This window comes from Apteryx rowi, unplaced genomic scaffold, assembly GCF_003343035.1.
Source record: "Apteryx rowi isolate R43461 unplaced genomic scaffold, aptRow1 scaffold_12, whole genome shotgun sequence".
In the NCBI taxonomy this organism is placed as follows: Eukaryota; Metazoa; Chordata; class Aves; order Apterygiformes; family Apterygidae; genus Apteryx; species Apteryx rowi.
Genome location: NW_020447419.1, coordinates 6738986 through 6800461, shown reverse-complemented (window position 1 = coordinate 6800461; position 61476 = coordinate 6738986). Strand labels below are relative to the sequence as shown.

General features: G+C 45.2%; 1 protein-coding gene across 1 annotated transcript; it reads left to right on the top strand.

Annotated features, from left to right (window-relative positions):
* Positions 1-1232: 1232 nt before the first annotated feature.
* CDK15 (cyclin dependent kinase 15) lies at positions 1233-41589 on the top strand. Its single transcript, XM_026088208.1, is given in 13 exon segments — positions 1233-1352; positions 2538-2635; positions 3247-3324; positions 8287-8383; positions 9178-9240; positions 11289-11412; positions 13699-13819; positions 19284-19377; positions 24157-24220; positions 32400-32448; positions 35051-35190; positions 40487-40624; positions 41561-41589. Coding segments are annotated over 13 exon segments (1215 nt in total).
* Positions 41590-61476: the final 19887 nt, after the last annotated feature.

Sequence of the window (61476 nt, the reverse complement as noted above, 5' to 3'; positions counted from 1 at the left end):
CAGCTGATTCACACGGGCCGCGGGGCGGAGCCGAGCATCAGCTCGCGCGGGCCGCGGGGCGTACGGTAAAGAGGCCACCGCCCCGGGGGCGGGGCCGAGGGGCGGGCGCCGACGGGTGCCTCCCTGGGACAAAAGAGGCCGAGGAGCGTTAGGGAAAGGCGGCTCAGTCTCTGGCCTGGCCTGGCGATGATCTGATACTATACACTACACAAAAAGCAAAACAGAGCCCTCCTAGCTCAGGAAGGTAGTACTCATTAAGAAAGAAAAATAGCAGCAGCTCACTCCCGCGGGACCCCACTGCGCAGCGTTGCAGCTGGACGGGCCTCACCGGCTGCCCGTGCACTTTCCGAGCTGTGGTTAAATGTACAAGCCCAAGCAGAGCAGCCGCCCCGAATCCGGGACGCTAACTGGGCTTCCTGGCTTTGCATGAGCTCAAAAAGATTTTCTTGCCAGAATCTCTGTGTTAACTTAGCTCCATTAATTCTTCAGCATTACAAAGATGATACAAAATTTAAAACCAAAGTCTTGAGTGTCCTCCCCAGCAGCAGCAGCTGCTGCTGCTCAGATTGGGCAGAACTGCCATTTGCTGACCAYGTATCCGCCTGGCAAAGGGAAAAGCCCGGGACCTGCCTAAGCTGCGCGGCCCAGCCCAGGCCCGGCCTCTGCCAGGCCCTGCGCGGGCTGACAGAAAACGCACTCAAACTGCGTCTCGGTTTCCAGCGCATTTAGCCCAGTAAACAGAAGAGTGGTGAGGGTGCGTGTGCAATGCCACCATGACGGTGGTGGCACCAAGAGTCCCTGCTGGATTGCTTTCCTAAAGGATGCAGAGAATTGTAGCTAATAGGAAATAACTCTCAAAACACAGCTTCTGCAGCAACCTTGACTCACCAATACTGCTCATGTAGCTCAGCTTAAAACCTAATGGCATATAGAGTAGCAACTGCTATATACATGGAGGGAAGCCAAGGTATGTTGCTGTATGAAATGCACCATTTAATTATCTGATATATTACACTGAGACTTGCTTAACTGACATAACTTTGTACCAGCAGAAGGCTTGCATTTGTTGCTTATTTTCCCACCTTCGGTTATGAAGTTTTTCAAAACAAAACTGCAGAAATCATAAGACTGCTTGAAGCAGAGACCTTGTGCGAGTCACATGCACTGTTATTACAGCCTGAGGGATGAGGAGGAGCAAAGGAGAGAAGAGAGAGAAGTTTTAGTTGAACAACATGGGAGATGTGTTGTGTGCAAGCGCTCTCGGACCAGGATGCTGCAGTTGCTGTTCAGAGGGAAGGGGCTCCCAACATATCCCCGGCCTCCAGCACGTGGAAGCGGCCCCTCCAATAGAGGTATTTGATATCACCCCCTGATACTTCAGCATCAAGCTAGATTAAGGCTGGGACCTTCCATTTGTTGTGGAGCATGAAACATCCACATTTTCTTCTAAGCAGCCAGCATCAAACTTTGCAGCTTCAGACCTGTGGATTCCCTGCTGAAAGAGGACTAGATTACAATAAATGCCTTTGATATGATGATCTGGGAGGAGACTGCTCTCCAGTGAGCCCTACGCCAAAGAGGGATTGTAGAAAGGGGAGGGGAGCCAGCAACCTACAGGGTTCTGTACTACCTACAGGCAACATGCCACAGATTACAAGTCCTGTTATATTTGAATCAAATGATAATGCAAGCATCTGTCCAGTGTAGCTGCTCATGAGGAGCTTGCAGGCTGCCTGCCATTCATTAGTACTATTTTTATAGCTTTATAGTTTATAGTACTGTTATGCTGGATGGGCCAAATTCACAGGCTGTGTAAATTATATATGTGGTGAGAAAGGCTCAACATAGAGAGGTTTGGGAGGTAAAAGGAGAGAAGCCATAAATTTAAACTTCCTGAAATTTCACCCTTGCATTTGGCTCTTAGTCCCTGCCCTAACAGATTGCTATCTAGAGAGGAACAAATCAAGGCTAAGAGAGAATAACGTGCATTTAGACTGATGCTGATTGAAATGCCCTCAGTAGTTAGGGCAGCTCTGTCTTCCTGTGTTCTCAGGATCGGCACTAACATTTACCAAGACAGGAGCATGCGGACAGTTGCTCCCCTTATGCCCATCTAGGAAACTGTAACTGAGTACCATGAATGGGAGGAGGGAGACAAAAATTGCATGAAGTGCTCAAAAGTTAGGGCAGTCAAGGAGAAAGGAAAGAAGAGTACCAATAAAACGGTTGTTTGCCTGTGATACAGTTTGCACCCTTTTCCTCTGCCAGCTGGCAAATCTAACCAGAGCACCCTTCCTGCACCCTCCCCGCAGCCCCAGCGGTTGCACACGTCCCAGAGTTGGAGCCAGGGGATGCAAAGGCCGGGGTGTTATGCTGATCCATTCCAGGAACAGGGTGCTGTGGAGAAGTTCGGAGGGGTGAGGGTTTCATCCGGGGGTTATTCCTAGCYGTGAATTAGCATTTAATTGCCAAATGACGTGCTAGTAGCTTCTGGTTCTACCCAGCAATCTAAAATAGTATCTATTTTCTTCAAGAAGCAGAGGMAAGGCATTCCATTTGGAGCTGCCACATCCTATGTATATCTGGAGAAGTTGTGTGAAGGCTCCTGTGCAACTGTTTACAAGGGGATCAGCAGGTGAGCAAGGACCAGTAGTACTGTTATTGCATCCTCTGAACACAGCAGGTACAGGAATCCGTAAAGGGTCGGGCAATTCTGAGTACTCAAAGCAAGATAAAAGCACATCTAAAGTCTGCATTTGCCTTTAACCAGGATATTTGCAAAGCCCCATCAACATTTCTCAGGGAACTCCTCCACTGCAGCAATGGAGGCCCTGCAAAGACACTTTGCTGCACTGCAGTGTGCCAGGAGATTGTCCAGCTGCACCCGAGACAGTGCGAGGCTTTCCCTTGGAGGGAGGGATCCCTGCAGGATGGAAAAACAGGGGGCGAGGGCATGCTGGAGTCACCCCGGGGCCGCAAGGGTGTGAGGGCAGAGTGGGGACACTGCCCAGCACACTTGTAATAGCTGCTGCTCTTCTAGCCAGCCTGGCCTGCTGGGTCCCAGCTCACTGCTAATGAAGCCAAGAGGGAGGTGGTTTGCAGTTCCTTTCTGAGCGTAACCTGGGTGGGAAAGTGAGCCCTAAAAACTCTGCTTGGATGAGTGTAGAGTAGCCTAGAGGGCTGTTAATGTGGTCATCATGCTGAGCACTGAGGTGTTTTGTGTCGCCTTCTTTTCTGACCTGACAGGATCAACCGCCGGTTGGTGGCATTGAAAGTTTTCAGCCTGGAGGCAGAGGAGGGATTGCCCTTTACAGCCATCTGGGAAGCTAAGAAATAAAGAGCCTCTTCAAACATCCGTGAAGAATGAGGGACATCATTTTCAAAGAGTGTTTTAATCTGAAGAAAACTCCACACAACAGCTTCCTAAATCCTTTCTTGCTTACTCTATGTACAGGGCTGTGCTTCTCCAAAACTCTCAGTTTCCTTATGCCTCAGGAAGGATGTTTTTAGTGTTGGGTAGGTGAGCATGTGATGGAGGGAGGGGGAACCTGCTTGCTGGTGTATTCACTCAGGAGATCCTGGACGAGAGGCAGCCTGCAGGGTGTACTGCCCCTCTGCGTCCCAAATGCATGAGATGCAGGCTGTAGAGCCAGGGGGCATGTGGCAGGGGCCTGCCGAATGAGTCTCCCACCAAATGTATGTGACTTGACAGGTCTGCTTCATAGTGAATTGTCATTCTGTTTGCCAGCAAAGGTTTTAGGAGCACAAGGTTGCCCTTGTGAATGAGATTATGACCACTTCTTTCACAGCTAGAGCACTGAGAAACAGGAAGATGATGCTTTGTCCCAGCTGTGTGGAGAGTCAGTGGCAGAACTTGGGCTACAAGCACAGTCTCTGGGCTCCTGATTGCACGTTCTGAGCAACAAAACATGCTGCCTATGGGAAACACAGTACATATAATAAAGTCTCTTATCAGGCTTGTAAAAGARGGGCCATCTTTTCAACCTCTGTGTTTTTGTATCATGTTTAAGACTCTCTTTAACAGGCATGATTCTGCTTGAATTCTTATGCCTAGCTAATGCCCTGCCCTTTACGGCTGTATAAGAGAGAAGCTTTCCCTCCTTGTCTGTATTTCAGATGCTGGTTATATAAGGAAAATCACACCTATGCTGATATATATAAAATTCACTCTCCACAGCAGTCCCTGGATGACCTGCACTGACTGTCGTGCAGTCAGAATTCACCTTCAGTGACACCCTGCTCCCAGGCAGGGCTGGACTAACCTCGATTCTGTTCCAACACAGAGTTCACCTCCCTCGCCCCGTGCTATGCTCGCCTTTGCATTAGGGGCTTGTATGGATATAACTGCACTGACGTCATGTAGCTTCACTGCAGTGAATTTCTTAATGGATCCAGTGCTCATAGGCTGGTGAACCTGGTGTGGCAGAAGACCCTGGAGGGGCAAGAGAGTCAGTCTCATGCACTGTTTTCCCCCACCCTCTTTATAAGAGAGGAACAGAAATTGTGCCATTAGTCACAGGGGCAGCAAATAGCTGTTCCTATGGGTGGTTTGCCCTGAGGCTCATCTCGGTCCTCTGTCACAGAGCTGCCTGCTAACAGAATCGCTCGCTAGGTATCAACAATGAACTGTGCAAGGGCTGCTCAGCTCAGAGTTAACCATTTCTAGAAATCACTTTTTGCTGTCTCGGTGTTCGATATTGAAACAGGCTCAGATTCATTCCATTCAGCTTTAAACACCTGACTGCAACACCTGTAATGTGTATTGGCCATGGGCTCCCCAGGCGGCTAGTGCAAAGAGGAAGGATTTACAGATGGTGTGCTTGCCCAGCTGAGCTCCGAATCGTGCTCCTTCCATTAAGCATAGACAGAGCCCACCGTTCTAACTCAGAGGCCTCTGAAGCAAGCTGGCTTCAACCAGGACATGGCTACACTGCTATTCTCTCTACCAATGTCAGGCTGAGGACCCACCATCATAAGCCAGGTCCCCTAGGAACTAGCACTGCACAGCGGTTTTTGCTGCTGTTGCAGTGGGCGGTTGTGGACTCAAGTGCCCTTTACGAAGAGGTCTTTGCCTGTTGGTATCACAGATGGTGCCACTTTCTGTATGATGGCAGCTGATATCTGGAGCATAACAAATCCCAGCTTGAAGAGAAACATTTCCAGATAAAATTGGTGCTTAATAACTTTTACCATTTCAGCCTAGTGAGAAATGGTTTTTGTCAGGTGACTTCATGGAGCACTGGGCAAAGCATCTGCAGCTTTCTCAATTTCTTTGGGGAAGAAATGATTTTGTTTAAGTGCCTAGATTTTGTTTGTACATTTTTACGTGTCCCTACAGACATAACTCCACAAACTGCTTGGTTGATTAAGCCTTCTATTTTTGTCTGCTTCACAATCTCAAGAGGATCATAATCCAGTATCTTCCTTACACAGAAATACGCAACCTTTGTGCTAGTCTGTTGTCTGCTATTAGTGAGAGCTGTGAATGTAAGGGGTCACACATTTTTGTGTTTTCCGCTTCTTATTGCTGTTCAAAGCTGGAGCTAATTTTGTCACCACCGAGTGCTGGAGAGCAGATGTCCCAGCATTCATAGAGCAGTCCTACCACGAGGAAGGGGTCAAAACTCTGATGTCAGTCAACTCCATTTGAAACCCAGAATAACCAGAGAGGTTAGTGGACCAGCTCCAGATTTACACCAGTGTAATTAAGATAAGAAAGGTTACAAAGTCCTTAGTCGAATTCTGGATGAAAGCAGAGAGATGCCTAAATATGCTTATTTGCAGAATGGCTTGTGTTAATGGTTTCCTTGAAACTCATTTGCTGTGGTGTCTTCGCTCTGCATTATGCTCCTAGCCCACCAGTACAATAAACCTTAAAAACTTTACCTACTTAGAACTAATGATGCTCTAAAGACCAGTGCCCCTTTAGCATGCTCTACCAAACAGGCTGAGAGCCTTCAACTTCATTCACTATGGGAGAAAATAACAGTGATCCTATGGAGGGGCTACTTTAAACAGATCTTTTGTGTACTGCTGAGCTTTGCGGCATCTGACACCTCAAATTTACAATGTAAGTCACTTGCGCAAACAAAGCACAAGATTTATTAACCTGGTGCACTCCCTGCTACGCCGGAGGAATGGCACGCCACTGACAAAGAACTGCTTCACCCCAGGAGCCCCACAGAAATGAAGTGCTTTTAAAGCTCGGGTCTGGCTGTAGCACCTGACACCCCAGCAGGGGCCTGGAGAAGGGAGCACGTGAGGGGCTGTTCCCAGAGGCCTGACTCAGGCCCAGCAGGCTCATTCCTCCACCTCACTGTGGACCCTCCGTGCTGCTCCTCTGGGGCGGCAGAGCTGGCAACTGGCTCAAGCTGCACGTGGAGATTTCAAGGTTTCACAGAGCCAGAGTAGCAGCGCCTTTCCATAGCAAATGGGATTTAACCAGAGTATCTTTACTGGGTTCATAGGCAACTAGGTGCAGCCTGGAGCGTATTTCAGGTTCATACTACAGGGTACTGGGGACATATTGGCACTAGCTAAACGAACTAGTGCCAGTACCAGAGGCAGTTTAGCTGCAGCGGTACCAAGCTCTGTGCAAGAACTAATTTACATTCGGTGCCATTCCCAGGACCTATGCTGGAGCAGGTATCCCATACTGCTCAGCAGTCTCAATATTGGCATAGGCGTAGGCCACAGCTCCGTAATACAGTAAATATGGCTGCAGGGCTTTTACAACCAGATGAAATTGTTATGGTCACAAGATAGAGAGTGCTAATCCAGTATAAATTTGCTCTGCCAGCCCAAAGCTCTTCAAACATCTTTTGTAGATGTTTGAAAAAACAAAAAGCAGCTTTTATCCAGGACCAAAAGTCATCCGCCCTCCCACAGCCAGCACAAGTTCTGCATTGTGTGCTTTGGCTAATTCAGCAGAAATGAGATTGCATGCCCATGCTTTATCTGGATGAAATTTTTACCACTGGGTGGTCTGACAGTATGCTAATCTGGTTTTAATCAGCAGGGGAGGGTGAGTCTCAAGCCGCTCTGAGACTATGCTGCTGTGCCAGAAGCTGGACTAAAATCTGGAGTCAGGACCCCTGTCTTTGTTGAGCTTTGTGGCTTCTGCCTGCACACATCTTTGGTGTAACAGCTAGTTCTTTAGTAGTGCCAGGGATACACAGGCAGAGCCATCCCAGCTCCACCGCTTCCCTCTTTACAGAGCTGCAGTACCTGTTGTCTCAAGCTTACGGCAGAGCCGTGAGTCTGATAGCTATTTGGCCAGGGTGCAAAATGAGGAAGCTGCGCATGTTCTTTTCCCACAGACGATCTTAGCAGTCAAGACTTAATACTGAGAAACTGCCTTCATGAGCATGTCAGCTGGAGCCTGCTCTCACACGAGAAACCTACGGCAAGGCTGAAAGGCCTGGCTCAGAGGGCTGTAGCTTCTCTCTCAGCATCAGCCAGTGCCCCGTGGTCTGTACAGGGGCAGAGGCTCTTCAGTGTGCAGCCCCCGCCAGCACCGCACCATGGCTGCGCTGAAGCCTGGAAAAGGCGTGCCAGTAATTAAGGACCAGAGCCACACAGTTGCAATGATGCTTTCAGATGGCTAGGCCAACAGAAAAAACATGCCAAAGTTGTATAAATACAAACAAGTTACTGTTCACTCAGTAGCTTCATCTCTTTGAGCTTTAAATTAGAGAAAGTGACAATACACTTTCACAAAACTAAAAGCACAGACCTAAATTCAGTGGAGCATCTACAGCAATTTCTGTCAGCAGATTTTTGTACCCTGATACTGTGAAGCTGGAAGATGATAAAAACCTACCTTTCTGCTACGGGGCCTGCCAGCTGCCCCTGTTGAGGGCATCTCCTGGGAGGCAGATGGGAGGGAATAGGAAGCTCTGGGCCAGGCCCTGGGGCCAGTGCTGAGTTCTGACTCTGCGGCAGCTCCCAGTCCCTGCCTCCCACTGCATTTGCCTTGAAGAAATGGTTTGTTCTCAGCTGAGAAGCTGACACCTGGGAACTGGGAACTGCTATCTCTGACAGAGGCAAGATCCTACCTCTGAGAGAGAGACGGGTTCCTGCCAAATCCAGAGCACTAATGGTTGCTTCTCTAAGAAGCTCCAGGTTCAGTAGCTGCCGCTTCTTACAGAACTCCCAAGCTGGGACCATTGCTCCCAGTTTTTATCTTCACTAACTGGCTGCATGCACTGTCTCCTTCCACTTCCACCAGCAGTGGTGAGCCTGCTCTTCCTTTTGTTTTTCCACAGCTTCTCTTCTCAAGTGTTTGAAACATGCCAACATTGTACTCCTTCATGACATTATCCAGACCAAGGAGACTCTAACATTTGTCTTTGAATACATGGCGAGTTGCTCTTTTTCCAGCTTGCTATGAAGTACCGGGAAGAAACCAGTGGCTGTGTAATGAATTTGTTGCGTTATGGGACATGTACAAAGGAACAAGTTGTTATCCTTTAGTGCACTGTTCACTTCTCTTTCTTGGTGTCCTGCTTTCCATCCATGCAGCCTTACTTTTTTGTTTCTGCTTATGCAACAGCTGTACACAAAAATGATTCCACATGTTCTCTCCACTAGGATGGCAGAAACTATTTACCTCCATTACTGACTTGACAACACAGTAAAAGTATGGTTACTGAGCCACAGCAAGGATAAGGCATAGTGATACTAGCTCACATCCCAGTTAGTGTCAAATTTGGCACTGGCTGCAGCGGCTCACCATGGCCAAGCTATACGTTTCTCTCATGGGGAGGCAAGATGCCAATAAATAAGTTCTCAATATGAGTCTTTGCTACTTCTGTTACTTTTGCTAATAGCTATCAACCAAATTATGAGGAAAACATATGGGCTATGTATTCTTACTGTAGCTTTATGATTAACTCTGGTGCAAGTATGAATTCTGCTAACTATCAGCTTCAGGCCACAAACTGTTAGGGTGAAATAACAGGTCAGCCAGCCCCCTGATTTGACCCAATACTTAAGCACGTCCTCATATGCTGCATCAGATCAGATGTTCACTAAGATGAAAGAGAATCCTTTGTATGTAGTGGTTGTATACTTTTTTCTATTTACAGAACAGGCATTGTTAGTAGAAGCATTTTATGCTAGTAGCTTTGCCTCAAGTTATCTTCTTTTATTTAGCACACAGATCTGGCACAGTACATGGCCCAGCATCCTGGAGGACTTCAGTCTCACAGTGTTATGGTGAGCTCTTAGAAGACTAGTATCCCTTAAAGCATGAGAAATACATTATTTTCCACTATGTATGATCATTGTAAATTGCTGCAATGCTTAAAACATCTAAAAGTTACTAATATTTATTCATTCCATATATGACAAACAGTTTGAAGAAAAGCTGTCTTTGATAAAGATGTAATAACCTCCCTCTCACTAACTCTCCAAAGCCATTTTTCAGCTTAAGTCCCTCTTCCCATTTCCTGAGCCTGCAAGAGGACATTCAGCTTTTGTAAACAATGACATCTTGTGGCAAGCAAATCTGTCTCCACACAAATTTGTATTCTCTTATCATTAGAATATGTTATTCATCTCTCTAAATAAAAGCTCTCAAATCTCACTCCCTCCTCATCTGGAACTGTCTTCATATTTACAGTCAATTAAATCATTCCTGGTTTTGCTAAAGCTTTTTGGGGGATAGCTTGACTGGAATTGAGCACAACTGAAGATGTACCATTACTTTGTAGATTAGTATTATAATAGTCTCCTACCCTCCTTTGTAGACATCTGCACAATTTAATTAACTTTTAGGACTTCTGCTGCACACTGAGATTAGGTTTTAATGCAGATGTCCTCAGTGAATGCCTAGGTCCTTTTCCTGAGTAGCTTCAGTTAATTTATCTTACAGCTGTCAACAATAACTTTGTATCTTATCAGACTGCCTATTCATCTGGCTTTGTCAGATCTCTCTGAAGTTCCTCACTGTCACTTCTTATCTTGGCTAATCTAAATACTTCTGTCATCTTCAAATGCTGCCACCTTGTTCACATCTTCTTCCAGATAATTGTTAAGCAATACCAGTTCTAGTGAAGTTTCTTGGGGCCCCAGATTTTAAACATCCTCAGTGCTCAGATGTGTCCAAGATCCCCGTATTGCAGTTTTGGCAGAGACCTCAAGGGCTCTGCTACCAGGGCAGGCTTGTAAAGGACATTGAGTACACGACTGTAACATGTAGTCGCTGGCATTTGTGTGAGGAAATACTTGCCAGCTGCTCTGCTTTTGTGTCCAAAATCCTCACTGTCAGCAGGAATTGAACTTCAAAATGATTTACTGTTCCTTTGGGAGGGTCATCTAGCTTGCTTCATTTTTGCTGGCACATACTGTTTGGTTTTTCTCTGAGTGCTTCCCACCAGCTATGATGTAAGTGTGCAGAATATTGCAGGGACACTTTTCTGGTAGAAAACTGACCTATGGGTGTCACTGGTCTTCCTGCTCTTCAGGTTAAGCTTCTGATGAAAAATGTCTTTTCTCTGGTGAAGTCTATTTACTTGCATTGTGTTTTGTTTTCTAACCATTATCCAATTTCATACTTTGTTTCTGCCCACACCAGTTTTTATTTTACACTAGGCTTATTTATACTGCCACTCTGATAGGAGTTAGGTATTGCTTACTTGTTTGCTTGCTTTCCTGCTTGCTTGCTTCATTCATCAGCTCTAATTTGCTCTATCTGTCTGTTCAAATCAGGTCTCTGTGTTTTCTCCCAACTTGAAAGCTAGCAGTTTACACTGTCAAATAAGTCAGTTCACTGGTCCAGCTTGTATTTGGGAGAGGTGGTGTACAGCGGCTAAAGCACTCCCTCTGCTGGTGTCAACTGCTTGCGATGGGCAAAACTTTCAGCTCCTAAACCCTTCCTTCTACTTGGCTTTATGTCTTTGCAGTGAACACTGAGATCAGAGTATCTGCTGTTCTGGGTGTTGGGTCTGTGTTTTGGAGAGTTGCGTTTGCTCCTGCAATTCATACTCCAATTCTAAAAAAAAGTTAAATTTCCAAAACGTGCACTTAGGGACTGCCCTCATTGCCAAAGTATTCCATGCGGAAAGCCTCAGGAAGCCTCAGGGCAGTCATCTCCCGCTGCAGTTTTCTCCTCCTCAGTCAGCTCCACTCATTTTTAGGATTTTTACTGGCTTCTCACTTGCTTTGTCTCTGCTTTGTTCCAGGAGTTCTCCTGAAGTTCAGAGTTAATGTATCATTGCAAAGTCACCCAAAACCATTTCAGTTTTTTTGTTGGCTTTTTCTAGCTGTTCATGTTCCAGCTCTTGCGAGGCCTGGCTTACATCCACTGACAACACATTCTTCACCGTGATCTGAAACCCCAGAACTTGCTCATCAGTTGCCTTGGCGAGCTCAAGTTAGCTGACTTTGGTGAGTCACTGTTTGGAAACTGCTAGTATATCTGATCAGAGCTAAGCTTTAGCATACATATAGATCTGTATCCACAGCCAATTAAAGCATAGAAACATAACCTCTTACTGAACTTCAGGAAAGTATTTCTGTGGTCAGTCCAGTCTTTCCTTTCTTTACATTGATAGATGCAGGGAGTAACCTCATTTAAGTCAGAGCAATTACTGCCGCATAAAACTGTCTCGAATGAATTGAGAATCAAGCTCTCTCTCTTCAGCAAGTATGTGACATGTGGAGTCCACAGCAATGTGCTGAGCCAAAAGGCTTTCTTGGCACCAGTTTGGGATGGCTGCATCTCTCACGAACGGTAAAGCACAGACTAAGCTTGCAGCGCATTGCAAAGGGGTGCTAAGAAGCCTTCACTGCACACCATCGTACATTCCTATACGTGCCACAGAAGAGAAAGGTTTACTTTCTATTTCGCAACAGTCCTTCTGCCTGCCTCATGGCTGGCTGGCTTGTCTGCAGGGTCAGTTTGTTGTTGCACCCGTATCTCTAGCAGACCAGGTCTCAGAGAGAAAGGAAGAAGGAACTATACGCGAGACACCTTTCAGACAGTGGGGGCAAGTAAGGGATACCCACTTTGTAGACTAACATTTTGCACACACATCTCCCCTGACCAACAAGTCTCCTTGTACCCAACAAGTCTCTTCCCCAGTGCTGTTGTTACAGTACTTCCTACAGCTCTTCCCAATTTCCTCCCTTCCAAGGGCTCCACATACCTCTCATTCCTCCGCTGCCAGACTCCATTAGACTTGTGCAAGGCTTCATGGAGGTAAGATTCAGTTTGGCTAAAATGTAAACAGTTTCCCAGGCACCAGCCTACTCAAGTGGCTCAGGGCACTGAAACCAAGTGGGCTCCCCGTTCCCACTGCCTGTAAACTCAGCCCCACTGGGCACAAATCTCTCACCCCATCTCTCCAGCTACCACCCAGAGCACATGCTCAGCCCCCCAAAAGGACACAGTGTGATGGGCCAGGAGGACCATGAAAATGAAGGGGAGCATTGCCATCTTCCAGCCCACCCTCCAAGCCTCTCCTTCCCTGCTGCAGCGGTTTGTGTGGCCTCTTTCCTGGTCTGATATTTTGCAGTTTACAAGACTGGAAAAGAAGGGCTCCAGTTCTGAGTTCCAGGGAAAGTCCCTTTACAGAGTTATATCTACTCTCAGTCCTTCTTACAATGCCAGAGCAGCTTTCTTAAAGGCAAAGCCTGAGCAGTATAAAAAAGCCACTTAGCATAGTATTTGGATCCCACAGGAAGCAGGATTTGCACTGCCCAGCAGCAAAGTTCTTCGCCTTTGCTTTGCTGGGCCATCACAGGGACATTTCCCTTTTGCATTGCTAGGGTGTCTCCAGCACATTTCCCCTTCACACTTCTGGGGTGTCTCAAGGACCTTCTGTGACTGGCTCTGCAGCTGTCATGATTTTTGGGAAGTCAAGGGAACAGTGACCACAAATGCCAGCTGAGGCAATACCTCCTTCTTCCTATGTCCTTTAGGATAAACTAAGGCACTTTGTCCCCATCTTATTTGGAGGACAGAGATGAAGGAGTGCCACATGTTTTGGAAAGGAAAATATCAATTCTGGGAGCAGGACTTTTGGTTTTTATTAACTGGCTGAAGCTGTTCAGAAGTCTGGAAAGAGCACAGTTGCCTACTTAATTTGAGTAAGTGAGCAAAGTGCTTTAGAAGCATTTAAAAGATGCAAAATAACTACAGCTTATCCCAGAGAGTTAACAACATATATTCTGTTTGAATATAAAATGACAGATGTACGCATACACACACACAAATAAATGAGTTTGCTGAAACTGGGTACTTCAAACAAAAATCAGAACCAACATTTTTTTGGATTTAGTTCAAACCTACTGAAAGGTGAATATTCTATTTACTGCTCTGAGAGTTTATATGAGGCTTCAAATAGAAATCTTAGAAGCCCAGACTCAGCCTGATCTTCCTAAATATCCATGGCAATTTTGGTAAGAGCTGGGCTTTTCCTGGTGTCATCAGTCAAAACAGCCTTTCCTTCTCCTCCCTGCCCTGCAGGACAGGGCATACTGCTTGATCCCATCTGCCCCAGAGGTGTATTCCAGAGACACTGGCTTTGTCAATTGCTTGTAAACTGCTTTGGGATTACTTGTGTTTAAAGGTGCAAGAGAAAATATATAATAATGGGAAACAGAGCATTATATGTTGTACAGGCATAAGGATTGTCCTCTCACTGCACTTAATATTTTTTGTTCCGGCAGGCCTTGCTCATGCCAAGTCCATTCCCAGTCAGACATACTCCTCCGAAGTGGTGACCCTGTGGTACCATCCTCCTGATGTGCTGCTTGGAGCTACCGAATATTCTTCTGATCTAGATATCTGGTAATGACCAATCTCAAAGCATCTCAAATCAGACAGCATCTCTTGGGGAAAATCATCTTTATGCGAATTAAATGAACTCCACCAACTTATAGTAGATACAATCGTTAAGTAGAGTAATTAACATGTGTGAGCAGAAAATGTATGAGTAGTGGGACTTTCGTACTGTTGGGTTCCTAGAAGTTTTCAGGAATGAAATCATTACATCTCATCTGATAATATTTATGAGATATATAAATCTCATCTGATAACATTTATGAATCATTTTCAGGTCTTAGAATAGAAGAGCTTTGCTTAATGCACTTATTATTTTGGATATATCTAGTTGGCTGAATCAGGGTAGCTTTCTGCAGATATGGCTTTGTGAAGAACCAATGGATACAATCACAATTGCACCAACAGTGATTTTGACCTTGGTAACAAAAGACAATTTTAAAGGGTTCCTGAACAGCTCTGGAGATAGAAAGAAGTCTGAGATTTTCATTATTTCTGTGATAGAGAGAGCAGGTAGAAGGTCAGAGAGGCCAATGGCTTCACAGGAGTCTCACAGGCCCTTTTGGGCTGGCTGGGACATGCAGCTGGGTCCTAGGGTTCATCAGACCTCTGGCTCACTTCTGTACCAGGCCAAGCCTGCTCCCAGCAACACCATCCAGATTTACTCATGGACAGCATGCAGCTCAAGAATCATCAGCAGACCATCCTTGTTCTGGGCAATTTTACATCTGTAAATTGTACTGCTGTTTCACCCTTTTTCCTCAAGCCAGTTAATTCCCTGTACTTGTCATGCTAGGACTGTGCTTACCTGCTCCACAGAGTCAAAGGCTGGGAAAGGCTGGCAGCACAGCAGGCTGAAGAATGAGGCTGCAGAAGAGGGCTGGTAGATTTAAGAACAGCAAAGCTCCAGGTCTTCCCAGCTGTTTTGTCCTCCAGAGGTCTGCAGCTTATTGGAGACTCTGATGGCCTAATTCTAGAGAGCAAGGAAATAGGAGCTTTTAGTCTGTTCACTCCCCTAGGGCTGCTGCTAATTTAATTGCTTCAAGATTTCAATGAGGAGAAAAACCTTGCCAAATTCTAATGGCTTCCAGCTGCTAAGCCAGTCTTCATAGTTCTCTCTTTTCTCTCCCACTACCTGCCACTTCTCCCCTCCACACAGTCTCTCAGGAATGTATGCAGTGTTTGAAGGAGATGCCTGTCTAGCAGATCAGAGAGTTTGTATTAGGTAGCCACTTGATATAAGCCTGTATTTTTTTTCCTTGAAGTAGCCCATGCTACACACACAAAGCCTGGCATTTCTGGCTGCACAGAACCAACATCCCCACTATACAACCATGCTCTAGTGTACCGCATAGCAACATGGGACTGGTCTACAGAGATCCCATCCAGCACTCTGTCCATCTCTAACAGTGCAGTGCTCTCAGTCAGTAGTCACTGAACTACATCACGCTACAGGCACCTTTGTTATAATGCCTCCTTATAATAACAACATTCAAAGTGTTTGCCCTAAAGAAAGATGTCATGCTGAGAGAACAGAGGTACTTCAGTGAGCTCTATTCAGTAACTTCCTCCGACAAGAGTCGTTTGTTATCTTGATGTACGCTGCGTTTAAGTTCAATTTTTGTCTATTAGGAAATAATGTGAATTCACACAGATGTTACTTGTCTATAGGGAAGAAAGAAAAAAACAACCCTATTTCTTCTGGATGCTGCAATTTACACGAAGGCAGGTCAGAATGCCCTCGGCAATGGCATGAGACAGTGGGTGTTAAAGCCTTGGTTTAAAGAAACCAATTATAACAAAATAAAACATTATGGCAATTCGTGCATAGTGTGCTTGAGCAGCAATACTGTCAGTGGGAGGCACATGAGAAGTGAATGAGGCCTTGAATAGATGAAGAGAGAGATATAGAAGGAGACTCACTAGCTCTTGGACTAACTAGCAAAGCTGCTTTAATCTCTCTGTATCTCTTCCCTCACTCTCTCTTTCTCCCTCACTATCTCTTCAAGACTTTAGATGAGTTAATTAAGGGATGTCAGGGAGACTAACAGAATGTTTCAGGAAGATTACACTGTGTATCGGGGAGACTTTTTTTTAAACAAAAAGTACTTTATGAATGTGCAGAGCTGATTTTCAGTAGCTGCTAATGTCATGAGTGCCTAAAGTCAGGTCTTCTTTTCAGTCAAGCTTTCCTAGTATAATCTTCCAGGAACGTCACAGGAATCTTCTTAGGTAGATTCACATAGAATAAGAATTCCTCAAGAATGAACATCATGGGGGAAGAAGGAAAAAGGGAAAAACAAAACAACAGTTCTAATGTAGGTCTTAAACTTAGAAATATTTAAAGGTAGAGGCTGTGTTTTGAATGATCCTGGTTAAGAGAAGGATCCTTACAATGCCATAAATCCCATACCTCAAAGGGAGAGTTGAAGCTTCTATAGAGAAGGTGAAATGAAGGACCCAGGAGACCTTGTTTCCAAAGTCCTACTTTAACAAATAGACAAAAATACCTGCAAAAAGAGAGGGGTGCCCATATGTCAGTTGTTCTATCTACTTCTGGCCTTTTTCTGTAAGGAAAAGTGTATTTCATCCTGGAAAACACAGAGATGGAAACAGTCATAATTGCCACTGATGAATCAATACAGTATCAAGCAGGCATTAAAGGCAGCTGGTCAGCTAAGCCTCACTGCAGGAAGCAAAAAGTCCTTCCTTTCCAGCAGTTGTGGCTGCTCTGATAGTTTTGTCTTTATTAGAGACACAGAGGTTTAAAGGTTTTCAGAGATAAGGGGAATAAACCATGAATACAAAAGAGAGCTCTGTCGGAAGGTGAATTTGTAACAACCTAGAAGTTGTTCTTCTCCTCAGACTGACAGCTTGCCCATTAGTGAAAAGACTGTTTCATTAGATTTGGATGTTTGAACCCTTTGCCCTTGGGTAATTCTTAGCAAATGTTAGCCGAGCCTAGAAAAAAAGGCATCTAGTTCTTACTTCCATTTATTGCCCTGTCTGGATTTTCTGCCTTCTCAGCAATAATGGAAACCACAGCAGTTCCGGTTTTCTATCGGCCGCATGAACTCTGTTGCCTTTGACCTTTGCATCAGAGCAGTTTAGGTCATGAAGACCAGGGCACTTTCACTGTTACTAGCAGGGAAGAATCTCTAGCCCTTTCCCTAAAGAAGTGTCATGTACCTTCAATGCCCAGATCCTCAGAGTCTTAAATTCAAATTAGGAACCAGCACAGCCAGCACTGTTCATTAGAAAAAATCTCTATAGAAGGTCTAGCTGTGGCTCTCTCATTTGAGGGCTGTACAGAGTCCACATGAAGTTTCTGCAGTGGCTTCTGTTTCCCATCGATTGGCCATTCCCAGCTAGAGTTTCAGAACCCAAACTGTGAGCAAACCTCAGGACCATTTGCTCCAAAACCACATAGAGTTGCTTCTCTTCTCAGTACAAATCAAGAGTACCTAAATGAACACTGACAGTATGCGGTTAAACTTGTGCAACGGGATCAGTGGATTACAGCAGCATATGTGGTTGCAAAACAGGGTGAGCCATTTGGGCACAGACATCAGCTGTGAAAACAGAGGGTTGATATGACACTGGTCTCAGTAGAGTCAGTCTGTGGGCTCCAAAATAGCTGATGCGGTAGTGCTATGAAACACAAATCTGTGTCGCAAAAGCTGTGAGTTAAGTTTCATGATATACGGCCCTGTCAGAATGTATCAGACAAATAAGGAGCTAAGCTCACAAGACCCAAGGCTAAGGTACATGAAGCTAAGGGAAAGTGCAGCAGAGATGTTTGTGAAAACAGCATTAGGTATGGATCTGGAAACAGACTTGGCATCACCTGATATATGAGGATGACCAAAATACCACAGATGAGTTGCATGTCAGGCTTTCCACTGACCACAGCCAGATAGGAGAAGCATCTTCAGGATTGCAAAAAACAAGATGTGAGAGGTAAGACAGCAGTGCAGATGACCAGAAGAGATTACTAGTTATAGCTCAGCAAGTGAAAATAATTCTTTCAGAATCTGTTAGACAAGGCTGGATTGTCAACATTTCAACCTAAAGGACTCAAATCTGGTAAAACAGAAGAAGATTCAGCCTAGAACCTGAAGAGCAGAGATGGGATATAGTGAAAACACAGAAAACCCAGAAAAAGTTTGGGGTGAAAAAGATAAAAAGTAAATGAGCAAAGTTTTACACCATACAATAAGACATGGAAATTCTTGCAAATAGATAAGCCTATCCTGGCCACAAGTATCTCATCATTATTGCCACCTGGACTAATCCATCTTAATAAAATAAAGCATTTTTTGCAGGCTTTGGTGTTTTCTTTAAGCTAGATGGTTTGCCTTGGCACAAGCACAGGGCTGGGGATGGAGTAAAAATAGGATTACTTCAATGTGGTGTTGCCACTGATTTCTTTATACCGTGAAATCCTGCCCTCAGTTTTGCAGTGAAGAGCTGATTGCTTCTAAAGGAAAATCTCTCCAGTGGTTAGTGCCTCTGTGCTCTTTCTGTATCCACTGTAGCCTTCAACCCAATATATTGTGTAGTAGTTCCCTGCTTATTTTTTCTATTGTTACCACCCAAATTTTGCATCTTTTCCTCCTGGAAAAGAACCTAGCATTCCACAAGCTTCTACCTTGACTGTCTTTTCTGGATGGGTTTGTAACAAGACGAGCTGAAAGAGATCTGAAACAAATCTTTTGGTGCTGGAGAAAAAGTGTTGCTTAGTGGGTTTCTCTTCCAAGGATATTGCCTGTCTTGTTTTGCTGGTGAAGCTTTTCTTTTCTTTTTTTGGGGGGGGTGGTGCTGAGAAAAAAAAAAAAGATGGGAACAGGAGCTTTGATTACTTTATTCTATTTTAAAATATTTATCTGAGAGGGATGTGAATGTGATGAATCTCTAGCCTGTTGCTGCCCTATTTTACTTACCCCCTTTTTAGGTCAAGTGTTTCAATGTGTAGGGCTTGGATCGAGCTTTTGATTACAGCATCCAGTTTGTGACAAGGGCCAGTCGCAAATGCTTAAGAAAGTGCTGCAAGACCAGTGATGTGTAGCATGGCCTTTCCCCTAGTAAGCCTTCCTGACTTCCCACGATCAGCAGGGTTTTCTCATACTGTACCCTGCCTACCACCGTACTGCAGAGGTATAGCAGCCTTCACTTAAGCCTGTATTTATCTGCATATATACAGACACCCCATCTCCTGCCCTGCTGCCTCCCCCCTGCCCCCCACTCACTCACTAGATGAAATGGACAGGGTATGCAACACCTACGGTTCCAAACTACACATATAGACATGAGATGAATATATATAGGCTCATATCAGGATTTCTGAAGCTGCAGATCAGGATTTCTAAATTTCCATTCCAACAACTGTTCTCTCTCTCTCTTCCCCCCCTGCCTCCCCTCATATTGCACATACCGTGTATGTGAATGAGTTAATACCTTGGGTTTCTTGCAGGAGTGCAGGCTGTGTATTTGTTGAAATGATCCAGGGCCAACCAATATTTGCAGGAACTTCTGGTGCTCTCGAACAACTGGAGAAGATCTGGGCAGTGAGTAAAATATACCCTGAAATGTGAGAAAAAAGAAGCTGTTGCTCCAGCCCCCTACTTCATTTTGAAGTCCTGAGCATAGGTCCTATGAATAGCAGAAATAATTTGGTCCAATCTGCCAAGTTTATAGCAGACTTTGTAACCCATTTTACATTTGGCAACTTTCTCTCAGACACAGGAGTAAATCAAATGACTTTCCTTTGATGTTTGTCATCTCATCAAAAATTTAAAGCCAGTTAAAGTGACATCAAATTGAAGAAGGCATAAAAGGTGTGCAGATACTGCAAATTCTGCTGCTTCTTGTTAACTCCCTTACTGTAGGATGCAGCACACCATATTCTCACAAAGAAGTGCTAATACCGCTCGTAACCTGCCTTGAAAGCAGCAAGGCCCTGGGGTTTTTTTGGATGTCTTTTTTTATTTTAACTTAGAACATTTTGTATTGTCCAGTTTATGCTGCAGCCCTACAGACTGCTTTGCCGAAATGGAAAGGGTGGTAAATTACTGTATGAAGGCAGCAGTGAACAAGGAAGGGCAGCAGGGAGATCCAGGAACCTCTTAAGCTGCCTTTTCTGCTGGGGAAAGTGAAACAGAGCTAAGTCCTCAGTGCCAGGGGGTGAAATGGAGGCAGTTACCTGCACTAGTGGATTTTGTAGGTGGCTGCTTAAGTGATTGTTTATTGCTGTTTGTTACTGGCTCTTTGGGAAGATGAACCCGTAGCTTCCTATTGGGTTCTGCTGCAGGGACCTGCCCTTTCCCATCTCCTCTGCCCAGAGGCTTTCCCAGAGGGGGCTAATCACAAGAGAAAGCACAGAAAACTAAAACTTGGGAAGTTACAAGAGACGGCTTTATAGCCTCAAGCCTGCATAAGTCAAGTTTTGCCTTCTGAATCCCTTCCTCCAGAAACGCCCCTGCTAGGTAAGGTTTTCCTCTGTGCTTTTGGCTAGAATGTGTTAAAAAGACAAAGAAGCAGTTCTGTGAACTTCAGAGTTATTAGACTTGAGTTCAGTCCATTTAAATAAATGCTGAATTTCTCTTTCATAAAAAGTGAAAAAATGAATTATTGAGAAAAAAAAACCATCCATACTTGGCCAATTAATAGGGTTCAAAGCTAGGGCAGGGCACAGTTTTCCAGCATGTGAATGAAGGGTATCCTTCCACTTATGACTCTGAAATCTCCTGATATGTTTCCTGTGGTTTTGCAGTTGGAGGGTTATAGCCCTATTGTCATTTCTCTGCTATTATAACTGATACCGTGATTAATACGCTTTGTGCTATGGAAGGCAAAAAAACTTATTTAAAAATCATGAGGAAGCCTTAAGAGTCATGAAATAATTAGTGCCTTTCACAGAAGGTTTTATGTTATTATACAGCCTGGAATGAGGCTCTGTGTTAGGCCAAGATTTCAAAGCTCCTAGAGGATTTCAGTGCCTAACCTGAGATACTTTGCAGAGTGTGAGGTTCAGAGTGGGAATTCTTACTTTTTTCTAATAGTTTTTTTCATGTAGTAATAATAAAGGCACGCTGCACCAGTTCAGAGACAGTCTGCATTTGGGCGTATGGTTCTGTTGTATCATCTGGCATGCTTATCTCTGTTCAGGACTCTTGGCTCAAACACCATCCAGGCATATAGCTCGAAAATCCCCATTCTATGAAATGCGTTGATCCTGTTGAATCAAGACTGTCTCTTGCTGTCATTTCACCAACATTTCTTTTAGAGGCAAGTGCCACCTTAAGCAATCTCCATCCCCCCTCTCTACCCTGGTTACTCAATCCCACCCGTGTGTTACCCCTCACTTGTATGTAGGGCTACATCCCCTAGGGAACCCAGAACCAATTTTTCTCCCTCGATTACTTTAAAGCAGGACAGTTTACTTGCCCAGTTCACCATGTGGCTGCACAAACAGTAGCATCAGTGCTAATGAAGGGATGACAGAGGGCCAGGATGGGAAGGGGGTGAAGAAGAAGCTACTTACGCCAGCAGTGCTGCTTATGAAAGTATGGCCTGAGTGAAATGGGGTCTGCAATGTCTCCAGTTCTCTCTTGGCATGGGGGGTAAGAAAACCTGAGGTTAAACTTAAGATCCTTCATTCAAATTTCAAGCAGTCAGACACAGGTTTTGCAAAAAAGCCTCATACTGTTGATATTAACTTTGTGCTGAGAAGGACTCCCTGCGGGCTGTATAAGGCTGCAGCATGCCGCCAGCGTGCTCCTGTGGCTGAGCCCAACATGTGCCAAAACAATGACTAAAAGGTTTTGCCACATAAAATTTAAAATAGATGTCCCAGCAAAACTAAACCAAATCAGCTGGTTTGGTTCCCTCAGCTGGTTCATCGGAGGAGAAACAAGCGGTTAGGGAAAGGGCAACGATTTATACCAGCTTAAAGTGTTTGTTGAGATACACTGCAAGCGTACACCCTTCCAGCTGAACCTATGCCTCTGTCAAAGTGGGCTGAACTCAGCTGCACCAAGACCTTTCAGTGGAGGAAAAAAACGCCTGCTTGGGGAAGCACAGCAGAACAGCGAGTACAGAATAACTGTTTTGTGCTGCTTTATTTGATAGCACAGAACAGAGAGCTTACAGCTGGACTTGGAGTGAACACACAATGGAGGAAACAATCCCCACAATATAATTCCTTTAAATTACATAAATACAACTCATTCTCTGATTTGGCATGAAATCTCGTTAAAGGTCCAGAACAAAATCCCCTGCCCAATCACCTTGTAAATTCAAAACCAGGTCCAAATTTATGGTTTGGAAAAGCATCTTCTGTAAAGAGAAGACTTAGAAAATAGACATCCATATTCATATGGCATTGGGCAATTGGGGCTCTGAATGCTTTCATACCTCAGCGCAGCAACACATGTAAGCATTTGCTGAAATCTTTGCGTATGCAGCAAAGTACAGACATGAGCAAATAAGTATTTTCTTAAATACTTTGCTCAGGAGAGGCAGAGTGCTGGGTTGACCCTGCGAAGTCTGATTCTGGCCCGGGCTGAACTCTCCCACCTCCGTCGCATGTCTTCAGGACTGAAGCCAGATGGCTCACAGGAGACCTGACAAAACTAGGGCCCAGACTAGTGCAGGAGTGGCACCCCAGAGTGCACACCTGGATTTTCCCTGCAGAATATTCTGAAGGTTTTGATGTGGCTTCCTGGAAAGCTAAGAGATTACTGGCAAATTTTGGCTTCGGGTTCAGCTCCCAAATGTCTCTCCTGTGCACTCGAAGGGTTTACTTTGGGCAAACCTGCCCTACTTACACTGCAAACATGCCACTTGGGAACGCACCCTTATCCAGAACAAACTACCCTCAGCACGGGCCACTGTCGAAAACCTGCACACGGCTGAAAGCTGCACGATGGCGGAGCTGAGGGCGAGGGGGTTTCCGAGGCCGATTTTACAGGGGGGGCAAAGCTCCCGTGCCTTGAGCTCTGCCACGGCGGGCTGAGCTGGCAAGCAGTTGGGCAAGGTTGGCTTTGGCAAGGTGCCCCACCGTGTTTCCGCTCACGTGTGGGGACCCTGCAGCTGCCGTGCCAGTATGCGCCAGCCATGAAACGCCGGATCTGCTTGGGGCTGCTGTAATTCGGCTGATCTCCAGCTACRAGTGAGAAAAGCAATCAGCTACCAGATGCATGCCAACTGTCACAGCCAGGCTCTGTATTTGTTCTTTACTGTATTTCTTTACTGATGCCCATTTTTTTGCAATCTTACTGCAAGTTTCTGTGAGGCCCCGTTCCTTGTATCATAGGATCTCAGCTTTCATTTTAAGGAGAAGGAACTGTCTTGCCTCTGCAAAGCATAACTTATGTGAGACAAATCTAGTGTTGAAGAATGAATAAAAAGCCCTAACATTGTTCATATTAAAATTTCAGATTTTTTTAAGGCAATCTGATTATTTGGGGAGTTACTTGGATGATGAGCTTTGAATGCTTGGGAATGGCGGTGCAGATCTATAATACTATTATCACACACTGTGAACTCTTCTTGGATATTTGGCTTTACCTCTTTAGCACAAATCATCCATCCCAGTAGGCACAAGGCACTTTGCATGTGGTAAATCATAATAATGACACTAAACATCTGCAATTGCAACTAGCACAGAAAGAGATATGCTTGATCTCACACATTTCAGCAACTGTAATGAAGTTGGAGGAAGCTTTACTGGACCAGACTTTGCTTAGTGAGGACCTACTTCTGAAGCTCATAACTCACAGTAAAGACCAAAGACACTGCTGAAGCTCTGAACCCCTCAGGATGAAACACTGAACTGTTGTCTAGCACCTGCCAGGAGACCTGTTTACCATCTTTTATTTCTCACCCCAGAGCAGCTGGGGTTCCTATTACAGCTCCTAGCCTGTGCTGCCGCTGAGCGTAGCAGGAGGTGCCAGTGTGAGTTGGCAGAGTAAGTCCTGGCGGCACTTTTGGTGCAGGAGGACAGCTTCAGTGGTGAACAGAGCTGAATAACGTGACCCTGGTCTGGCAAATACGCGAGTAAGGGGCACCTGTTAGTGAAGCTGCATACACCTTTAGTGATATTCCCAGCAGCAACAACACTAAATCTCAACAGGACCCTATCTGTTATAGAAACAAATGCTAAAATATCAATGTCCTTCACATGCAGACGTCGATCGAGTGCCAGCTGGGGCAGTGTGAATCCGTGCTGATTCACAGTAAAGGCCACACTCTCTCTGCACTGAGACTGATTCCTCCAGCTTCACACCAACGCACAATGCTGTGGAGGTTATCGCTCTTCTCACTCTCTTCCTTGCTTTACACAGGTATTGGGGGTCCCAAATGAGGACACCTGGCCAGGACTTTCCAAGCTCCCCAACTATAAGCCAGGTAGGATTTAACTCACCAGAGCATCAGCTTTTTCTCTGAGGTACCAACCACTTAATAATTTTTGAATCGGTAATTCTCACTGTGAAAAATCCTTTGCTTTTTCAACATTATGTGCTTTGGTGTTAGTAAATCCCTTGAGCTATGTGATAAAAATAGTGCTGTTGTAGGACTGATGGACTAGGCTACAAGCAAAGATACAGGCATGCCAAAGTTGCCTCACTGAGCACTAGATACGTGTTAGGCTGATGGAAGATTTCATTGTTCCGAATGCTAAGAGTTCAGTTAGTCTCCACTCCTCTCTGTAAAGGACCAAGGTCTCCTGTTTCAGACTGGAAAAGCTGACAGGTTCCTGGAGACATAGTTTATCTGAACTCTCCTTATTTTTATGGAGATTGGTTTGGGGGCCTGTAAACCTCATTTTTAAAGGTCACTGTCCCTGATTTTGATGTGGGCAAGGTGAGAAATCTGTGTGATTTATAAAGCTGGCTTCTTTTATTTCCACATGGGCTGGTAGAGAAGTCTGTGTCCTGGACTTCAAAGGGCCAGTTGTCTCTTATTTTAATGTGGGCAGGTTGAGAAGTATGCTTTGAAAAGCAAGCTCAGTCTCTCTCTCTCTCTCACTCTCACTCTGTCTTCCCTCTCTCTCTCTCTTTTTGTTTAATGTTTTCTCTTGGGAAAATATATTCAAGTGTCAGTGAGGGGGAAATGATGAGCACTGATTCTCAGCCTCTCAGCAGGATCATTCTCTAAGAGAAATATAAAAGTGAAATATTAAAAACCCTAGAATGTGAAATCCATCCATCTGCAATCTAGCCATTCTCTCTCACTCGTACCCTAGGAGAGGGGTGGGGGGAGTCTGTCTATCTGGAAGGAAAAAAAAGAGCAGGGGGGAGAGGAGGAGGGAAAAGATGTGCTTTGAGCAAGAGGTTTACAGGTTTAGTAGAGCATAGTAACATCTTTTCAAAGAAGTGGGTGTTGCTCTGTGACCCAGTCCAAGATGCCCCTCCTTTGATTCTGGTGCATGAACACTAAACATCCCCCATTTTCACATGGTAGCCGCCATTGGCTGAACAATAACCTGGTCTCACAGCCGAAAGGACTGGAATCCCTCACACAATTAGCTGAGACACATTAATCAAACCAGCGTGAAATGGGAATGTGTCRCTGTCCACAGCAAGTTTAATTTGGAGAGGGAGCAAGCACAGAGCAGACAGTTGGAGGGAGCACATTCCTCTCCAGCTTGTTGAAAGCTCAGATGGGTACTCTACAAGTTGTACACGGGTGCTCTGGAAGGAAAGCGATGCTCATGTGTGGGACAAATTGATCACAAATAATTTTTTGACAACAGTCATTTGCTCATACAAGGCCAAGCTCTCAACATCGATGAAGATTAGGTATCCCAGATACTATACAGAGGGACAATCTGGAAGAGCTAGCATTAATGCTACACTAGTGAAGTAACTAGTGCAGACAGCACAGAGTACGTGAGTGCCCAGACTGCCCTGAGTGTCACTCCCTGCTAGCTCTGTGTTGTCTGAGTAGCCGTGCTGTCCCCTGCAGCTGTGGAGGGTGCCAGTGGCCAGGCTGGGAGGGAGAAGTCAGGCATCTAGGCAGCACGGGAGTAGTAAAGACCTGTCTAGCCATCATAAGCTGTCTTCAAATCTGAATTGCTTTCAGACTTGATAGAAAGTTTCCCTTGCGGACTCAAGCGGGGCAGAACTGACCAGTGCTGTACTGTGATCCCATGTTGCTGGCAGCTTCTGTGGCTGGAGCACGCCAGAAATGCAGGAACTAGCAAACATCTTGCTGTGCAAGCATCCCACCATGCTGGCAAGCACATGGGAGAGAGGTGTTGAGCCAGTGTGTGGGGCAGTTGCTGTGTCAGCTGGGGAGAAGGCATCCCTTCCTGCTCCTCAGCACCTGCCCGAGGGGCTCTGAGCCGCTCCAGCCATGCACTGGAACCAAGTACTTGGCTCAAACCTGCAGTACACAAACCAGTCTGGAGAGCATAAGGCTAGTCATATAGGGCTAGGCTCTTTACTTGAGTCATGAACTTAATCAAGCCAGTTTTTGATGGGTCTGCCAGTAAGAAAACAAATCAGTCTCTCTGTTTAAAGCTATTTGCCATTCACATGCCCCTGTGCACTTCCCTTTTCCTCCCTGAAGCACAAGGCTGTTATCTCCCAGGATACCCTCAGCCCAAATGGCAGCTGTGGGGCCTGCCTGAGAAAACCTTTCCTCTTGAGAATATTTCCAGCCCAGCTGTGTGAATCCAAGTGCCTGGGACAGTTCAGATAAGCAAACAAACTTTCTAGCACTTCCCCAAATCCGAACGCTTGAATGCTTTTAGCTAGTCCTATTGATGTTCCCAGTGAGCACAGGCAGCAAACAAACAAACAGGTTCCTGCCCGAGGCAGAGAATGAACACAGCACAAAACAAAGCGCCGAGGTGTGATCCTATTCTCATTGAAGTTGATGGCAAAACTCCCACTGGATTCAGCAGTGTCGGCTCAGCCCCAGACTGAGGTTGTTACTGGAAGGGTTCCTGGGCCAGGTGGGTTAGTAGGAATCTTTGAAATGAAAGCTGGAAACCTTTAGATGTTTTTGTGTCACTACTGTGGGCTCAAGCACATCCTGCTGCAAACTCTGAAGAGGAGATCCAGCATGCACTGTGTGGGTCTATGGGCCGGCCACACGGAGGGCAGCTGGGGAAAGAGCAGCTCCCTGGCCCCACTCTGGGCAACTGGCCAGGGATGAACTGTGCAAGGGAGCAATGGTCCACCCTATGTCCTCTGCCTCCTTGCACAAAGAAGTTCAGAAATGGGCCTCGTGCCCATTCCCTACAGTTTGCCAAAAACACAACCTGTATCTGAACCCAGGTGAACAGGGAGGATGGGCAAGCAAATCTTCCTTGGCCAACTCCACTGTGATCTCCCCCTGTCTCATCAGGAGAGACACATTTAATAGTGAATTACACACAACTGAGGAGCCTGAGAGCAGAGCTTTATCCCAGCGCTGGCTTCAGACCCAGCTCCTGAAGAACATGAAGGGCTGGGCGAGCTCCCGACCCACGTCTCAGTGCCCTGGCCCTCTCCCAGGCTCCCCGGCACTCAGGAGCCCTGCCTGTAGTGACGAGGCTTTGCCCTGTGTTAGCTCATTTGTTCTGTTCCCCTCATTTTGCTTCCCCTGAAAGAGGCAGTTGTAGCTCTGTTAACACTATTTTTGAAAGCTCTCATGCTGTGTGAGCTCAAATCCTTGCATTAATCTACTGCTGTGTTCATTTCACTGCGCTGAAAAGCAGGGAGTTTAAATCCCCTCTAAACACCACTGGTGACACCAGAAGGCCAGTGTCTTGATCCAGTCCCATTAATGGTTTGAATCTAGACAGCAGGGGTCAAGGGCAGGAAAGGATTAGGAATCACAGCCCATGACATTAAGCTAGTGCTTTGCCAAACTGGGAATACTGGAGTGCCCAATGCACTGAGTTCTTTTGTATCTCCTTTCCGCTGACATTTGGACTCCAAAGAGGAGGCAACAGTGCATATTTTTCTATAACATGCTGGGAACTTGCAATGAGTGAGCTATAACTTGCTGGGCGTGAGCTTTACTCACTGATTGCACAGGCTGACTAACATAGTTTCCTACCTCAGGTGCTATCCTTTCATTCAGCAGGCACTAGTTTTACACTTGTCTTTTTCAAATGTAGCAATGGATTTTAAAGTAAGCTTAATTTTCAGATGTCTGCAGGCTTTGCTACACTGAATGAACTTTAGAAGCTTTCCACAGCCAACTTCTCCTCCTGAGCACAGATTTTTGGTATCTCTTGCTTTTCCAAAGTGCCACCAGCAGATGGAGGCAACAGGCACTGAACACAAACTTCAAATGGCATTTTTGAGATTACAAACGATGAAATCTTTATTGTCATAATAAACTGCATATGGCTTTGATCCTGATGGGAAAAGCAGCACTGTAACTAATGTGCAATATATGCTGGCCAGTCTGCGGGGAAACTCCCTACGTGGCTGGCAGTGGGCACGGATGGCAGGCTAGAGCCTGCCCCACGGGCAGAGCTCTGCTTGGGTCCTGCAGCCGCAGAGATTTCACTAATGAGAGGAACTGTCTGTGGGAGCCTGCAACCCCACTGCCTTCATCCAGCAGCACTTGGCATCCTCTTTCTCTCTCTTCATCAATTAGGAAAGTTTAACATTTGTCCTCTGGCTTGCTTGCCTTATTATCAGTTCATTAGCTGTTTCCACCTGGGTTTTCATATAGGAAGGTATTTCCTCATTAGCATGCCCTGCATTGCATACTGATAGAAGATAACAAACCCAGCCATTACCTTTCAGATCTACTCCTACAGTTAAAAAAGCCAATCATCAGCCCTACACAATCCCATTATTTTATGTGTAGATCATCACTGTAAGATGATTAAATCAGCAGTTTATCCACTTTTTGGAATGATATCCAAATATGCCTTATCTTACCTTTAAAGAGTAACTGTTTACATTGTTTTACAATTGTAGATTGGTCTTAATCTTTACAGTAGGGAAAATATTTACTGGTCTGTTCTTACCCTCCTCAACACAATGGGGGCTCAGAAGTCTCTACAGGTTTGTCTATATGGGATCAGTCAGGAGATTAATCTGAACTGATTTAAAGTGGATTAGTTAGCTGCATTAAATCCTTGAGTAGAGACACGGTGTTTTCTTACCCATATCTTCCGTTTATTATCAAAGCTCTTTATACTCAGTGGCAAGTYTGGCAGTCCTCACTCAAGCAGAATTGAGAGATTTGTTTGGACAGGGACAGCAGTAGTTGGCTCATTGACTCTTATACTACCCTTGTAGATAATTATTAATTTCCCTGTTATATAAATGATAAATTAAAGTCAGAGGCTTGCTCAAGACATAGCAAAGATGATAATTCAGGTATTCTTCCCAGTTCCCAATAAGCAAACTGATATCTCTATCTGTAATGTAAAGAAAATCCTGTTTTCTCTTTATAATGTTAATCCGTATTTCACAAAGACAAAATGGCATTTCAATTTAGACATCATTGAAACATTTTGCCTCGATGTTATCGACTGAACTTACATTTTTTAACTCTTATGTTAAACTCATTAAAGAATGTTAATGATAAAAGTTTTCAATAGAGTTAAAGTACAATGTTTAAGTCATCTTGACATTTTTATTAAATATTAAAGGAAACTGATATATTGTCATGGCATGTTTCCATCTCATTGAATCAGAATTTTCTGGCAGAAAGTTACAGCATCTGAAAGTTTTTGGCCAGCTCTGCTAAGAGGTAAACATTTCTACCTCATACAAAAAAAGGTTATGTCTTTCCAAACCATTTTAAAAATTGTTTTGCTTCTATTCTTCCTGGAAACATTAAGTCTCTACTCAATATTGACAATTTATTTCTACAAATATATTAAAGTTGAGGGGGAAAAATGAAGGAAGGAGGATCCAAAGAAAATGTTAACAAGGATCCAAGAGGAATCTGCTGCTGGAGTTAATCTCAGTGATTGATTTGGGAGGGAACTATTCAAGATACTAATATATTAAACCACATATATCTGTGATATTTCCAGAGCTCTAGCACCAAAGAGTCATGAATCCCATCTCAGATTATATCGCCACTCACTGCTTTAGCAATTACCGTAGTATTTGGGTATAGGAACATACTTCAGTTGTGAACTGTTACTCACACTGTGATATAACTGACAGGTTTAACAACCTGCTTGCCTAGCTTAATGGTGCAAGATTGCTGCTGAAAAGGTTAAGTGCTGAAAGTTTGGTCATTTGTACTTTTTCAAACTGTCTGTGTATCAAGCCAGACAGGAGTGACTGAGCCCCGGGGCCTGGCTTGCCGCTGCCTGGCRCTCCGGGAATGGCTGCACCGGTGGGAAGGCAGAGGGGCTCAGCCAGCACCTTCTGTCTCTGAAGGATACAGCTGGCTTAAGCAGCTGTGCATGGTCCCAAATAGAGAAGGAGGCCAGATTCCCTAGTACGGGGCAACACAAGCCCCCTTCTAATGCCGAGCTTGTCTAGTGCAGCAGTGAAGCTTGCTTCCTGCTGATCTCGCTGCCACGGGGCTGCCAGTGCAGCCCTGGGCTAGAGGGCTATTCAGCACCACCCTTCTCATCTCCTCCCCATGTCCAGAGCCCTTTCATCTCAGCTGTCATGAATGGCGCTCAGGAGACTGTAGCTGGGTATAAATTACAGCTTTCTGATGCTCTCTAACCTGCACAGGGCCTCTAACTCCCTCCAGAAAGTAGCCTCAAACATCCTTCCAGCTCCCTGACACCTTGACTCAATTGAAGCCATCTTCCCTAGCTTCAGAGAAAATGCCTTGAAGCTCCATGCTGCATTGAGTCTCCTACAGCTGCCTTGGCGAGACTAGTGGTGGAGCCATCGGTTTCTGCTCTCCTGGCTGGACTTGCCTTTCCCCCCCACCGCTAACGTCCCGCAGAAAGCAAGCAAGGAGTCAGGGAGAAACAGAGGGAGCCTGGGCAATCCCTGACAAGAACAGGGCAGGCAAGCAGCAGGAACAGTTGATCCTGCCTTGGGGGAGAGAGAGGTGAGAGCACCTCTAGAGGTGTCTGCGAGGCCCTTTCTGTGAGTGCTGGAGAAGAACAGCTGAGAGCTCTGGCACACTCATCTTTGGCAGTGATCTGGATATCTCATACTGATGAATCACACTCTCTGAATTGTGTGTCTTTGGATTTCCTCCTACTGTTGGTGTTTTCATCAGGCCTGAAGAAATAGCTGATCTGGTACCATATGGATCTTCTCTACCCATTCCGTATCTTTGTGTTTTGTTATAAAACCAGGATCTGACAAACCTAGTGAGTGGGACATTCCCAAGCCAGTGGGATTGGTATCAGAGAACTACCTGTCCGTTTATTCATACTCCTGGCCAGGCTTCCTAAAAAAATTAGACCATCATTCACATCATCTTCATCTCTCTTTCTGTTTCCCTTCCTCTTTCCAGCAACCTTGGTGCCTACTGACTGATCAAACAAATGTCTTGAAATGTTGATGTTGGGCAAGCAGTTGTATTCTGACAGGTTTTATGAGAARAGGTGGGGAGGTAGAAGACAAATGCTCTGGGAATGAGTCTATTTCAGGGAATGAGTATGCTGAACTATTTCATATTATGTTCATATGTGCTGCCTTGCAGCTGCATGAGATCTGGCATTAGGAATTATCATTAGGGGTTTGGTGTTCACATAGCTTTATGGGTACCATATCTCCTTTACCATCCATGAACCCCATTTATAATTTTGCAAAGGGTAAAATCCACACAACAGGGAAGACTCAGAGGTAAGCCCTGAACAGGGCTAGCCTTCTGTGAGGTTCAGCTTATGTTCCATTGCCTAGAAATTTCCCTATGGTTTGCAAGAAAATGCCTCTGTTAGTCAGCTGTAAGGGGAGTCTTCCAGGCTCACACCATTATATTTTTATCTAAACTCGAGCAAATTCATGTTTTATAAGAAAACATTTCAAGAATTTACTCCTCCACATCTTCCATAATGTTTAGAAATGTGTCCTTTAAAAACATCAACAACAACATGCCCTTCCCAAACCTGCAAAGTCTGCAAAGATCCAGTCTGGTAGCAGTGTTTGAATAAATAAGTACAAAGCATGTTGTATTTAGTGAGGGAATGACAGCAAGAACAGTGGGCAAAAGAAAGTGGGATCCACGAGCCTTTGCTGCCCCCCCAGCCTTTCAGCCAGATCCCTGCAGAAAAGCCCCCTAATGCCCACGTGGGAGTACCTGAGCCTCAGCAGCCCCTTGGCAAACACAGACAATTGCTGGGGGTTCAGGCCTGCACAGCTCTTTTGGCTTCCTCAGGGTGAAGGCTTTGGAGACTGATACTGCTTTTATTGAAGGCACAGCAAAGACTCCCACTGACTAAAATGTAACAGAAGCAGGCCCAAGGCCTCTACTCACAGACGTGTGAAAGGAAAGGGTTACAGAACAGGAACAGCCTTATTAATAACATCAGTGCTGGTACTCAGGTCCTATAGGAATAATGTATATTTATAAATACTAAGATGACAGATTCTATAGGGCCCTTTGAAATTCTGAGCACATGTTTTTGTAAAGGCTCAAAGAATGGTTGTTGACTTGATTTTTGTTTAATCCTGTGATTGCATATTAAACTTTCTAGAATTGGTTGTTTCCAGGAGACCTCAGAGACTCCGAATGATCTATGACAGGTAAGCTTCCTATAACAGCAGTGTCAAAATGGCCTCTGGGTTTACTTGTTTCTTTATGCAGTCATTTAACTTGAAATGAGCTCTTTTGGCAAGTTCAGAAAGAGCGAGGCGGTTCTGTCGTAGTAAGCAGATCTAACGTCAGTTAAGCAACGGATTTCGAGCAGAGGTAAGCACATAGTGGGTTTATTATTCTCAGAGGAGTAGTGATTATTCCCAGATAAGCAGTGACTCAGTGACATTGTGTGGAGCTTTTTGAGGTGTGCAGTTTGATTCAGAAGGTCATGCTTTCCCAGGCCCTCTTGCGCAGGCTCAAGACGGACCTGCACTGTCCCAGTTTTCATTTCTAGAAACAGACTGTAAGAACATTGCTCAAAAATGTTAAGGAGGACGCACTAGGACAGCATTTATACAAGACCATGAAATAATCTTGTGATTAGTTAGGATGGGAAAATTCACATTCTTCAGTGGCTAAAAGCTACAAGACCAGGGCTGCGATTAAATACCTCCGCCTGAGCAGGCACACCAGCACCTCCCAATCACTCTCCAGTGTGCTGAGAAGGGAGTGGCTTTCAAGCATATATATATATATATATATGTACGTGTGTGTGTGTGTGTATGTATGTGTGTATGTATGTATACATGAACACATACATATATACATACATACATGTCTGCAAAAGACATTTATAGTCAGGCAAAGCACCCTAACCTAGCTCAGAGAGCCTTTACAGTAGAATCCCTCCCCAAATACTGATTTTGAGGGGACTCTGTCACAGCACAGCTTTACAGATAGGTACAAAAAGACTAATCATCCCCAGGGTTTCTCCTCATGACTGTGTTCATATATAAGTAAAGAATCCAATATTCTTTGAAGGATGTAACCACATTTTTCATTACTGTTGTTCATTATCTGTCCAGTTCGTGACTTTGCATTCAGCCCTGCTCGGAGGGAGGTGTGCTCCCCGTCAGAACTGGCTTTCCCAGACTCTGCTCTGAACTGCTGAACAAACAGGTTGCAGTTTTCAGCACAGGTTGCTGCAGTGCCAGCCACTGTCACACACATCTTCGGAAACGCACAAAGCTCAGCACGTCCCAAACCCAGATAACACGGGTCCTAGAAGAGAACAGGCCCTCTCTCATCCTGAACAAAGAAATAACTATATTCCTTGAAACCCTGCCATATCACACGTCTGCTTTTTGGCCGCAACCCCTTGTCAAGCTGCATTACAGCTCCGTACTGAAGGGCCAGCCCAGCGCCTCTGCAGCACAGCTGTGTTTCAGAGTCCCTGTGGCAGCATGGCCAAACTGCCGCGTTAGCACACTCTGCTCTTGAGAAGGCACAAGCTGCGTCGCCCCCTTCAGCCATGACTCTCCAGGGCCGATTAAGAAACCAGAGCTCGGCCGCCGGCAGGAAGCCTGGAGCGACGGTGGGAAGCACTGAACCGTGGCGCTGCCTGGTGCGGGAGCCTGCCGGAGCGGCGACCGAGCAGGCAGAGGGCAACCTGTGGCTCAGCTCGAGCAAGCAGCCTCAGGCTGGGTGCTTCGGCTCCCGGTGCCAGCTCCTGCTCCCCGAGCCCGCAGGGGCTTGGGCCGTTTCGCTGGAGGTGAGAATTCRACGGGTACCTACCACAGCGAGGCCAGATACCTTTTACAAAGCTGTGTTTCTTAGGGTGTCTCTCTCTTTTTTTTTTCCCCCCAACATTGTATCTCCTCAAAACAAAAAAGCCAGTACGTCAGATGTCCTGTATAGCAGCGTACAGGGAGGGGGATCTGGGCGCCATGATGTCACTTGGCGGGGAAGCACCGGGGGGCAGAGGGAGGAAGCACAGCGGGCCCTGCTCCCCTGGGCCTCCTGGTGCTGAAACATGATCAGAGCAAACAAGCAAAGTAAAAGCTGTAAATCTAAATGACTGCTTTTATTTGTTTGCTTGTTGGTTTGTTTTCTCCCTTCCACTTCCTTGTCCCCAGCTGGTTTCTCCTCCAGGAGGCAGGCACTTGGCATTAGTATTTGCTGGGCATGGAGTGTGCGTGTCTCACATGTATTTTAAACACTCTTCCTGAGAAATTCTCATCRCTGAGATTCATCTCAGTGAATCCCCAACACATTTATAACTCAGATGCACTCCTGGTACAAGGGTAGGAAATGGAGAAAGGGTATTTTGTTTAGTTTCTTAATTTTGACCTCCAGTCTGCTCAGCGGGTTAATTAGGATATTTTGCACACTTGTGCTTCTCTCTATAAATCCATAACACTAACCTCTGATATTCAAGTTATGATATGTGTAGTGTAATCCTCCCAGTAATCTACAGTAGCATTTTCCCTTTTGCTCATGACCGTGTCTTTACAAAATAACAATTTATCTTCAAATTTTCTCTGAAAAGATGAGTCTGACCTGAAATGGATGTATATACTCCAACTTAGTCAAGCTCACATGGAAAAGCAATGTCCTGGAAAACCAGTATATCTGGGGTGGGTTTACTCAAATCCCCTGTGTTCCTCCACTCTCTCTGTCTCAAGCTCTGGAAAGGGCTGGATCTAGCTGTGGTTCCAGCTTTCTGGCTTGCGCTCATCTCTTGTGCTATTTTCTCTCCTGTTTTCCTAGGCTGAGCAGGGTGCCAGCAGCRGAGGATTTGGCCTCCAGAATGCTGGCAGCCTTCCCTCGAGGGCGCATCTCTGCGCAAGATGCGTTTGTTCATCGCTTCTTCAGCCCTCTGCCTCCACAGCTACATCAGGTTCCTGCAGGTAAGTTAACCCTTGATTTCATCTCAGCAAGAAAGAGCTACTCCACATAYTCTTTACTATGAATTTCTTCAGTAATTGAAAGGTTTCTGACATCTACCTGGACACCTCTTTTCTGTGGTCCCCCCACTCCCCCAAGCAAGCTGCAAAGTTTATATCCTGTTACAAATTACACAGCTCATTTTTCTGTTTTCTTTCGCTTGACCATTATGTTAATAATAGAAGGGGACCACAGTACCTCTACAAAGCTGAGGTGACAGGCATGTGGTTTCTCCCCCAGTCTGCACCCCAGGAGCCCAGAGCCTTTTCCTTGGGCTGGGGCACACTGCATGTTCAGGCTGACTCCCGTCGGTCCCTCCTGCCCTCTGGGGTTCCCAGCTGCTTGGCACCAAGTGCTGGCCCTAATCCCTTGGGCCGCTCCTCCTGCTCCCTGCTGAAGCTGGGAGACAACGGCTGTTCCTCGTACCCTGTCACGCTAGTTCTCCCTCAGTAGTACCTGCATTTTCTTCTTCCCTTTGCTGCTTTCTTTAAGCACACAGCCACATACGCACAGCACGTGCAGATCTGCCTCCCCCCGACCTGACGATGAGCGTAGGGTCTGTCAGGCTCCAGGTCCCGTCCCTCAGGAGGAAAAGCTCTCCCCTATCGGGCAGCAGGCCAAGCAGCCCCAGCATCCTGCCCTGTCTCCTGGGCACCAGCTACGCTACTTTGTTGGGTTTTTTTAGATAGGGGCAATTAAGAAGAAACCTTCTTGGACCACGTTGTCAAGCTATTTGAAAACTTAATTTCTGGCTTCTCTGACATATCCCAAGTGGAGGAGCAGCCAGCTAGCGTCTCTCCCAAACTGCCACCCCTCTGAAGGTGCTCTGTGTGTATGTGCACGAGTGAGAGACATCTGCATTCCTTTTCTGTTCACCCAGCCACAGAGCACAAATCTACTTTGACACTTTTAGAAAAATGAAAAGATGGAATCTCGCAGGAGCCTGCCTGTGCCGGGGGGGGAGGAGGGGAGCACTCACAGCAGGAGGGAAGTTGACTTTTCTTTATACATATAGGGTTTTTTCCATGCAGAGTTTAAATTATGCCTGATAAAAGGAGTTTCATGGATGTTTCAGTTCTTTCAAACCCTCCTGGCTTCCTCCCAATTAAATGAGGTTTGTCAAAGCCACAGGGCTCTGCTGCTGCCAGAGAGGCGGACAAGCACTTCCCGCAGTGACATCTCCAATCCCCAAGGGAGAAGATGAAAGTGTCAGTGCCGAGAGAGAGAGTGTGGAAAAAAACAGGTACAGAGACAGACAGTGTGAGAGAAAGGGAGAGAGTGAGGAGAAATAGAAGGAATGAGAAAACAGACTGGCATAATGTGTCAAGCTCTCCGACACATTTCCAGAGAGGGGACAGATTCATTTCACCTGGGTTTATCCACCATCCCGTATTTATTATCCCCCACATTGCAACAAGAAGTACCTTGTGGACAGGAAACTACATGGTGTTATCATAGCAAGTAATGTGCTGGGAACAGAATCAAAGTGCATAGGGCTGAAACACGTATGGTATGATCATGCAAGATCATATTCATGAGTGACGATTAGGCCTGTAAAAATTAGGCAATTCTGAATAATTTTCCATGTAGCCATCCCTATTGCCATAATCGTGTAAGACATTTTTTCTCCTGTGTCATTTTGGTATCACATTACTTTGGAATTTAACTGTATCATTTTAAAATTCTGATTGCTATGATAACACAGTGCAGATTTGAAATATATTCTGTTCCTACTTTGTTCTAGAGGATGCTGGCTATTAGTTCCCGTCCTCTGAAGGAGCAAGTTAAAGCAGAAGGGCAAAGAATGAACTGGAGATGAAAGGTGAAAGGAAGAGGGGGGTGATCTCAAGGTGTGTGAGAGAGTAAGCGGGAAACAACACCTGACAAAATAAAAGGTGCCCATAAGAAATTATTTTCTATTTTTATAAAATAATTGTAGCCAGAACTGTCCTTTTTATAAGTTGCTGTGACAAGTTGAAAGCCAGAGGAAGTTTTTCAAAGGTCAATTCCCTGGGAAAAAATAATTGGGGAAATCAGTGTTTCAAAGACAAGAATGCCTCCAAATAGCATCTTTCTGATTATGGAGGGGAGTGCTAATGGCTAGATGCTGGCTGCTGCCCCCAGGAATGGGGAGAGGGAGCAGGGGGCTCTTCGCTTCCTGGTAGTCAACTCTAGTAGAGGGGAACAGGATGCTCTTGCTTATGCTCACCTGGATGCAAAGTGCTGGAAAAAAAAGTAACTCACGCTGGAGGAAAGGAAGGCTCTCCGTCCGCTGAGAGAAGCTGGTCCACAGAGGCACACTACAGCTGCTCGCTCTTGCCTCTCCAGCACTAGAAAGGGCTGCTAAGGCCCAGGTTCAAATACTGCTTGCAGTCTTAGTGGGCCTTAATTCTATACATGCCACCAGCACCTCTGCATATGGCAAAGGAGAGGAGCAGTAGGCGGGGGGCAGCAGCAGTAGCGTCCCTTCGTAGAACAGGAGCATTTACTACCTTTTTCTGCCCTACACCAATCCTGAGACAATAATCTTTGTGCAGTGCAGCCCAGCACTACAGCAGCTCTGATAAAACCTCAGTCTAGCCCTTTGCCACCTGCTAAGGCAGAATGTTTTCTGTCCAATTAATCACTTCTGGAAGAAAGCTGTGATCCTTGAATCAAGAAAGCAAGAGCTGCGCTCTCAACTCCATGTCAGTTCGGAAGTGCAAAGGGCCCTCTGAGAAGGTATCTCACTCTGCCAGAGGGCAGACACAGTAACTAACAATTGCTGCTTATTATTCTTAGTTATAAATTTAGTTTCTTTTCCATCTCTTTTGCCCTCAAATGCTTTAGAATAGGCTCACTGGTGGGGAGCGTGAGCAGTGTAATTTAGGGGTTGGCACCAGCAGGCTCCCACAGAAAATGGCCTGTGAAAATGGCTCTGGCCAGCAAGCTGCAGGACAACCCCAAGACATGAGGCAGGGAGGCCTGTGATGGCACCTCAGATCATATCCCCACTGTACTAAATGTCCAGGCTCAGTAGAGACCTTTCTTACAGCTCAGGAGACATTCAAACCTAGGCATAGCATCAGCATAGCTTTTGGACATCAAGAACAATTTATGCCCCATGAGGAGGATTTAGTTGTTGCATGGATCTGATCCTGACTTTCGCTAGGAGGGACTTGCTCCTTTTGGGTACAGGTAGTCTCTAGTTATCACCTCCCTGCAACAGTTCAAAACCAGTGTGCCAGGTGGTGATGACACTGTATTGTGTCTCCTAAAAATTCCTGCTATTCAGCTTTTCAGAGACAAGGAGGAGAGGGGAGTCTTGATGTTAGCAGAGCACTGTTTTAATCCTTGTTGCCTCTAAACCTATGCAAAGCAAGTGTAAGCAATGAGGAGGTTACAGCTGCAAGCCCAAAGTCCCATTACTGTTGGGATTAGCTGGTGCTGGTAGATGTTATCACGGGGCACATATAAAGAGGAGGTGGCTTTCATGGACACCTTATTTGGGTTGGCAGCTTTCCTTAGGTTCTCCTACATAGCTGAAAGGTTTATATACTCACATTTTTTGGCTTCTGTGATTTGCCCACCTCTGTATACAGAAAATGGATATCTGCTATTGAAAATCAGATACAGACACCTATAATGTGAAGTTCCCACCAGGTGTATGAATCTGGTTTGTAATGCGTCTTAATAAGGGAATAAACCAAAGTTGGTGTTGAGCAGCAAATCAACTGATTATTGCTCCTGAAGCAGAAGCAGTCCTTTCTGTGAGGTGACAGAGCTGATCTTCACTTAACTCTGGCAAAACTCCCCTCACTTCACCAGACCCGATTTCCATAGTGGTGGCAAATTTGCTTGTGTAAATACTGGAAGGACACTGAGGTTTTGCATTACGTCATTAAGCCACCACTTTCACCACTCTAGGACAGAGCCATTGCAATATCACAGCAGATGTTTCCAGGAGCAGCGTGTGACGAGCACAAGCCTCTGGAGGTGTTGCCCCATCTAAGCTCTTCCCTGGGATGTTGTGCTTGCAGGAGCTGAGTCCTGTTTAGGTGCACAGGATGAGGGGGAGAAGAGAGAGGGCAAGTTTCCTTTGTTCGTTCCCCGGCTCAAGCTCTTGCAAAAGCAGAACTGGCACAGAGTTTGGCCCACATGACTTGTGGGAACAAAATCCTACAGACATGGATCAAATGCTCTGACTCCCTTGATCTCAGGCCAGAGAATCTCTATAAAGGTCCTATTGTTCTGGGAGATAAACTGCTCTTTTGGGGAGTGCTGTTAATACCCTTCAAGGAGGCAGACTATCGCATCAGAGGTTAGCAGACATTTTTCCATATTTTGTCTCATTGCAAAATTATATCTGAGGCTTCTTTATCTTCCACTTTCCCTTTAAGACTCTTAATTGCAAATCTAAGATGATTTAGTTGTCTTGTCTGCTGTGAAAGACAGCCGGACTGGAACTCCCATGCAGTCACTTCCCATCCTTAGGTGCACTTCTGCCTTTACCCAGTTATCAGCAGAAAAGAGCAAATGGGGATGCACTGATCAGATTTCTAAGGCACAAAAGTTAAAGCTAAGTTTGAGATGGTGACAGCAAACAGCCATGAGCCTAGGAACTCAATTAGCCTGAAAGACAACTATCTCATTATCTTTCCTAAAATGATATAAATACATAAGAATATAAAAATTTAAAATAAACTCTCTCTCTATTGACTGTCTAGATGACTGAATTTCACTGTTCAATTTCTTTAAACACCCACTTTAGTATTTATTTATTCTAAGCGTGAAGCAGCTACGATAATTAGACTGTCAGATTTGGTAAGTTAATGAGGAGTCACTGGAGTGGAAGGTTTTGCGTTTGTGAGATTGCTGAAGGAGAGAAGCTCTGTRCCTTTGCTCTATCTCTTTTTTCTTTTGCTTTTTTTCCCCCTCCACTGGGTGGGAAGGAGAGAGCTTGGCAGTGCACAGATCCATTTGAATCCTTTTGATTAGCAGGTTGCATTCCCACCACTGTTCTACCAAATAATGTTTTGCTGGTTGCTCCAAGAAAAAGAAAAAGAAAAAAGAAAAGAAACCATAGATTAGATTTCTAGAGAAGGGAGCCTAGATTAAAGAAATCCTCTTCCAAAAAAATCAGAGGGAGTGGAACTGTAAGAAATAAGATCCTGAATTAGTTTATATGGTGGGTAATGTCACAGGAGAGTATTAGGGAAGTAGCACGGTGAAGGAAAAGGACCATTTTGCAACTCTTTCTTTAACCTGGTTTCTCCACAGGACAGTCAGGGCTCACAGTCCCAGCAGTGAGGTTGCAACCTGAAATCTGTGACCTGTTTGCTTCTTACCAGAAAGGCCATCTCTCAGGAAGTTCAAGCAAGTTTTGGTGGAAACCAGGAATGGTCGAGTGCTTCTTTGGTAAGCATATGGTTGCCACTTTCAAAGCTGATGCCATTACCCTGAGCACATGAATTCCTTGTGCATGAAAGGTGGGAGAACAGAACAGGTGCCCAGGGCTGGATCACCATATCCCAGGCTGTGGGCAAAGTGGGAAATTTTCTTACATTCAGAAAGAAGAGATCAGTAAGCCAATGGCCCCCAATGCACAATGCACAGTGGTATCATTGCGGGAAGGGGGGGCGGTTGTTTTGTCATGTTCCCAAATGTCAGACCAGTGCCCTTTCCTCTGATGCCTCTCCATTTAAAATAGTTTCATTTCCACCTTGCTTAAGCTGACCAGATTGCTTTGTTTGCTTTTGTCCGTGTTGGTTAAGTTCACATTTTATAGCTTACTTGTATTGATTTCACACACAACAGAATTTTCTCATTGAAGTACCAGAAATGACAAAGAGCTCTACTCATTTGAAGGCGACCCAGTCACAATGGATGTTATGGCAATACGTATAGACCTCCACTGGAGGGATGAAGCCATAGCTTCTCCCTTCTTGGGTTTGTCCTATGTCATAACATCCTGCCGTAGTGAGCCACTGATCTGGAAACTGGATTTTATCATTGGAGACTTTTTTGCTTAGGACTCCAAATGCTGTTGTTGTTTGAAGCAGACACTGGGCATTTCTGATATGATTTGGGTTACCCTGCCACAGGTCATGTTCTGTTTTCAACTATATCTCCATAACACTGGGCTAACTGCAGGTAATGGAGTTGTTTTGTGTTAGATTGGCCTAATGTTATGATAAAATCTGCCTCCTATGCTTGTGCCAAAACCTGAGCAGAGCTAGGCAAAAACTTCTTATTTCATAACATCCTTGGTTTTATTGTATTTGCATTTTAGTAAGAGATACTTTAAAATGATACTCCAGCATCAATATTCTTGATCTCCTTGTTTTGTTACAGAAGATCTCCATTACCAAAAGATCGCCTAAAATCACTGTTATTGAAAGAAATTACAGGAAAATAGCTTTTTATTCATCCCTTCTCTTTGTTTACTTTGTACATTTGTTTGTTAGCAGCATGTGTCCAGTCAGTGTCCAGTGTTGTTGGCTGGGTCTGTGCTGCAGGGCAGATCTGGAAGCTGATCTTGAGGCCAAGTTAGCTTGACTCTCTCCATTGTCTGCCAAGCTGAGAGCAACCTAGCTGGGACAGCAAGACAAACCTCAGCTACCCCTCGGTGTTTTCAAAGGCATGTAGATGGCACAAACCTGCTATAGGATCAGTTTGCAGCACTCAGTGCCTGGTTTCACAGCCTCACTCTATCCCATCTGTCCTTGTCACGTAGACAACAGCAGGCAGACAGGACAGCCCCAAGTCCTTTCGAGAAGGACCTGACATTGCCAGCCTCGTGGCCAGACTGGGTTTTGGAGGTAGCCTGAACTCCCTCCCTGTTCACCTGCTCAGTTAAGTGCAGACAGCATGGCTGCTCACTCTGTGTGATCAGAGAGGAACTAATCCTGCCAACAAACACGTGGTTTTCTGTTCCACTAAGGCTTCTGGGACAGCTCACTTAAGCAGGGCACTCATTTGGCCAGTTTTACCTGATTTTGTGAGTATTATTTCACAAAGACATAATTTTAAATAGTGAAATCATGAAAATAGTAGGAAACTCTTAAATTACTGKTTTTTATATCAACCTGGCTTCCAAGTGATTGTGTGCCTTTTTTCTAAGCTGCTTACAGAACATATTAAACAAGCTTAAATGTCAACTCAAGTTTTCTTCCATGGTTAATTACAGGAAGACATTCTATAAGTGAAGGTGTTTGGATTATTAAAATCTTTTTTTTTTTTTTTTTTAAGAAAGGCATCTGGATTCAGACATGCAAGCAAGGTTATAAACGTAACAGGAATTTCTTTGTCATTTTAATAGGCTACCAACGGAAAGCAGGGGGGKTTGTGTGCTTTTTCAAATCTAATCGGAGGTAGATAGGCATCTAAAGCACAACAGCCTCACGCTGGCACACGAGAGAATGGAATTTCCTGGAAACATAATGAAATTGGCCAGCCTTCTTTCATTGGCCAACCTGAATTAAGTTACAAAAATAGACAAAACCAAAAAACCTAAACATACCAGGCTCAGCCATGGATCCATGGGCCCTGAGCCACACAGCAAGGGACAGAACATCATCACAGTCTCCCTCTTGTTCCCCTGATTTCAGGAAGGGAACAGATAGTGCCTGCTGTCTATCCCAGGGTGATATACACTCCATTCCAACACTCCATCCATTTTCCACCCCGTTCAACCTCCTTCCATCTACCTGCTGAGGAGGAACCTATGGATCAGTGGAGTCTGCTTCCCTTCTCATGCTGGCTCTCAAAATGCAGATAAACAATGCAGTGCCCCTTATGTGTATGTGCTACTGTACTAGCTTACTATAGTTGGATCTACAGAAAGATTAGAGCTTGTTTTAAACCAGCTGTTAACTAGAAAAGTAACTGAAGTCACTAGCCCTGCGGAATATTTGGAATTAGGATTTATTTTTCCTTTCCATTCAGGGATTTAGGCCATGGATTTTTATCCTAACGTAATTCCATTGTAACGGGCAGATTCTCCCCTCCATTGCACCAAGGACCTTTGAAATAGCTCTTGAGACTGATGAAATGAAGTAAAATCTTTGTGGGTATAAAACAAGGGCAGAGTCTGGTCCAGGGTGCTTTATTTTTAAAAGTCACCTTTCAGTGGAAGAGAAAAAAACTGTGCAGCTGTCCTGCCTTTTGTTTTTCAGAAAGCAATGTCAGAAAGATTGACTTGGCAACGAAGATGTAACAGCACAGTCTGGACGTTGGTCCTGCAGAATAAACTCAGCCATGTGTCACTTAATAGAGAGATCCCTGGACCAGAAGATCGATGTACAAACAGGACAGATGGAGACTGACAATTGAAAGAATGTAGAGGCTGATCCAAGGCTTACAGAGACCTGTCATTCCTGGGGTTTGCCTACAGTCTCCTTCAACAAAAGAGCTCCTGAGGGAAGGAGGGGATTAGTCAAAAGTTGAGAGAAGTCTCCAGGGAAGATGGTTTCTTGGATAAAGWTGTCAACAAAAGGAATTGTTTAAGACTATTTGTTATAATTTCCTAGAGGGAGCTTCTGCCATTACTAACAGGATTACCAGCATACTGGTTCCACACCAGCAGAGCATTAGACGTGTGCATTGCAGACTGGTTGCTTAGAGCTGAATTCAGAGGTCTTCTTATACTGGGTCCCAAATGCATGCAGGTGTTGATGAGCAGAGGGGAGATGGCAAAGAATTAAGATGAACCAAACACAGGCCATTTTTGGTCCAGCTGTTGCAGAGAGCACTGGCACACTGAGTTACCAGGGTGTTTTAATCCCCTTGGTCTTGGGGCTGCTGACAGGCTATGAGAAGGAAAACTAGTCTGAGGCGAGTGCTGAGCAGGATACATGGACAAGTCACTGAGAGCTTTTTTCCCAGCTACAAGTACTCTGAAATTTCTCACAGGATTCTTCCTGTAAGAATATGGAAGTAATAATATAATAATAATAATAATAATAATATAATAATAAGTAAGTACTTACTATGTTCATATTCTAGTCTGCTTGGTTTCAGTTATCTGAGATGTCTTTTCCTCACCTCTGGAACATCAGAAACAGGAAGACTCAGTGTAACTTCACAGTAGTTCTGGGAGGAAAAAGGAAGAAAAAGAGAAATAGTCAAGGGGCAGGCATGCAAACCTTCCTGAATACATCTTACTCATCTAAGTAGTGTCACTGGCAAGACTGGGAGAGCTTCTCTGAGCAAGAATTATGCAGAGCATTGAGGTATCAGAACAAACCAGTGGTGGAGCTATGGGGAAACACCAGAGAAATTGGTGGCAGTCATAGAAAGAGCTAGAAGAAGGCATTTTGGTGTCATGGAGGTACATCTCCACCCACACCTCCCCATCCCAGTCCATTGAGTGTTAATCAACCACTGAAGATCTGGGCAGGAAACAGCACAACTGTTTACCTTCCTCTTTCTCCTTGTTATAGCCATAATTACAGAGGAAAAGAAGGTATAGACTAGCTGCAGGCACTTCTCAGTTAAGAGGACAATGTTATGTTCTACGTTGTGTCACAGTCCTTAAAGTTCTCTGCCTTGGCAAAAAGGGAAGCTGTGTCCCAGAAAGTCTTTTCCACCTCTAGGTTGCATGGACCCAGACTTTCCAGACACCAAGCTCTCTCCAAGTGAGTGTGAATGCTTGACTTTCTTTTGCAATATTGGAGAGAACTTTGTCTTAATATTATGACCTTCTGCATTTCATTTGCTCTGCAACGAATCTATAATAATATTGCAATGACCTCACAGCAGTATAAGCAGGATCAGATTAGAGCTATGGAGTTCTACTTAGATATGTATCTCTGTGCTAACTTCCCATGTTCAGGGTTATTTGTTGAGAGAAAAGAACTTCTTTTGAAGAAAATCAACAATTCTTAAGCACATTAGCAGTGGCTGTTGCATTGCAAAAGTTTCCAAAAAAACTATAGAAATAAGGAGATTTTCTGAAGTGGATTGTGAGCTGCATAGATAGGAGATAGCTCTCCACTTCTGAGTTACCCTGCATTGTCATTTACATGTCCAAAATAGCTGTGAACGATGCCCAGGTTGGGACAGGGGTATTCTGCATTCCTTTTGCACTCTTGAAGATGATTGGGCTAAATGCAGTGAAGAAGCAAGATCTCTAATGTCTGCCATAGAATGATTATGGCTGGATGTCTGCTCCTAATTGGGAGCCACTAAATGCTCAAGATATGTTAAAGAAATGGACTTGTTATGCATGGGCAATGAGGGATCTAATGATGGGAACGGAATCACTTTCCTCACCGTGTCTATCAGGACATCAGTTGTAAATTTCTTCTGCCCTGGAGCAGCAGAGAGAGAGAATGGCTCTGCTGTTTTACATAGCTGCTATCCCATAATGGCCAAAGCTCTTATGCTAAATTGCCAAAGGACCAAATGACACCTCCTACCACTCTGCCTTGAGGGTAGGAAAGCCAGGAAGACCCTGGCAGAAAGATATGCTGCAAACCGACACTCTTCTAATTTTTAACCCAGCATTGGAGGACCAGTGACTTAAATACGCCTGATGACAGAGAGAAATTTCCCCAGAACCACCCCTCTCCCACACTAAGAGCAGTATTATTTATATCAGGAGTACTGATATCAGTATATTTTCCATCCCTTGGCCTGCCCAATCTCAGGGGCACCAGCTGTCAGGGAGACCAGATGTGGTTCTGTGATGAGTCAGGAGGAGAAGATAAAAAGAAGCACTTAGAGGGACTAACTGGTAGTAGATTTCAGGCTGATGCTTAGGCTGAATAGAGAGGAACCTCCTCAGTCTGTAGGTTCCATGGATCCATTCCATTAAAGATCAAAGAGCCTCCCAGAACTTTTTGCTCTGAAGGAAAAAGGGAAGGGGATACTCGAAAGGGAGTCTGTGAGATCTGAGTCCATGTACCAAATTACTGCCACCCAAAAAGGTGGTCTTGCTTCCCCATTTCCCTCTCTGCTTATAGCTTTGCAGTGTTTCTCTCTTTTGCTCTTTGGACTTGTCTAAGCCCTTGAATAGCTGATTTAACTCGCTAAACAGGTGGAAAACTATTCACTGTTTTCCTGAGTTAGTTTTCCATTGCTTTAGTGAACTGCATCAGCTTATGAAGGGGTTAGATGAGTACTAAACTTCATGCACGGCTGAGTGTGGAAGGGGAAAGGAGGAACAGGGAAAGGCCATGAAATTCATGCTCTGTTATCTCCAACTGCCTGCCCACACCTAGTTGTTCTGGGCGATCATCCCATGTCACATCTGGGTGTCTGATGTTCTGTTTTGAGGTAATGACAGAACTGGTCCTAGTGAGTAAATGCTAAGTACTGCTCTCATGTACGTGGGCCCATCTGAAATGCTAGGTGTTCGCTGCTGAAGACCTCACAAAAAATCCCAGACATTGGCAGAGAAACTCAGGACTGACCTTTCCTTTCTCCCAGAGAAGACTTTCTCTTGGCAGGGGTAGGATGCATTGGTAAAGCAGGTGAGAGTTTATGAAGTGCATGTAAATGGAGATCTTTGTTCCTGAGGCTCATCAAACTCTTTCTTCTCACCACCTAAAAAAAGAAAAGAAATTTGAGATTTTGGAGAAACCCTTTAATTTAGAGAACATTCTCTTTTAGGTAAAGAGAGCTTAAAAGCAGACTTAAATATTTGCTTTAAAAACATCTTGAAGTAAATGAAATAACTTCTTTCCCAGGCCAAGATTCTCTGTTTTACTTCAGGCCAGAGCAAGTTTGTTGGCCAGACTGCATATCCTCAACAAAAAAAATCAGAGGACTTTAAGTACTAGCAAAACCCTGTGTGTAATGGCGCAAGTGGGCAATGCTCTTTAAAGGGGAAAAAAAGCACCAACAAAATCCCCCACACAACTCAGAACTGCATTTGGGGAGCACAGATGAAAGCCCTGACGTGGGTCATGTGACAGGTGTCACTTCAGTAATGATACCGGGGCAGAGATAAAAGTCCTCGCCAGCTGGTCATGTGACACAGCTTCATTACTCTCACAGCAGGTGGTTGGAGAGTCTCAATGCCTTTATTTTTTTATTATTTTTTAATTTTTTTTATTCTGTGATAATGAGAAAATGTTTAAACTTCCATCCCTGTGTTTAAACACTTCTTCATGCTGACAGCAGCAGGAGATCCCTTGATCAGCTGTCAGATTGGAAAGTGCAATTTTTCTGGAAAGTAAACAGCATGTTTGCCAGTTGGAAATCATTTTCTGTTTGTTGGGACTGCTAGTCGTGGAGTGATGGAGCCATGTCACAGCATCTGACAACTCAGGAATGGGGAACAGAAAAGAGGCTGAAAATGTTTTTTAGACTCTGCTTCTGATAACAGGAGCTTGAGCTTTTTGACACTTCACTATTGTTATTGTGTGAAAAAAACAGCACTTATGGATTGCTTATGAAACTTTTAAAACAGCAGCTCAGTGTCAGTGCAAATTCCTGTGACCTTGTAAAAGAATCTCCTGCATTTTAACAGAAACTTTCATAGGAGGAAAACAAAAGGGACACACAAAGGAACTGAGTGGGTGTGGAGATACATGGTGGTGAGGTTGGCCAGATCTCATTTCCAGTTAGCAAGAAAAAAACAGAAAAAAGTCTCCTTATAATTATATTAGACAATGTTTCATGGTACTGATGTCACATCAGCCTGGGGAAATCAGGGGAGTTTCAGGTGAGACAAAGAACGTGAATGTGGTCGCAGGATCATGCCAGCAAGCTAAACCCAGTCATGGGGCTGGCCAAGGCCTGGCTGAAACCAGAGCTCTGTTGTGCTCTTGTTCATAAGTATTTTGGAATCTGACTAAGTTCACTTTAAAYGGTTAACCACATTTTTTCTTTTCCTATTAGGCAAATATCTTCTCAAAGTCATTTCCCATGAAGGAAAAGAGATACAGATGTAACGCACATAATTTTAATTAAAGTTAAGGTTTCAGTGTGCATATGCAGAGGCATACACAGCATTTTCTATGCAGACATAGACAACACTTTATATGCAGAATCAACAAATCAACCTGATTTCAACACTGGGAAAGTTAATTACTGAGAAGATTGTTTGGATCACATATTAGATATGTGCAGCCATGATCTTACACAGAGCCCTTATAGTCTCCCAACAAATGCCTTCCTCCGAGGGCTGCACTGCAGTGTCCCACAAATGGGTTTTCCCTCTTTGGAAATGTCACCATCAAGAGCTTCCTGTATATTACATTTCACAAAGTTTTGGCTCCTTACAACAGAAGACTTGATGCCAAATTGGTATGTCACTTACACCAGGAAAGCCCTTAAGTTCATGGTTTGCTTTCAGCTCTGTACCCATGCGCAGTCCGGAGCGCGGGCCCCGTCCGCGTTTGGGCCTCGGCTTGGTGGAGTCACGTGCATGGGCTTCGGGGCACCGCTGCTCTCTGGGCCAACACTGATGCAACTAGGGGCAGGGCTGGACAATCGGCAAAAACCATCCCAAGCAAAAAGATCAGATCAGAATCTGGCCCTTTGTTAGCAGTCATTAAAAAACATAGCACTTTTAATAGGAGCTTATTCAATCAGCAGACTAACAGGCTCCATCAGATAAGCCGGGGGATTTCCCTGGGAATCTGAGTCACCAAAGCACATAATGCTGAAGCGGCTCTGAACTCTGTGATTAACCCTCTCTGCACTGAACCAGTATGAAGAGGCCAGATCTCAGGAAAGGTTTTGGTTTTGGATTTGTAAGGGAAAAGGGAAAGAGTCCTCCGCTTTGTCTCGGAGCCCCCTCAAGGTGCCAGTGCTGAGTGTTAGTCACACATGCTGGAGGGAGCCTGGAGGACCACGGTACCAAACTGTAACCACCGCAGACAGAAGACTCGCCTGATCTCTGATAAACACGCTGACATTTGGCAGCCTGACAGCTTCACAGTTCCCTAAGAGGCTTCCTAATTAGAGCCTGGGTGAGAAATAATCCACAACTTGAAGTTTGTCTCTAGCTTCCCTGCTGTACTTTTTTTTTTCCTCCCTTTTTGTTCATTCTCTGATTTTCTCCCATTTCATTGTTTTCTCTCACACATTCTCAACACATCCCCTCCCTGCAGGTGGAAGCTGTTTGAAACACCAAGCAGGAAAAAGGTTAATTTTTGCCTGTCCTCTCAGCTCAGAACAAGCCATAACAGCRGCATCCCTTTGGCATTGCAGTGTTGCCCTTGAAGGAGGCTGGGAGATAACACAGGGGAAAGGACAGTGCATGCTGAAGTTTATAATGAGGCAAAGTACAAGAAGTCTGGAAGAAAACCAACACAGTCCCATTCATTCCTAGTCAGACAAGTAGGGTAAAATTAGTGCTCCCAGCAGCGGGAGGACGGCAGCTCTGGGGCTGGATCCAGACCTGGATTTTGCTTTGCTCCTGTCCACAGCTCTGCATCCAGCCGGCCCGAGCAGTGCGTCACAGCATCCTGAGGCTTGTGGTCTGAGCCAGGGTCTGAATTTGGCATTGCCTTAGGAACGTACAGTACAGTGATGCTGCTGTATCATGGCAAGACGTTCAGCCAGCTCTGAAGATGGACTACATCTTTTGGAGACATGTACCATTACAGCGAACTTTTGTAGGCAGATTTTTTAAAGCCAAATCAGATTCCATCCCATTTACCCTGTTGCAGGATAAATTCCATTTTCCTTGAATAGTCCCCGAAAAGCTCTTCAAATGCAGTAACCTCTGAATTTGAGACTGTATGAACAAGCGACGTGCTAGGACAAGCATAATTCTTTTACTATATTTAGTTCTTAGAGGGTTATTTCCTGATAATAGGATTGATTGTCTTCTGTTTAATATCCCAAAGTCTTTTCCAGGGTATTGAAACAGGTAGCAAAGTTATTCAAAGACAATAGCCATTATATGCTCTGCAATAGCTTGCACACAGATACAAGCGTCTGAATCCACTTCATGTTACGGGGTCGTTCCCATTCACTGTCCTCCTCGATAAATACCATATTCCCTGGATAGCCACCAGAAACGAGCAGAAACTAAAGGCTCTCCAGTCTAGGCCATATGCTTCGTATAACAGCTCTGTATGTTACCAACGTTCAGCAGAATGCCAGATGATGACGTGGGACCTACAGATATTTAATCATTAGCTCCCTCCAAAGTAAAGAAATTTCATTTAAAATATGCAGATGAAGCTATTTCCGGCATATTCGTTGCTGACAAATCCTGGAAGATCTCCATCCAATACCTGTGGAGTTCTGTAGGAGTCTTTTCCAGAGGGCTGGCTCCTTGAGGAGTATTCCCTTTGGAGTTTTCACTTTGTGGACTTCATTATAATTGTTGGCAGCCAAGTGTTTCACATGCTGCAGTTGGCTAAGCGTTGTAAAGCTACCAGAAGAAATGTTGACCTACACCTCTGTACTGGGCAAAACAACCCTCCCTTAGGAATGAAGAGGTTTGAAAGGTTTTAAGGTTGTTCTCATCTGTAATATCTGCACTGCTAAGATACTGAGGCTGAGAAATTTGCCTATTGAGTTGATATTTCCAACAAACAGATTTCTATGAAGTAAACAGAGCTTCTCCCCTGGGTTCTAATATTAACAAATTCCCCGAATAGATTGTAGCTGTGCGTTCTCTACCATCCCTCTTTATAAACTGGAGTATGGATTGGTATACTTTATTTATAGAGCCCAACCCATCCACCTCCTAAGAGCACCCCTGAAACTGAGGAAGATCTAGCTGCATTCGTAGCCCGACACCACCTCCAGGGTCTATATAGCATCATATTAAAATTCTGCCTTTCAGCACAGAAGAAAACTTAGAAAAAAATAGAGGTTGTTCTGGACCCAAAATATCTGACTCCATCCCTACCCTAGTTTTTTGCATGTTTGAAAGTATAAATCAATATAGACATAAAGAAAGAGGAGAGCACAGACCAGGAGAAAGCACCCATTGGCACGGCCTCATGGGGGACTGCAAATGGAGAGGAGAGGAGGCAGAGACAGCCCTGGGCGACTTGCTCCTCAGGTACCTGCATTCCCTGCCACTGCAAAGGGGATAGAAAGATCAGAAGAGCAGCATTTTACACACATGTGCATGTTTGACGCTGATATGAGCCATTTTAAAATTTAGATAAATCAGAAGCCCTGAAACATAGCTGGGGTGACACAGGTGCAGTACCATAGGAGAAAAGAAAAACAGTGATTCTTTTCAGTTAAACTCCATTCAAGGTTTAGAATTTCAGTCATTTAAATCCATTTTAGATTAAGTCTTGAAATACAACTTGGCAGCCTGGAGGAATTAATTTTTTTTTTTTTTTAAGGGCTTAACGCAAGTTGATAGATTTAGAGCATTTTTTAAGTTTGTTGGTTTCAGATGTTTAAGAAGAAATTAAAAATAAACAAACAAAATCCAGCTGAAAATTTGGCAAGGGCTGAATCCTTTGGGCAAAATCTTCCCAGGAGAAGCACAGATCTCTGATAAGCAACAGAAAAGACACCGTATTTCACAGCTGCAATGCAGAACTGTAGCCTCTCCAGAGACTTCCACACACTAAACAGGGATTTCTTTAGTTTAAATGCCAGATCTGCTTTGGTCCCAGTGGAACTCCAGAGGGGGCATTATCTAGCAAAACGGGGCATGTTTAATCCACTCTATCATTAATGCAGAGAATAGTCTCAATATTTGTGAAAATCAAACCCATGCATTATGAAAGGTCCTTCATGTCTTGAGTAGATTAAACATTACTCACCAGCCTTCCCTAGGCAGCTGGGCAGTAGTTTGCCTGTAACCATCTCTGTTTGTGAGGTTCAGATCTTCCCATGTCTGTGATGAAAGAAGTTTTAGCTAGAATGCTGCCCTGACCGTGCACTCTCCTAAAGGATGTGCTGGGAAGTTTAGCTATTTGGTAACTAAGGCTGGAAGTTTCACAGGTGCCGAAAGAAAAGAGCTCCGAACACCACAATCTAACTTTGGCTTCAAACTTCTCCTCAGGAATGGTTGTTGTGTTTTCTTTGCAGAACCTTCTCTGTTAGTGACATTTCAGGCCATTTTATATTTTGACTGGAACTAAAATATAAAGGATGAGAAGGAGGAAAGGATTCTACAACCCCTGAGCAGGGTTCTTGAGTTTATCACCGAGTTATAGTACTACCAAGGCCAACTACTCCCACAGTAAAGTCTGGGAACAATTCTTGTGAGCTACAAGTGGTGCTATCTCATAGGTCTCCTCCTAGGCAAGTAGCRCCTGTGACAACGCTGGCCAGCTGTAAGGTAACCTGGGTCCAGGCAGCATGAACCTGTTCCCTGCAAATGCTGCAAAGCTGCAAGGCAAACCACACCATGCTTCTCCTGAGAGGTGCTGAGGGCTTCTCTCCTGATTTTAAGTCTGTTTTCCACAAAATCCTCTCAGAAGCCATCGAGCTGGACGCAGACCTGAAAGACTTAAATCAGCTGAGAGCAGACTGCAGGAGACGCGGGAGCAGGAATGCTGACCATCCCACTGTGGATCCTGCGTGGAAGGAGCTGGGAGACAAGGGTGGAGACAGCTGTGACGCCCCAGGCTTGGGCCGTGTCAAAGGGGCCGGGGGGTTCCCACAAGCAGACTGATGGGAACGCCCTGGGGGTTGACTGAGGAGGCCCCCTAAGAACTGTAAACTCTTTGGGGATGATGGAGAGAAACCCAAGAAAGCAGCTGCCTGGACTGCAGAGATAGGGTGGTTGTCACCTAGGCATGATGGATGAATATGGACAGGTTGCTAGCCGTCCCCACGTTTTCAGGGAGTTGCCTGCATGTGCCAGGCAGCACCACACTCACTGCTGGGGGCAAATTCTGCTCGAGTTAGTACAACTCGGGAAGAAATGACCAGGCCTGGAGGGCACCACGCTGTGAGCAGTGAGTGTTCACCTGCTCCATACCAGACAGTGCCTCCGGCAGCTGCGGAGGAGGTGCCCCCCAGAGAGTGCCATGGGGCCCTGGCCTGGGCCTGGGAAGAAACGTCCCTTGAATGCGACCTCCCTCGTCCTGCCCCTTCCCGTCACAGCAGGCGCTGCTATAGGGAGCCCCCTTCGGTTTGTGAGAGCGAGGGGGGAGAAACTAGCCTCGTCTCACCGATTCCCACCTGCCTCCACTGTGGCTCTGGATAAAGTTTCAGAGGGAAGTGGATCAGAGCAGCTTGTTGCCAGTCACTGGTGTCTCTGTGGGCAATGCACATTTTAATGAGGAGAGCAAGGCTTCCGGGTGCCGCACACCCTTCAGACAGAACAGCAGCAGCAGTCCGTTTGGTTGTATCCATGGTCCCTGCTTTGTTCAGGCTAATCCTCCAGCTGACGCTGAGGAGGAAAGGCAAGTCTTGGGCAGATGTGTGAACCCCCCAGCATGGTCTCTGCATTTACCAAGCATCCAAAGCACTTTCAAGGGTCTGAACATATCTTTCATTGCTAGTATGACCACAACTGTAATAAGATTTGAAGCAAGCCATTTCTTCTAAACAATGGTGCTATCTCATTCTAACCCATTTAGATGATAATCTGCTCTTCCAGATATTAATATTTTCATATTAATGTAGATCCTTTTATCCCTGTAGCTTAGCACTGGGTTCTGATTTATTAATAGCTGGCTCCCTCTGGACTAGGGGAGCAGGATGCTGTGTTGTGATGAGCTTAATAACTCACTGCTCCCCATTAGTAAATCACAGACTGGCACTTCGAATTTGCGGAGAGAACTGGGTTGACTTTCCCTCATCCCTTAAAGCATCTTAGCCCTGTTGTGCAAAACTACCTGCTAATGAGCTTTCCTAAACGAGCCAAGCGCGCTAATATGGGTTCAGCCTACTCAGCTGAACTTTCAACAGCATTTTAGGGAGCAAGGGCAAGAGCAGAGCTAACAAATGTCACTGGTTCTTGCCTATCAGATGGTCTCAGGGCATTTTTCTGGCAGCGCCAGCAATATAACAACCAGCAGAATTAATGTATTTATTATTTTAGAAGAGCTCATGTTTTTTTAATGTCTCCCAGTTTGAAGGGAGGGTTGAAAGTAAGGGCAGTCTATTTGCATTGTGAATAAAGTTATCTGCCTCCTCCGCCCCCCGGAATATGCAGAAATAAATGCCTTCTAATGAACCCTGGGGGGCTGAAGCTTTGATATGGATCTTGCCAGGGGTATGGTAGCTGGGGAGAGGTTCTAGCCAGACTGAAAACCAGCATGGCATGGGGGGGGAAGGCAGGCGACAAGTCTTCCTCAGAGTGAGAGAGAAAGGAAATTGGATTATCTTGCTAGCAGTTGGTGTTTTTCTGTCTCCACGAATTTACAGAGGAGAGGCCCCAGTTGGGAAGTTAAATTCAGCCCTCTGCAAACAGTAACATTTTCCCCTCATCTAAATAAAAGAGATGATCTTGTCCATGTTCTGGAAACTTTATTCTCTTTCTCTGGCTGGATGCAGAGCATGTGGGTAGAGAAGAAAAATTGCAGGATTTGAATTTTGGTTTTGTGACTGTTAGAAGTGTTCAATATGGGTGTTCGTGTGTTTGTAAACAGAGATTACGCTTTGAATGTGACATCTGGCTTTCAAGGAGCTCCCACAGCAGGCAGAATCACAGCAGTACACACTTCAGTTCCCTCAGACAGATCTATTGTAGGACAGTGTTTTGCAGTTTACAGCACACCAAATAAGCTCAAAAAACAACAAATGCTGTTGAAGCCCCTTAATAGAGAAAATCTGGTTAAAAGGGTTGCTTTCTGGGAACAAATTGTTGAATAAAAAGAACACCCTGGCAATGGGAAAGTTTTCTGTGTTGCCAAGAGGTTCCATAAAAAGGCCATTTTATAGTGTTAACCCACTCGCTATACAAGTCAGAGCACACTGCAGAGGCTCACACGCTGCCTGGGAAGCAGCGGCATAGGAAGATGAAATATAGCAGCCACTGACAGCAGTGGGGGTCAGGATCCCGGGCGGCTCCCTCCACACGGGGGCCATGGCAGGCTCCAGGCATGGCCATGCGGATTGCACAGCTCCCGGCAGACTAGGCAAGCAGTTCTCCCCGCGGTCTGCTGACACTGCTGCTGCCTAGCAGGCAGCCTTTTTGAGAGAGACGTTTGCCGTCGTGTTCTCCCTCTACTTTCTGTGAAAACTGCAGGCCAACTGTGACCCCCAAGGAGAGCACTCGGGGCAGCCTGTGATATCAGCCAGGGGCTACATTTTTAAAAGCAAGGCTGCTTCTGCCAGCTTAGACAATCGTGCTCCCCTTGCCCTCCCCCCTGCTCTCCTGCCCACGCTCTGCACCTTCAGCTGTGCCAGCACAGCTCCTTATGTGGCACATGTGGAACGGGACCAGAGAACTGATCCAGCTAAAAAACAACCTGGGAAAAAAAATGTTTATTTTCCAGCTGGACTGGTTCCTCATCTGGATCACTGCACAGCGGGGCCATTCAGGGATGAGAGCGAGTGGCCAGGACCAGGTCTGCAAGCTGTCAGTCAGTAAAGGACCCTGTAACCACAGTCCCGTTCTACTCCTCTAAGTCAGGATTCAGACTACGTTTTCTGTATGCGTTTACTTTCACCCCAGGTTTAGATGTCTCCACAGGGGTGTGATCCAACATACAACAGAAGCTGGAGAMACATTATTTCGCAGAGCAGCCTTGGTGCATCAGGCTGCGTCTCACCATGCGGCTCTTGCCAAGGATCCTCAGGGCTTGCTGCAAAGAGACTTCTCTAGGTCCATGGCACCAGCCGGCACCACTGAGTAACACTAACTCAGGTGGCAGGAGCAGGGCTGTGTTATTAGCGTGCTGCCCACAGTGCACCGAGCTCTGTGATCCTCAGCGTGTACGGGGGTCACAGGGATGCATCTACACCACTCCTGGCTCTGGGATTAGTGGCTTCTGGGCTGGCAGTGTGGGTCTGTGGCCCCCACTCCCCTGCGGGGGAACGTAGCTGGCAAGGCTTGCAGGCAGCCTCTCGGCCGGCTGCGCGAGCCTTGGCTGTGGTACTCCGAGTGGGCTAGTTTTAGCACCATCCGTCTCAGTACCAAAAGGTGTCATGGAATTTTAATGTCCACAGATGGCCATAGCTTCTGGTTTGTGTTTCATCTGACCCCCCCCCCCCCAACGCAAAAAAAATATCACCACAACATCCTGATCTCCTCAACATGCTGGGGAGAGCGCTGACTCAGGTGGGTGAGTGCTACCAATTCAACTATCGGTGCTACTGGACTTTCCTTACCTAATAAAGAACATTTCTGCTACCTATAGGTAAATACGATGGAGTCAGGCAATGGAAAGCTCTGTAGGTGAATGTCAAGGTAACATATTTCTGATCCACCCCCTTTAAGACATTCCAAATACATGCCCTCAGGGTCCTCAAGATACTCATTAACTGGAACACCTTGTTTTTGTACTGGAAGATTAGATTCCCCAATTTTTCCACAGGCAAAGGAAGCATGCCACATATAATTCATAGAAACTGTGTAAATTCATTGTAAGTAGTAACCAGATGTTGGCAAGAAGAGACTGTAGAAAAGCACATACTATTTTCTCATATAAGTATATAGGAAAATGGATCCTCTTATCCAGCTGTGAGCCTTTCCAGAATACATCCTGGAAGCGCAGCTGATGGATGTGCCTCCCACAGCGCGCGGGGTTTGATGCTGTTCCAGGCGTGCTTCATGGGGAGTATTCCATTCAAAATAATTATCAACTTGAATAGAGTGAGTACCAATCTATGCAAACGCCACTTTGGCTGCGGCCTGGGAATAGATTACAAAGCACATTTGGCTATTGTGTTTATGCTTGTAAATTTTAAAATGCTGGGTGAGATCTCTGAGTCTGGACAGCATCAGAGGATCTTGAGGACAGTAATGAAATGTGGAACCCAAATCTTTCTGCTTCTTTCTCCCAAAGGAGTCCCAGTCTGTATTCAGTAAAAGTCACCACAGCTTCTGTAACTCCTAATAAATCTTACACTCGCTTCAGATTTGGGGAACCCACACAGGGAAAACCTGTTCCCAAGCTCCATGTGGTCTTTCCTTGACATCCATAATGCTCCACCTCCAGTCCAGACAAATCAGAGTAGTTTAGCTCTGACTCACTCAGCATTGCCACTGTGTTGCTCTTTATCCTCTGAATCCTTCCACTTTGGCACTCTCCACCACACCATGTAACTGTGCCTTCAAGCTCCTCTCTAACTCTGCTTCTTTTTATTCACTCAGCAGGTCTTCTTTTATTACACTGCCAATAAGATGCAGTTACCCACTTTGCTCCTCCAGTGTTACTTGCTTTTTTTTTTTTTCACCTGCATTTCCAGCAACTGCCCTCTCACTTCCTTCTGCAACGGCTCCCTGAAGGACGGGCTGGCCTGCGAAGGTCTGCACAATACTGCCTCTCATTTAGCCCCTCCTGAATCTTTTGCAATGGCCAAAATAATCTGCCTAAATCAGTCCCTGAACTCTGTATGTCACTTCTGCATTTGATGTGTGACTGCTCACTGATATGGAAGGCAATGGCTTTCTCTTATGAGGACAAGGATATTGGGTTTTGAGGTGCATCTTGGTGTTAAAGACCCTGAAGGCAAAAGAGACAGCTCTATGGGTAGTTTAAGCACATGACAAACTCCCTGAAGACGCAGTGGGTTAGAGAAGTGCCTTGTAGCACTTGTAGCACTCTGGACACCCGGGCAGCTGAGGTGCAAGTGTAGGCTCCCCACATACAATTGAGGTCTGCAGTCTGGGCCACAAAGTTTCAAGATTTAGGCTGTGGTTTGATTACAAAACAAATGTGACTTTGTGGTTCCCAGCATTAGATCAAAAATGCCACAGCCCTATGACATGAAGCACAGATCCAGCATAAGCTCACTCCACCAAGTTAAACCCATTTAGAAAATTTAGAGAGGTTAGTTTTACATGGCCAGGTGTTATGGTAGCTCAGGTGTCGTCTGCCTATACCAGCCTACTTTCCTGCCAGATCGGGTAGAGGCTGTCTACCACAGTGAGTCCAAAGCTGACATACAAGCCTAAAGTTGCATAGACTCTGTGTTGTGTGCTCTGGCTGGTCTGACAGAAATGCAGTTGTGTGCCTAGCAATAATTCAGATTAAATGAAGGCTGCTGGATGATCTGCTAGTGCCCAGACCCACAGCGATGATGGAACTTGGGCCTTCGGAGTATTGTGGGGCTCCTTCCTTCAGGACAAGCTAAAATTTTCTGCCATTGCAGCTGCACAGTACATCCTGCTGCAAAGATTTTTTCAAAAACTGAAGCTAGGGAGTTTGTATGGGCTATAGGCAACTCTGAGACTCAAATAAACATATTGGAGAGGGCAGCTGTTAACACTGCCAACCATCTTTCTAAGATGAAAACTCTTTGCAGGCAAAGACTGGCTACTTCTAAAGCACATCACATATTGTGAATGAAACTGTGCTGTCTGTAATAAAAGCACAAACACAGCCAAGAATGAGAGTAAAAAAGCCCTGCACAAGGAAACTCGAGCAACGGCAGCATGAGGGGATGCATTCTAAGCATTGGCAATGGGGTGGGATGGGGCACCTGGGACCGGGCACCCGGCTGCCATGGGGCGCCCCTTCTCCATCGCCCACAGGCTGGGTGAGGGCCATGCAGCTGCAGAGAGGCTATGCTTGCGGGGGCAGGGCAGGGAAGGRGTTAACTGGATGCTGATACCCCCCTCTCTGTTGAACTCATTGATTCATTTTCTCTTTTCCTACTTCTTTCTCTCACTTTCTTCTTCTCTCTTGCAGACTGATTAAAAACTCTTTGAGTTTGAAGGTTTTTGTGTCAAAACAGCTCAGCTGCCAGCTGGGTGCCAAGCAGTGAATATTCATGGTATTTAAATGTGACAGTGTGGTGGGGGCTAAAGGACGGGCTAGTTAGCTCTTTTTAGATGGAGATTAGCTGCCTCTTTGCTCCTAATCACCACTGTTGTTGAAATATTACAGCTTCTGTTACAACTATTAATGTCCTAAATGAAGAACAGACTCCTCTGAATAACATCAAGCATGAAATGGTCACTTCCAATTTCAGCCTGTGTTTCTCTCCTCTTTGCTAATGTGTGCTACATTTTTTAGCTGGAGATCTGCCTTGGTACCACACCATTCGGTTTCAAAACCGTACAGGAGGAGAGGAGCTGGCCTGGCTCGAGGGCTTTGGTGACAGCCTAAGGAGCAGTCGCCTTGGGTCACTAGTTCATTAAAGGTCAGTAGTTGGCCAGAGGTTATTTTTTACCGCCTGATGATGGCAGCTCCTTGGAGGCAGAAGTGAGTGCCTAGTTTCAGGTTGATTCTTCGTGGAGCAGCTTTTAGACTCTGCTGCTATAACTGAAGCCCCTGCTAACGGGCTCAGCACAGGGCGGAGGTAACTGAACTGTTTTCTTGCCCGCAGACAGGATCTGGGCAAGCCTGAGATGAGGCACATCACCAGAGTGGTGGGGAGGAAGGCACAGCACCCCATTGCTCTCCGTGCTGGCATTCGCCAGGGACAGAATGAAAACCGCAGTCCTCAGTTCTACCAGCAACGGTATTAACGGTGAGGTACGCTCACAAGCTGCTACTTGAGCTTTACTCAGATAAAACTCCCACTGAAGTCAGAGGCCGGATAAAATTTGTGAGAGGAGGGTGTGAGTTAGTCCTTTCACAGCAATATCTAGAGGGAAGCCTGACGGAAAATACTTTGCAGCAGAAACTGCCCAGATGTCCGATGCTTGTTTGACCATTTGGAAGCTCTCCGCATTCATCCACAAAAACTGCCCTGCGTTATCCAAGCGCCTGCCTGGCAGCGTGACGAAGAGGAGGGAAAACCCATGTGTGGTCCTTAGACTCTGGCAAGAAATAGCAGAGCAGAACACCAGGCTATTGATTTCATGTTTGCTTTAAAAACAACCTAAGTGCATTCCTGGAGCAAGGCAGGTCTGGAAGCCTAAATAAAATAATATTCTTCAGCCTTGAAAACTGACACTAGACTTCAATGGCTGCTTTAAAGTCCTGTCCCCCAGACTAAGACCTGCACATTTCCTAAGCGCTTGTCTACACACAAAAATGGTGCTACTTTAACTAGACCAGTGGAGCTAAAGCAACACATCTCTCCCCTCTCCCATCCCTTCCTCCTTCCCTGCACGAACACAGTTATAAAGCCCACTTACTTTGACAGAACCTTCCTTATGGGAGGAAAATATGCTTTTACCAATATGGGGCAAATTAGTATCAGCACATCTAAGTAGGACCAGCGATAGCATTACTATTTTGGTAGCAAAAAGTTATGTCCATACCAGCACACCTAGACTGTCTCAGAAAGGATGCGTAGAACAAACCTATGGAAAGAGGCAAGCGGAAGAGCTCTGGTGTATCTTCCTGCTGGTGGAACATATGTGCTGTATGCTGCAGAACACAAATGATCCCATCTCAGATAGTCAGGGACCTCTCTGGCACTCACAAGGCAGCACAGTATCTGCATTAAATATGTGTACATTATTTATAATGTACAAGCAAATCAATAGAATTCAGATCTTCCACAGTATAAACAAATGGACAGAAACTGCATGTTGGCTAAGTTCACTAGGAAAAAAACTCCCAAGCAAACAAAAGCCACAGTGTAAAAATGGATTTGAGCACCGGTTGGAAATGCTAGTTTCCATGAATGGTATCAGAAATATATTGGCCTGGCCCTTTAAAATTCTTGCCTTTCAAGGAGAATTGGATTGAGTAACACTGGCTTCCTGAAGAAAAAAGAAACAATTTTTGTATATTGGATATACATACATGCCCTTCTGGCAGAACATCAGGACTATAGATTTCAACGGATTGCATTTGATATTCAAGATGCTTGTGGGCAAAGTAGTTGTAGAGGAAAACCAACATGATTTCTCATCAGAATCTTTGTAAAGTCACCCTGTTCTAGATGCTAAATTATTAAAATAATAATGAACAAACTCCTAACTTCTGTCTTGATACTCTCAGGAAAATGCACCAACCTTACTATCACTCAGACAGGACAATTTCCCAGGGTTCTAAATGCTGTATTTAAAGCCTCACCAATCCTAATATTCTCAGTAATAATATCAAAGCCTTCAGGTACCTTATCCATTGAAGCTAGAATGACCTGAATTGCATTAGATTTTCCCTTCAACAGTCATTACTTCATTCTTTCTAAGTAAATCAGATGGTACTTAGTACGTRCTTCTGGAGGAAGAAAAAACAGAAGATGGATGTGGCTCCCAGCAGTTTGAAAGCACAGCAAATACATCAATAGTCCCACTCTGTTCTTTGACATACTGGAGTGCCTCTTGCCTTCTTAAGATAATTTTCTTCAAATCTGCTCAG